Source organism: Corapipo altera, unplaced genomic scaffold, assembly GCF_003945725.1.
Source record: "Corapipo altera isolate COAL_440 unplaced genomic scaffold, ASM394572v1 23, whole genome shotgun sequence".
Lineage (NCBI taxonomy): Eukaryota > Metazoa > Chordata > Aves > Passeriformes > Pipridae > Corapipo > Corapipo altera.
This window is the reverse complement of record NW_020884878.1, coordinates 9,002,683-9,074,771: the sequence shown is the minus strand read 5'-3', so window position 1 is coordinate 9,074,771 and position 72,089 is coordinate 9,002,683. Positions and strand designations below refer to the sequence as shown.

The window sequence follows — 72,089 nt, the reverse complement described above, 5'->3', positions numbered from 1 at the left end:
TATAATTAATGCTTCTGCAGATAAGACATGACCCTAGATATTACAAAGAGGGTGCTCCACACCTGAATGAGGGTGGTGCAGCATGTCTGGCTTGAGGTATGGGTGAGCAGTTTTGGAAGCCCACCAAGACTCCTGGCAAGGGAGTGCTCCGGGGCTCTGAGTGGCAGTAAATATTGAGGTCCTTCATAGCACTGAGGTTGCTCCTGCCTTTCTTATTGCCTCCTTTATCTCTGTGCTGCAGTAGGTATCAACAGGCCCAGCTTTCCTCTCTAGTCTGTACCCTTCCCTTCATGTCTACATACTGACTGAAGTAAATAAGAACAAGATGCACAAATTAATTAGGGAGGGGACCACCTCTGCTTGTCACAAGTGGTCCACAACTGCTAGATATACTCCATTCAGTGGATTTTGATGTGAATTTAAGACACCTATCTCCAGATCCTGACTTCAAATGCTGTAAGTGAAAGTGGTCTTCTGCTTCAGAAGAGTTCAAACAGAAAGAGATGACTTCAGCCCAAATTTCATTTTATCTGAATTTTACCTAGAAACAAAGTAGAATATTTTACTGTTCAGACCTAAACCTATTTTATTAAGTGGCCTGAATTATTGTTCTGCCTTAACAATAACCTGAGAAGTATTTGGAGATGGGCTTGTGGTGGTCTCCAGTCTTTTAATGGGAAGGTCCAAAATAACACTTATCACAGAATATCCAATTCCCAAATACAGATGCAGGGAGGTTCCTCTGGCCACAGTCCCCTCTCTGGTGGGCAGTGTAAATTGCTTTGCAAACCTTTATAATTTTGCACTCAGGCTTACTCTATGCCAAAGTATCTGAATTTTTCCTTTTCTTCCCCATCAGATTCAAATTTGGACTTACCATTTTGTTGCTCTTCTCACTTGTGTAATTAGACCTGTGTATGAATTTATCATTTTTGTTGTTCCCCTCTTTCTTCCCAATACCCCCACTCTTTCATCTTTCACAAACATTTGTCTTCATTTGTCCCTCTAGTAAGAGAACACACTCTTTAAAAGCAAGGATACTGGAACAGAGATTGTGTTTTATTCATTTACTTTGGCAATTATAATGTAGTAAATTATTCATTATTCATAATGTCTTGTACTATTCACTATTGCTGTATAGCTGCTAAGCGTAAGGAAACTGTAATATGAAACATTAAGGGATATATGATCTTACTACAGCATTGCTTCTGCTCAGTCTTAGACCAGAAGTGGCTGAAAGGCAGCCTTTTTGGGTGCAAATTAGAAAGCATGTAGATTAAGAATGATCATTGGTAATAATAACAATTAGATTTCAATGGTTAATGCATGCCCAGTAACTGTATTATTATCTTTTTAAGAAATCTTTTATTTGCCTTTTTATGTTGGGACCTGTGAACAGAAACCTAGATCTTCAGATGCAGTTGATATTTGGACGTCTACAAATTTGTTTAGGTGGCTTGCAAACTGCAAACAGCTACTTGAAAAGATGTACACTTTGTATATGCCAGGTTTTGTGTAATCTATACAAATTCTTAATGCTGCAGCTATATCTTTGGCTTCAGCCATCGAAATCCCCAGTGTCCTCACACAGGACAGATGGTGGTCAGCTGGACACCATATGCAGATGCAGCTCTTCGTTTCCAGCCCATGCTTGATATTGAGATAATAAAAACTCAGTGAAGGATTTTGCAACTGCCTCCCACCATAGCTGGGGCCTCAGCTGTGTATGCAGTAGTTTTACCTATCCTCCCTTTTGAGAGGGCCCTGGTACCACTAACAGCAGTGAGTAAATACAGGAATGATGAAAAGGGGTAGAAATAACTGCAAATGTACTCAGAGAAAAAGTTGTTTCATTAATTGCGCTGTTCATAGTAAAATATTTGAAAAGGATTAATTAATTCATTTCATTCACCTTCTGCATCTATGTCATACTGTGGTGTGGCTTTTTTTAATAGTTGTTGTTTTTTTTCTTTTTTTGTTATGTCTACACTGCTCCCCTGAACTAGTCCTCCCTTTACAATAAGGAAGAAAAACTTTTGGGAAGGGATTCATCTGACATGTCAGCTCAGGGCTAGATGAACTGAGTCCATTGAAGTGCTCACTGCTTTCCACTGGCCACCAGCAGAACTCAGGGTTATTGTCTCAAAATAGGGACCTTTTTTTTGTATCTGCTTTTGTATTTACTCAGCAAATGACCAGATAAATATCATAAGTCTGTGGTATAAATCAGTTCATGAACATGCAGACAAAACTCGTTTTGTGCTCATTTGTGAAGTGAGGGCAAAGATGCTCAGTAATTTGTGTTCAAAATTGACGTACTGAATAGAAAATGCCAATCTGGTAGGTGAATGCACAGCTCCCTGTCTCATGAAATGCATCTCTTTGCACAGAGGCAGAAAATACCCCTGAACTGTTAAATCTCAGGCAAGTACTCAGAGCAGTTTTGGTGGTTGAAACTTGCTATGGTCTTTTGAGTGCTGTCCTTTTACCTCTTCCATGGCTTATCCTTTTAAAAGAAGTTTATCTGAAAATGCGGAATATCATTTCAGAGTTGGAAAGCTTTTCAATACCCAAAATCAGACTTCAGGCCACTAAAACATGTGTGGGTCTTTTCTTTTGTTTTGAGGACATTTTTAGTCATAGTGCATAATCAAGTGTTGCCTAGTATTTCTCTAGGATTCTAATCACGGAGGGCAGAGGTACCAAAACATGGCCTTTCTTTACAACTATGGCAGTTGTTTGAAGTCGTTATGTATTTCCTAATGACAAAAGAGGTAAATAATGTAGGAGACAGTTTATGAGTCAAGATGAGGCACTCCTTTTTATACCCTGAGTTATAAGATAGCCGCAGTGGTATTTAGTAGCTGAGCTGCTTCATTGTAGTATCAGTTTTGCAGCAGTCATACTTACGCTTAAATTGTTCCCTGACCCACAGTGTCTTCACAGTAGAAACCTACTTTCAAGGGTCTAAGAAATGTCTGTGTGGAATTCATTTCCCCATATGCACTGCAAACATGGGACAGCACTGAGTGTACTTTATGGGGAAAGCAGTGGTGGTTACAGTAGGTTTCAGTTGCCACCATGACTGTATCCACTGCTGTGTGGAAACTCTACCGGGTGATTTGCTGTGAAACTGCCCAGGAGTTTATGTTCATGCTCATTAACATACACTTTACTGCTGGTAGTGTTTTTCCACAATGCTTTTCCTAAAATTTCCACTGACTTTCTCTTAAATTCTCTGACTTTTCTCATTACAGAATTGTGATGTGGAGAGGATGGAATATTGATCAAAAGAAAGAAAAAGTGCAGAAAGCCCCTGTTCTTTTGGCAGAGGTTTGTGGTGGTGTTATATGCAGAAAGTCTGTATATATTCAAACCACTGTCTTAAAAAGCAAAATAAATATGTTTTTCCTTAGACTCTACTGTATTTCTTATACTAGAGTTTATGTAGAAGGGAGAGGCTTAATTCACAAGTGAAATTAATTTGACAGTCCTTCACTAATTCTAATGTCTGTCAAAGTTGCAATATAGCAACAGTTCAGCATGACTGGCATTAACTGCTCAGAAAAAGCCCCGGACTGGAATAGCACATTGATTAAACTTTGACATGAAGACACATATCTGAGCAGGACGTGAGAAGATGGACAATACTGGCCCTTACACATGCTACTGCTCCAGTAAAAGAAATTTTCCTAGTTAAAGACTCTAAAGTTTTATAAAAGTAAAATAAAAACATAGTCCAGAGCAGTTGAGACATATTTGGACTTCATGTAAGCTATTTCTTAAATACTGAAGGTTACATTGGATAAATTAAACCTAGCAAGGAAACACAGGCTATTGAAATTTAAAAATCAGCTAAAAGTTAGCAAAAGATCCAGAATTGTTCAGTTTAAAGGCAGACTGCAGACCGTGGGAGATTTATGGATCTCTGAAACCAAGGATGCCTTTTCATTAGTATTTAATGATTAGAGTCCAGCATTTAGAAATATGAAAACAGTTGTATTGCTAGAGAGAATGAATATTTGCAATACCTCTGCTAAGTGCACTGTTGAAATCCCTTTATTCACAGGTAAGACAAACACTTGAAGTACTCAAATTTCATTGATCTTAAGTTTAAAGTTGAGCTTATGCTTCAGCATCTTCTGCAATCAAGGTGAAGAGCCTGACCACAAGCTCTTTAAATTCCAGAGAATTATAACACTCACAGAAAGCTGGAAAAAATGGCTACCATATTTTCATGCATACGACACTTACCTCAGGTAATTTGCATCCTCTTATATGTCCTGAGGCTTGAAAATAAATTTGCAAATAATCTACACGTATTTGGAGGCTTCTGAGTATGTGACTTGGGGAAGAGATTTGTGGATCTGTGGTAAACCTCCCCTTGAAACACCCATGTGTTGCAGAATCAGTTTTATTAACAGATAACCTGTAGTTGATATGTATAGAGATATGATACATTAATTAAACACAGGAATTTTTTTTTGAGGAAAAAAAAAGGTAGAAGACGTGTAGATTTGGAGAAATTAGTTATTTATTTGTGACTGTAGGAAACCTTCACTGTGTTTTTCACCTCAGCGTGGAAGCATTTTGATCAAAAGCCCAGTGTAACAGAGATAAAGAACTTGCACCACAGATACTTTTTGAAATGGAAGCAAAACCTGCAGTATTTTTAGCCTGGCAATGTTAAAAAGAAATACCTAAGATTAATATAAGCAAGTCCGAGTGTGTTTTTTCAGTAAATAGATATATACATATATACTTAATTTAATGCAGCAGCTTTGGTTGGTCTATTTCTCCTTCCTCCCCCCTCCACCCTTTTTTTTAAAGCATATAAATTCCAACCATGTTTTGTGTGAAGGGTCTCAGTGCATACTGACATTGTGAGTGTCAGCTCCAGATCACTTTAATCAGAGAGTGGATATGCATGATAAAACGGATAAGGGACTTTAATCAAAAAATCCGCTGGTCTGGAAACGTGACGCACTCCGCCAAACACACTTCATCCCACTTTTCCTGTGCCACTGCCAAGATTTTTATTTCATGAATATGCATTGGACATGATATTACATTAAAATGTGACATTGTTGTGTAGTGGTAGGGATTTAGAATTAGAATAAATAAATAAATAAATAGACTTCTGTAAAGTTTTTGTAATTGAACATTAGTATCATGTTGTGATTTTACATATATTTATTCACCTACCCCCACCCTTTTCCTTCTTTCCAAAATTTTTTGAATTGAATATTGAATTCATTCCTTTCTGCTTAATAAGAAAAACAACAGTAGCAGACAGATGCTTTATTTAACTTTTACCTATAAGCATAATGTATAGAGTTCTCAACAAGGAATTGTATTTTTGCATACAAAATACAGGTCTGTGGCTCTGTGGCTGGGGGCATTTTTGCTTCTACAGCCAGAAATAACTCCTTAGTACAGAGCCCACTCCAAACTCCACTATTCTTTATGCAAAGGCTGCCTCTGAATTTCACAGGATTTGGATCATGTACCTAATAAACTGACAAATCCTTTGTTTCCCCCTAATTTTGCTATGTTACATTGTTTTCTGGAAATTGGTGAGAATTATAAAACTGATATATGGAAATTTGCTTCATTAAGTCTGTGCTAGTCTCAATTTTAGATTTGTAAGTTTCATGTACTTGGGCCAACCAGCTTTTATTTGGAACATTTAGGCATTTCTACACCTGTCTCTTTGTCAACCCCCACACCATGGTTTCTGAGAACTGACCTCTCAGACAATATACTTTGAAACACACACCCTGGTATGTGGTGAAGCATTCACCAGATTAAAGATGAATGTGTTTGCTGTCGTACAGTTTCTCTGCCACAAATAAATACAGAATGGCACTTGAGGAAAACAGATTTGTCTAAATGCAACAATTTGCATCTGAAAAAAATAAGGGCTGGGTCTGAGTGTGTACAAAACTGTTGACTTCAGCGAAACTGTGCAGAATTGCACAAAGGGTTTGCCCTTAAGCAGGTATGTTACTACCAAAATACCGTCGAGCGACTCTGTGACATATCTAGGGTGGATAATGGCTAGGCATGAGTCACAGAACAGAGTTGCTATTCCTTATATCGCCTGGCCTAGATGCTTTTGTTTAAATTAGAGTGATACTGCCTTTCTTTCACTTGTGACTTGAAATCTGTAAATGAAAAAATGTTGAGCAGTTAGGGAGTTGGTTTTTTAAAGCTGGGCATAGGAATGGATGTTCTTTATTTGCTAATCGAGGTCTGTTGTGTATCAGTTGTTCAGTGAGGACATCTTCTTGTAATGGATGCTTTCTGAGACTAATTTTAATTAAATCTAAACAAAAAAAAAAATTGTAATTGCCTGACTAATGATCTGAAGCACCAATATTTCATAACCTGTGTTATTCAAATGTAGTACAGAGGCTGCATAAAGCTTGCTTGTTGTAGAAGGTTTCTAAGTGATAATCAAACTGAGAATGTGGTTTCACCCAGCCCTTAGCTATGCTTCAAGCTTTTGAAAGACAGAAAAGAATAGTGACTATTGGCTGAGCTGTCACTGACAAGGGCAAAAAATATTGAAGATAAAATGCAGAGCTCTTTAAACTACTTCTCCAGTAAAGTTATGGTCATTTTAAATAGAATTTCCTTTATGAGACTCAATTTCTCTAGAATTTATACCTGCTATATATATCTGCTGCTAGTGAAAGCAAAGAAAGCTTGACATTCAGTCCCAGATACTAATCAGAAAAGGAAATCCACAACTTAAGATGTCTTCAAAATTTTTATAAGCACTTAAGATTAGATTTTGGTCCTGCTTTAGAATTCTCTGATCTGGGCTGTGGGTACCAGGGAGTTCAAAATTACCCCTTTCTGCAAAGTTCATTTGATAGCGTTGTGAGGACAAAGAAGGATGGCAGTAGAAGGACCTGTTTGTCCACTTATTGTCAGCTCGAGGGGTTTTGTGTAACCAGCTGGCCTCAAACCTTGTTCTGGCACTTTCCCTTTGTTGCAAAATTGCCAGGTACAATATGGTACAAGTTCTTCTGCAGGATATTACTGAAGTATTTGTATTGTTGCCTGCCACTGGCCAAAGGGTTCCTATGCATCAGCAGGATTTAGTGCCCTTCATACCTTCTTTAGAGCTGGACAACCAAACTCTTTCTGGAGAGGCTTATGCCTTCATCTGATGATTCTTGAGTGCAGAAGGATTTATTTAAATGAAAAGATTTCCATAGTGTTCTCACGTCCTCAGAGAGGATACTGAGACCTTACTGACAGTACTTTTCTTCTCATAATCCATCAACAGCAGAATCTTGTATCTTTTAGTGACTTTCCTTTTCTCTTTTAAATGATGCCATTCTGAAAATGAGTTTTGATACCATGCACAGCTTTGCATGGTTGTAATCACTGATAGAGGAACTCTGCTCATGGTACCAGCACAATCTAGGTTTACTGCAGCTCCTGTGATTTCTGAGCTTACACAACACTGTTCTGCATTAAAAGTCTAATTTAAACTCTTTTCACTTCTTTTGTCCAGCTCCTAGAATGTACTACACCCTCAGTAGTACACAACAGTAACAGCAAGTTAAACCCTATACATCCTCTAGACTGCCCACCTCATGTATATACCATGTTTTGTAGTGTAACCAGGCATCTAGGGACGTGTATGAACTCCTATCAAAGCACAGCAAGAGGTGTACACTTCTGTGTAGATTTCAAAAAGAAAATCGCAGTTATGTCACAATCAAATAATCAAACTGTTAATAGGTAGAAACATCTAGTATAAAGGACAATGACTTCAATGGAATGATATTCATGGTTTTGAATTCCTGCAGATTATGGATATGTACTCGTAGGAGAGCTTTTAGTGGCTGATAGAGATATCTGCAAAGACAGACATCAGTCAGAACTGCCTAATGTGGAATGAAACATCCCCAAAGGAAATTACCATTACAAAAACTATTATTTAATATTAAAGGTAATTGTAACACAAGGGCATGACTCATATCCTTGTGTTACAATTATCTTAATTTTAAATGATAGTTTTCTGAATGGTAATGAAGGGAAGTTAAACCTGACACTCTGTCCTTAACCCCTGCTGCCATGCCTGAGTATTAATATGACTAAGAGATGTCTCTACAGTCTGTCATTTACTCATGTCACCTGTTAGTCATGACAAAGTGTGGTAGGTAGATTTATAATACCAGCTTTTAGAATTAATTGGAGAATGCTCATTTTGTGGACTGTTATACAGGATAACTGACCTTTACAACCATCAGAGTACAGAGCTGATGCATTATATTGATAATGAGCACTTTAGTATGTTAGACCATGACAGACTTATAAAGATTCACAGTCTTAACTTTCCACACTTCATGTTATCTTCCTAATATCTTCCTCCATAGTTTTTTTTGCAGTTGATGCACAGTTCTATCTGGTATCAAAAATGTGTAGATAAAAAAATGTAAGCACACTTAATGCCATGATCACGTTCAAACCTTTTAGCGTTGGGTTTTCTGTTCTATAGAACATGCCTACATACTTCCAAACACAGAATTGGGGCCTAGTTTAGAAGCAGCCTTAGCATCACTTCAACATAACATTTATGTTTCTGCAAATCTGTATATTGCATTGCTACAGACAGTGCATGGACAGCTCTGCTTCCTTCACTCCTACACCTGGTTCCTGAATAGAATTAACTAGTTAACAGTAAGGTAGAATGTATGACTTAGGAAAAATAATAAGAAAATCATAACATGCTTAGTCAGAACTTAGTCAGAATGAATCATTTTGCATTTAGTTATGCCATGTTAATGGTTACATCGTGTCATGCTTTATTATGTCACAACCCATTACAGATAGAATGTGACATAGCAGAACCACTGCATGCAGTTTATCAAAAAAAGGAAGTTTAAAATTAAAAATATATACTGTTCTCTTATCTATTTCTAGCTGTGATTTCAACTGGAGAACTCCTGTTGTGAATTCATGTTATTAATTAGCAGGTTGGGATATCTGCAAAAAGCAGATTATTCCGAGATACCAGCACACAGTCTATAAAAACAAATATCTCAGGATGAAATTAGGTCTAGGAGTTGGGTCTATGTTTGAAAACAAGTTTAAATCAGGAAATAGACCTGAATATATCATCTTGCTCTGTGATGGACCCTGATGCTACTGTATAGTACTACTGCTTTAATCTTTCCCTTGGAAAAAAGTATATGGTTTTACATGTAATCATGTAGTCTACTGTCTAGCACAACACAAACAGGATTCCATAGGGTAGGAGAAAATCTCACCAAGAAGTCCAAATTCCACTTAAAATCTTCTAGAGATGAGAAATTCCTTGTGACTCCAGTTGCCTTTTACAATGGAAAAGGTGGAAGGAGAGCAGTGTAGCAATAAGGTCCTATTTTGCTGTTAATAGTAGCACACGTAGGTGAAAACAAAAAGTGCATTTGCTGGGCTTGCAGTGAGATAATTTTAACTCAAAGTTATACAGTGCAAGAGGTCCAGGAGACAAATACTGCTGTGTCAGCTCCGACCGAGGTGCACTGGTGTCAAAAAAGGGCTCATTTTCTCTAGCAGACAAACTCTGCCAGTCCAAAGCTAGTATTTTCCAAGAGATGCAGTAGCCCTTTCTCATAAGTAAATATTGTTGTTACATTTCAAGAAGGAGCCTTGTCTTGCTTATAACGCTGCATTGTTTGTAAGGATTGGCTTGGTTACATATGGGCCCATGGAATAGGAAAATGCAGTAACCCTGTTCTGTGCCTGCACAGCCACCAGAGCTCTGATTAGGTATATGGCAACGGCTAAGGTCAAGGTTTCACATTTTTAAATTTCTTAAATATATATTCAGATGATAGGGAGCTGTCTGTATGGCAGTTATCCAAACTCTAAAAAACCCATAAATACCTATTTACATGACAGATTTATGATTTGCTCTGGAGATCTTGCACAATTTTCAGGTGATGTCTTCCATAATATGCAATATACTGCAGAGAAAGGGTATTTCCATCTCAGACCGGGTTCATCCTTCAGGCCAACAAAAGAAGCTCTGGGTGTTTTAGGTTAAGGCAGATTCAAGTGTGGACAGCCTTGCTGGGACCTCTGGTAATTTACTTATCAACTGCAGAGGACAGAGGAACTAAATAGAAGACCTTTGAGAACCTACTTTTAACAGACCATAATCTGCCCACAGAAATGTTCCTGGGGATTTTGAAATGGATTGGTTGTGGCATTCATGAGTAATTTTACTATCTCTAGGCATGAAAAACTCACAAGCTGGATCTCACAGTTTCATCAGTGATACACCTAGATTGAGCTGCTTCTGAGTTAAATGTTTATATGGTTGTATTATGTACAGGAACTGTGTTCATGTAACATGGATGACCCCAACAGTAGCTCTGCACAGAAATGAATTAACAAGTGAAATTTTTTTTTGTTTTGCTATTTAAAGACAGACACTGAATGTGAACATTATTCAACTGTTATAGAATCCAGCTGTACAACTAACATCTCTATTATATATTGTACAAAATGAGAAAGGAACATCACTTATTTATTCCTTATTTAATATTTCCTCAAGCCATTGTAAGTGGCTTACAGTTGAATTGATGATATGTATAGTAGCCACCTCAGAAAAATGGGTTTCTGAGCTGGAGGTAGAACTTGGGTTTCCTCAATGTATGGGTTAGCAGTTACTATGTCTACACATCAGTAGGGATAATCATACCAGACCAGCAAAGTATTTCAGGATCTGCTTACCTTTGAGCATGCAGGCAGACTAATTGACTTAACTGAGATTACATACAGGCTTAAAATTTAGTCGTATGCTTTGCTGGATTTGTCATTAATCCCATGGCCTGAAATGCACAGAAGCTTTAGAGTGAACTTGTAGGCCACTGAACCAAGATTCCTTGAAAGGCCTCTTTTGCAGCAAGGAAACTGAATTTTTGGGGTGTTGATTTGTTTGTTTGTTTTAAATAAATGCTTGACAGGGAAATGACTGACCTGTGTTTTTAACTGGCACTGCCTATCTGCATCCTGAGCCTTTCCCATTTTGTTCAGAGTATCCACCATCTAGTTCCAGGTTGCTTCTTGAATTTTACTTGGCATTTAAAGCATATCTTAATCAATAAAATTACTGTGAGTGGTTTACAGTGAATGCTATCAGTTTCAAAGCTGAAATGTACACTGTTGTGTTTTGATACTAGTTAACATCTTAAAAGAGGGATAACTGCTGTCAATTTTAGGTGTGTAATTTTGTTCTGGAGCTTTATTCCTAATGGCTGGCAAAAAAATAGAGCAGGGAAACACTCCAAAAATAAATATTTTCCTTTTTAGGCACCATTATGAAAATAATAATAATAACAATAATAATAAAAATAATAATAATATTTAAGATTAAAAGAAGCTTCAGGGATTCCACATGTTTAAGTACAATGCCAATTTTTGTGGCATAATCATCACTTCTCCTTATTTATAGACAAGAAACAAACAACAAAACTAATCCTCCAATGGTTACATATTTCTGAGGATTTTGTTACATAAAATATTTTTTAAATTTTTTATATTGCCATCTCATGTACATTCATGGCACAGAAAACGTGGTATTTCAACTTGAAAAAAAATTAAAAAAAAAGACTGAAACAATTACATCAAACTTTTTGTAGTTGTGGAAATCGTCATGGCATTTTTCCTAGAGGGAATATAAAAAGTTTAGTTTTAATTCAGAATTACTTCTACATCCCTTCATATAGTATTAATCTGATCCTACTATTTCATAGCATTATTCTGAGTTTATCCTGACGTGCCAACAGTGCACTAGCATTGTATAAAAGGAATGTGGTTTGTGGGATCCACACAAATACAAGAGAATTGGTTGATGAGATCACTCATCCAAGGGACAACAGGACCTCATATGGTGTGGAAATCATGTCTGAATCACATACAAATAATTTTTACTTTGCTTCAACAATATGAAGAGGATTGCTCCTATTTATGAACATTATATTTTGTTCTGAAAAACAAGTCTAAAATCTTTGGTTCCTCATCCTTTACCAGGATGCTGAAATAGTGCAGTCGACCCTGACATTCAGCCTTATCTCACTCTTCTGATTTACCTGTCACGACTTACAGGATCTCTCCTCCTTCTTTTTCAGAATGAGGTGAAAAATCTCTAGAAGTTCTATGGCTTGAAAATCAAACAAACCTTGATGCACCTCTTCTGTTTGCTTAGGATAAGGTCAGAGGCAGTCTAAATGGAACAGTGAACACACCTTCTGTCCTATAAAAATTCTGCTCTTTCTTCTTAGGTTCATGGCATTGAGGAAAGTAGAAACCCTCATTTGATGTCTTAGAGCAAGGAAAACTTACCTGCAAGATGATAATTTTGGATATTGTTTTAAAACAAACGGTGTTCCTTGCTTTTCCCTTTCCTTATTTTCCCCTTTTCCCTTTCCTTCTTTACATGTTAACACAACTCACCAGTTCATCCAGCTCTGGAGAGCCTTGCAGATAATTTACTTTTAATTGTGAAGGCATAATCAGAGCTCTTGCTTGGAGGATGCTTGAAGTACTAGATGTACTTAGCTATTTTTTTGTTTTAATAGTGTGTAGCAGTGCGGCCCTTGTATAACAAGGAATAATGATGCTCTTCGTGCGGTGGTGTGGTCAAAGAGACTTTATTTCAAACTCGGCGCGGTTTTATTCCTTAACACCATGTGACTTCTTTAACCAACCAGGTTACTTATGTCGGGGCATGCTCTCTTGGGCTCTGTTACCTCGGCACATCCCCTGTGCCCTTAGACACGCCTCCCACAATAGTGGAAAGAAGAGGCCCGTGTTTTTTCTGTTTGTTTGGTGGATTGGGTAGAAAACCCAGTGTGCAAGAGATTGGGGGTAAGTTCTCAATTGATACTACATTGAAAATGATACTGAATAAGCTCCATATTTTGATTTTTATAGCACTGTCTTGCAATATTATGTAAAGAAATAAAAAAAATATAGACTGGTATGTTAAAAATTCAGTAGTACTTAGGAGTTTAATTTCTAGTAAGTAGCCTGACACACAGTGAGTATCTCAGTAATGGTATTCTACTTTATCTTCTATCAAGCAATGTTCTTCTTGCTGGTATTCCCATTAATTCAAGTAATTTGTTTTTGTATTCCACCTGTTGATTTCCAAAAAAACTGGGATGGTGCCAAAGCATGTCCTAATATGTGTGCAGTCTGCTACTTCATTTGTATTATTCACTGAGCTTTACTAAAAAGAAAATTAAAATATCATCTAACTACAAATTATGAATTTCTTTGTATTTTAGAACAATCTTTACTATGGCAGTTCAAGAAACCAGCAGATTCAAGACAGTAAGAGTGTGATGCAGATTCCATATATCCCTATGTTTAAGTCAATCAGTCTGAGATTTCCCATTTCTATTTAAATAATAACAAGCCACTACCTCTCCCCCATGTCATTTGTATATCTGACCAATTAGAGTATCTGATGGCCATCTCTTCTGTATGTCTCATGGGAGCTTCTCTGGTACTCTACCAGTACCAGTCAGTGAGCAGGTCTGGATTATTAAGTTTTCAGTTCCCTGCAAGTTCCACACAGTAAGTGTTGGTGTAATTGTAAAACAACTGTGGGTGACCTTTCTGACCCCTGAGAAATTTTGTTTACATTTGATATTTAGTCATTAGTAACAGCACCAGTGCAAATTCAACATGGGGGGGGGGAAATATATTTGAGTAGATCTTGTCTCTTTAAAGCCAATAGTATCTGTTTGGTTTTGGTTGTTCTTTCCTTGCAGTTTGTGGGAATGCAACTATCTCACAGAATTTACACTGATTGGAAATTATGAACATTTCGTCAACACAGAGAAGGTCTGATTAAACGAAGATTAAAGGCTGTTTTTTTGGCTTTTGTTTGAGAGGAAGTATGGGGCTACATAAATGGTAAAGTATTCAGCCTTCAACCTTAGTGTCACTCTGACACTTCCTGACGTACTCCTGAGTGTAATTTTATTCAGACATATAGACATGCAAGAGCATGACCCTTGACATGATGCCATCTTGTGTCTCTCGACCAGCACGCAGAGCAGGGCTGCAAGCCACTGCAGGGCTCCAGCAAGGGAAGCCACTTCAAGGGTGAAGCCATGGGAGCCTTAGGGCAGTGGGAGTTGTGCAGGGGATCTTGATCCATTCACTGCCTTTGCTTGCTCATTCCTCCTACCCGTGTGACAAGGAGAGGGGTTGCATAAGCTCCTGCAGTTCTGGTAACAAGTGCAATATATATCTGTCATCTGGCGTGAGTGAGCAGAAAGATTCACTGTAAAGCTGATTGAGGCTGTGAGATCTTTGATGCCTGCTGGTGTGAACATTTAAAAGACCTTGAAGTTATAGCACCACTACAGGCAGCAAACAATATGGAAGCATTAGTGACCATCACTCTCACAAGCAGAAGGAAAGATTTGTTCTTCTGTGTTACTATTGAAAGCTTCTCTTCTCAGCTAACTTGTTCATTTATAACTGGTGTTGGAAAGTGCAAGCCAAAATGAAACCTGCATTAAAAGAATTTTGTGGGCTGTACAAATCATAAGGGTAACTACTTCACAAAATACTATCAACTGAGGCATATATTTAAAAGGTTAGATAAAATATCTCCTAGCCATTTTTTCCAGTTCTTTTCTTTTTATAGTCCACTGCAAAACAACAATAGATAAAAGGGCTGTATATAATGCATGTATATTTTGTTGTGTTTTTTTTTTTTTTTACCTTTCCCAAAGGAGTCTCTGTGCTTCCCACACTAATTGTAGGTTTTTCTGAAAATGCAGCATGAATCATTTATAAATAAAGAGACTTTAAAATCCCTAAAAGACTCCCTGAGGTATTCAGTATTTCAGCATAAAATAACTGTTAAATGGAGTTATTCTGAATTAGCTTTTACTGGAAAGTGGTGAAAATAAAGTTTTCTTTTCACTGTGAATGTGCAATAATTCTTTTACACAGCTATCTGGGGTAATTGACAAGCGATTTTCATAATTCAGGTTTTAGCAAAGAAATCATCTGAAGTGGCTAACATTAAATGAACGGAGCTGCTATTAAAATATAGCTTTCAAGAAAAACTGCATGAGATGTCAGAACCAGGGGCTCTGTGTTGAGACCTTAAAAAACAATTTGGGCTATAAAGTAAAAACACATACATTCAAGCTCCACAATAAATTCATACATACATCCTCCTCACACATACATGCACACACTTAAAATAATAAAGAAGGATTTTTCATCTTTCTCTTAAAATCCTGTGATTATTTGAGTGCACAGATAACCTTGGGAAGACAAGGCACTCAGAAAAGGTAACTGATTTGCATGACTTCTTTGGACTTCATAACCTTGAGTGTCCATACCTACTGTACAATCAGAGGTCACATTTGATCTCTGTGTGTAAAATTATGCAGAGGAAGCTTCCTCAACACTTTGTAGTTGATTGACAAATTGGTCTGTCACTCAAATGCTCCTTCAACTTATCGTGAACAGTAAAGAAAATTATCTGTTCTGTGCATATGTGAGAAAAAACCTGTTCATTAACCTCTAGTCTGCTGAAGCTGTGGAACATATAATGCTTTGAGGAATATGTACTATATATGAAAAGTATGCAAAAAATACATGTATATATATATATTTACATGAATATATTTGTGTATGTATTACATATAAAAACGTGTGTCTACAGCAGAGCAGTCTGTATTATACATATATATTTCATCTCTATATGTACATATTACACCAGTTTTTACAGCAAATGTTAGGCACTCTTTTTCATGAGTTTCGTACATGCATGGTAGTTAGATAGGAAAACATGTCTGAGATGATTCCTACAAGTATTTGTTAGAGTAGGCTTCATAATCTAAGATTCCTGTGACTATTATCTCTCAGATATTCTGCCTACACTGTAGCTCTCAGATGATGGGTTATTTACAAATATTGCTGTATCACAGTGCAAGGATTTAAAAGCAACTGAGAGTCAAGGTAGGGCCTAATTCACTTCAAGTGTTAAGCAGAGGCAACTCAGATAGATTTAGTGGAGCTATACTTGTTTATCTCAGCAGCAAATTTAGTTTTACATACCATGGAATACTTATCTGGCATCCAGTTGCTTCAGCTCGGGGAAATATTTGCAAGTCATGTATATGTATGTTTCATTTTTGCTAACTACTAGTCAGTGTGCTTTGTCTAATCTAGGTGAGAAAAATTAATTTCTCTAGACACTTGTCTCTAAATGCTCTATGTGTAGCTGAACCTCAGCTATGATATCTAGATAAAAATCTGAAGCTACAAGATGCTAACACTTCTGTGCCTTGTTGGACTGTTTTTCCCCACCATAAGCCCTGTGTATGGGTACCAGAGAGCAGTCCTGATCCAAACTCTCCTATTTCAAACTGAAAGTGAAAGTCCTGATCACAGCCCTGACTTGTTGGCTTCTAACTCACCTTTGGCAGTGAGGCAACATGCCGGGTCAAACCTGGAGAGAATGTGTCTCTGGCTTCCTGACAAGATCAGGGAGATTTTGAGTAAGGTATTTGCTTCAAATTTAGGTTGTTAAGTGACACAGACTTAAAAAACCCCACAAATGTAAACCCCAGAATTGGTGTTAACATAATTTTTTTCCAATTCAAAACTTTTGCTTTCACCATTTAGTAATTTTTCTTTGCCAGTGGCTGACTAGCTTGAAGTCTTTGAAACACTGAGCTTTCTATAAAATCCAAATAATTCTCTGTAAATCAAAGTACTTGGCATGCTTACTGCAAAGCCTGAAGCTTTTTTTTTTTTTAAGGTAATCTCTAGAAAGTAGTTTGTACTCATGTTTTCACAGTGATTAAATATGCAAAGTAATTTTCATGATTATCACCCCGTTCTGAACCAAATCAGATGCGGCTATGCTTCTCTTTGTACAAAGCCAGTTATTGGATCAGATTCCAAAACAAATCCCCTGAATTTGGCGGATCATCATTTTAAAAGGGGGCTTGTTAAGGTAATGATTAAATTAAACCACCCCTTTAAGAATATTTAGATCTGGTCCGCCAAGCGGAACGGTCTAATGGTTTTTAAATTAGAAGCTGCGAATGCTGGTGAATTTCTTTTGTGGGTCAAGTGGGTATTAACAAATGCTAAGACTGTTCTCTCTTTTGTCATCACCTTGAAATCTGCAAAGAAAAACGAAGAGTGGGAAAGACACAAGGAGAGAAGAAGTGTTGGTATTTTAACATCAGTGCTTTTAAACCAAGGGCAGCCTCAGATTTACAAGGTTGGACAGGAGAAGGTATGAGATGATGTTGCTAGTAATCTCTTTATACCTCGCTCCTGAGAAAAAGACTGAAGCTCGAATCTTCAAGGAAGTGGAGAACCCAAGTGCACTCAATTCTGGCAGTCTTAAGCTATTGCAGAGGTGTAATAGCCTGCTAACCAGAGAAGCGTGGATAACAACCCCTACCTGTGGCTTCCAGATTTCTTAACCCTGTCAATTTTAAATGTACTTTTTAGCCTCGGATGCTGCTGGGAGTTTGTGGCTGGGAGAGACAGTTGTTAGCTTGTGTGGAGAGGATGGTTGGATTCTTTCCAATACCAAAGACTTCAGTTTTTCTTTCTGATACCCTAGGCAAACTGTTTGTCACTAGTATTTTTCATTCCACAGTAGTACCTAATACTGGAGTTCTGTGAATATTGGATTTATGGGGCATAACAATCTCCCTGGTGGGAGGAAATCCACATTAAAATATAAATCTGTCAAGTCAGGTCAAGTCACAGCTAACAAAATACCAGCACTGAACTCTTGTGCTTAAGTCCCTGTTTCTTTTCAGTCATACATAGATTTCTGAAAACGGCACCATTTGGGCCAAATTTTTCCTGTACTGAGATGGTCTAAAAGAAAGAAGTGGGGGAGGGGCAGAGGTGAAATTTGGTTTTCTTTAAGGAAAGTGGGGAGAAAAATAGCTTTCTGTTCATTCACACAAAATCCTTGTGACTATTTTCTTTATGAATAGCCTTCTAGACAAGGGTGCTAGTGGAAAGCTATATACAGTTACAACTGTAACAGGTGAGGTGCACTTCTGAGGTGAAAAAGTCACTTTTCAGTTGACTGAATTATGACCCCTTAGAAATTGCATGCTTTGGACAGTTTGTGTAGAGCTTTTCACTAAGCTTGTAAAACATGCACTCAAGGAGAGACATGTTCTGTGCATATGTATGTGTTGAGGGAGGGAAGAAAGAGCAGACTAACTTTGCTGTGAAATGAATGATTTTCTGACCTGACAAAGTGCTTAGGGAATGTGGTTTACTGTGTTTACTCTCTGCGAAGTAAGAAAGCAAAGTGATCAGGTCAAGATTGCTTGGTATGATGTAGGATTTAAAGAAATACCCCCCTGGTGAATCTAACAGACTGGCTTAATTTTTATTATCTACATCCGTCTTACCCCACCTAGAGTACTGTGTCCAGGTCTGGGGTTGTCAACATAGGGAAAACATGAACCTGTTGGAATGAGTCCAGAGGAGAGCCCTTAAGTTGACCAGAGGGCTGGAACACGTCTATGAAAACAGACTAAGAGAGTTGGGGCTGTTCAGCCTGGAGAAGAGAAGGCTCTGAGGAGACCTTATGGCACCTTCCAGTACCTAAAGGGGGCTCCAAGAGAGCTGGAGAGGGTCTTTTTACAAGGGCATGTAGTGATAATAGGACAAGGGGGAATGCCCTTAATCTAAAGGGGGGTAGGTTTAGATTAGATATTGGGAAGAGATTCTTTATTGTGAGGGTAGTGAGACACTGGAACAGGTCGCCCCGAGAGGTTGTGAACTCCTCATCCCTGGAGATGTTCAAGCCCAGGCTGGATGGGGCTCTGAATAACCTGATCTGGTGGGTTGTGTCCCTGTCCATGTCATCTCGATATCTTTAAGGTCCCTTCCAACTCAAGTTGTTCTATGAATCTATTCAGTAAGAATTTATCTATCAAAGAGAGACCATTATCCTGTGACATTTCAATCCACTGAAATCTTCTCTTTTATTCTAAAAGTTACAGTGAAATGCTCTTAAGAAGTTTTGAACTATGAAAAAAATAATTAGGGGAATGTTACTGTTTAACACTTGAGAATAATAAAATAATCATAATTCAGCCTTGTTAAACAACCTTAACTGCTCCTTGCATATGGACATGGCGATACATTTTCTGATTCATAGTGTGGATTTTAAACATCAGTTTGCATTCTTGGAAACTGTGGTCAGTTTTAAATAACCTTCCATACCCCATGCAGTAGCTTGTAATAAAGCAAACCAAATCATAGAATCATAGAATCATAGAATCACCTGGATTGGAAGGGACCTCTGAGATCATCAAGTCCAACTCTTGATCCACTACTGCTGTAGTTACTAGACCATGGCACTAAGTGCCACATCCAGTCTCATCTTAAAAACCTCCAGGGACGGTGAATTCACCACTTTTCTGGGCAGTCCATTCCAATGCCCGATTACCCTCTCTGTAAAGAATTTCTTCCTAATATCTAACCTAAACCTTCCCTGGCAGAGCTTAAGACCATGTCCTCTTGTCTTACTGATAGTTGCCTGGGAGAAGAGATCAACCCCCACCTGGCTATGATCTCCTTTCAGGTAGTTGTAGAGAGTGATGAGGTCTCTCCTGAGCCTCCTCTTCTCAAGGCTAAACAACCCCAGCTCCCTCAACCTCTCCTCATAAGACTTGTACTCGAGTCCCTTCACCAGCCTTGTTGCTCTTCTCTGGACCTGCTCCAGCACCTCAATATCCTTCCTGAACTGAGGGGCCCAGAACTGGACACAGTACTCCAGGTGTGGCCTCACCAGCACTGAGTACAGGGGAAGAATCACTTCCCTGGACCTGTTGGTCACACTGTTCCTGATCCAGGCCAGGATACCATTGGCCTTCTTGGCCACCTGGGCACACTGCTGGCTCATGTTCAGCTGTGTCAATCCAAACTCCCAGATCCCTTTCTACCTGGCTGCTCTCCAGCCACTCTGTCCCCAGCCTGTAGTGCTGCAGGGTTGTTGTGGCCAAAGTACAGGACCCAGGTCTTGGCCTTGTTGAACCTCATTGGCATCATCCCAAATCTCCAGTCTGTCCAGATCCCTCTGCAGAACCCTCCTGCCTTCCAGCTGATCGACACTCCCTCCCAACTTACTGTCATCTGCAAATTTGCTGATGGTGGACTTAATCCCTTAATCTAAATCATAAAGATATTAAAGAGAACTGGGCCCAACACTGATCCCTGGGGGACACCACTAGTGACCGGGCGCCAACTGGATGCAGCACTGTTCGCCACCACTTTCTGGGCCCGGCCCTCCAGCCAGTTCTAAACCAGCACAGAGTGCCCCTGTCCAAGCTGTGGGCTACCAGCTTTTTCAGGAGTATGCTGTGGCAGACAGTGCCAAAGGCTTTGCTGAAGTCCATGTAGACCACATCCACAGCCTTCCCCTCACCCACCAGGTGGGACACCTGATCATAAAAGGAGATCAGGTTGGTCAGACAGGACCTGCCCTTCCTAAACCCGTGCTGGCTGGGTCTGATCCCTTGTCCATCCTGTAGGTGCTCTGTGATTGTACTGAGGATGATCTGTTCCATAACCTTGCCAGGCACTGAGGTCAGACTGATGGGCCTGTAGTTTCCCAGATCCTCCTTCTGGCCCTTTTTGTGGATCGGGATGACATTTGCCAACTTCCAAACATCTGGGACCTCCCCAGTGAGCCACGACTGTTGGTAGATGGAGAACAGCTTGGTAAGCTCTTATACCAGCTCCCTCATCACCCTTGGTGGACCCCATCTGGCCCCATAGACTTGTGGGGATCCAAGTGGCTCAGCAGGTCACTAACTGTTTCCTCATGGATTGCAGGGGGCCTATTCAGATTCTTATCTCTTTCTACAAGCTCCAGAAGCCAGCTGTCCTCAGGACAACCTGTCTTACTGTTGAAAACTGAGGTAAAGAAGGTGTTAAATACCTCAGACTTTTCCTCATCTTTGATAACTATATTCCCACCCATGTCCAATAAAGAATGGAGGTTTTCCTTGCCCCTCCTTTTGCTATTGATGTATCTGTAGAAGGACTTTTTTGTTATCCTTCACAGAAGTGGCGAGATGAAGTTCAAATTGTACCTTCGTCTCTCTAATTTTCCTTCTACTATATTCCTAAACTCTTCCTGAGTAGCCAGCCCTTTTTTCCATAATCGGTAGGCTCTCTTTTTTACCCTAATTTCCTTCAAAATCTCCCTGTTCAACCAGACAGGTCATCTTCCCCGCTGGCTTACCTTTCAGCACACCGGGACAGCCAGTGTTTGATGCATATGTGTTTGATGCAAATGTTTTGATGCATATCACAGTGAAGATGCCAGTAAGGTTTTTGCATATAAGATTGTACAATATATATTAGGCCTTTGGTTCACATTGCCACATGTAATTATTTTGCTCAAGAAACCATTACAGTACAAAATATTAAATGGAAACTAAAGTTGTTAGTAATATTAATTTTCACATAGGTTTTTTTAATTGTTTTGTTTGTTTGGGGTTTTTTAAGCAGAATTCCTTCCCTCATGCTAAAAAGCCTTTCGGCTTTTTGCAAATGAAAATTTGATTCAGGAAGAATATTTCTAATAACAATAGAAAGGTTGCAATGGGTTGGACTTAAGCCATCATACTGTATAGTCTAATCTAACACGGCAGTGAGCAGGTTGTAATGAAGTTCCTTCACAAAAAGTCCTAATTCAGAATTAATGAAAATTCACAGCAGGTTTTTTGTTCTTTCTTTGAAAGTTCAGGCCATGGATTATTTTATGGTCTGTTTGGACTGTTGTCGTATTCCTAACTATATTTTTCCTAAAATAAAAATGTTAACAAAGTTATCTCCCAAAGAGTTTTGGGAATAAAACCCTGAAGCAGTTCTGCTTTGTACAACATCATCACGGCTCAGTTAGTTTGGGAGATAACCTGCAGTGAATTTCATTTTCAGATGGCAGTTTTTCCAAGTCTGTGCCCACCTTGATCCTCTCTCCATTGTAACTTGCAGTTCATTGTAGAGACTATCTGTGAGCAATCACTAAGCCTGGATCCTCATTCCTGCCTTCACCAAAGCAAAGGTGTGATTGAATCTTGGATTTTGGTTGGGGCTGACAGTTTAAAATTAACTCATCAATTGGTCCCTATTTTCTGAGGGCAGAGAAAACACTGTGTTTCTTTACCATGCCTTGGATCCCTGGGAAAAGGGCTGCATGTTCTGTCAGGCAGAATAGAGTATTTTCAACAGCGCGACTTTAGAAGTGCATACAAGTTTTCTAATAAAAGAAAATGAGACTGAGCAAAGTGTATTAGTCTAAAATAACTTCATCTTCTCTCTAGTGTTCTGACCTTAAAGCTGAGAACCACCCTTTCTTGAAGTGGACACCATAAAGTGAAGCTATGTTTCAAAATGCCTTTCAGAGCCTGTAGTTCTGAATATGCAGCTGTTACTTCATGGCAGTCATGGACAAAGTTATCCCACTCGTTCCTAAAACTGTAGACACGAAATCTGTGGTCACAATTATTTTCAGGCTGAAATCACTAGCATAAACAGTGAAAGCAGGTTGAGAGTCTGTTTTAAATTCCCCTACATTAACTCTTGAACAGGTTTTCATAATAAAATCAAAAAAAATGTATAATAGCAAAGGGTAATGAAATGGATACAAACTCCACGTGATAATTTTTGGTTTATTCTATGTTTCAAATATTTGTTTGAGATTTGAACATTAATATTTTTAGCCCATCAGTATCTTACCTGGCATCTAAATTTCTCTGCTGAACCGTAAGGTCAAAACTCTGCTTTTGGGTTATCTGCAGAGGGGATCTTGACTGCATATATTGCCCTTGATCCCTGCACAAACCAGCCATTGAAGTCAGTCTGAGTTTTACATGCAGATTAGAGCTTGTGTAAGCTCTTCACAACAAAATCTGAAGTTATGAAAAAGCCCCTAGTAGTTTGCAGTTTGAATGTGGAAATAAATCTAGAAGAGCTTTATGTAGAATTTGACTCACTAACAAACTTTTCAAAGAACATTCAAGGCTTGTTTCTCTAGACTAGAAGGATTATTATTATTTTTTTAATGTTCAATGCCTCTGTTTTGCCCTCTGGTTTTATATGTTCTCATGGAAGGTATGTGAATTAAATAAAACAATCAGTGAGAAGCAATGCCTATACTTTTGAATGTTACCAGCAAATCTACAAGTTTTGAATGCAAAGTTTGAACCCCGGGAAACTGGGGTATTAGATGAAGAAATGACATGGATCAAATTATCAATTTGAGTTGTGGATTGCAAGCATTCTCCACTAATAACATAACTGGCTAGAGTTAGATTTATTTTTTTTGTCCTAGTCGGGTCCTACTCAAACAGAATCTGAGGAGAATAAAGTATACAGATTATAAATCGCAAGTTGGTGTAAGAACAGAAACTGGTAGGAGTTGCAATGCTGAGTCAAAGTTGTAATGCTGAAGGTACAGATCTGTTGTGGCAGATTCTCCCCTAAATCTTTGCAAAGTTGGAACTCTGGGGGGTTTTTTGTAAATTTTTTCTTTTAAATTTTTTTTTTGTAAATTTTGCCTGAAGTGATCCATTCCTGATGTCTATGGGTGAATACTCTGAACAGGAAAGTCAGACTCTATGGACTCTTATCAGAAAAGTTGTTCTTCCCTATCACTCAAATAGTGTCACTTAATTAAAAATTGTAAAGATATATCTACCTTCTCAGACAGAAATGGCTCCTTTAGAACAGTTCTAGTCTACTAGTAAATAATGTACATTTAAAAAGATTTATAAATATGTATTTAACCAAAGCAGTCATTCTGGTCTCTTAGATAATTAATATTCATTGGAGAGCTTTCCATTAAAGACTTCTTCCTCTCTTCTTTTTACCTTAAAAAGCAAAGAAATTAAATGCGAAAAAAAAATCAACTCACTTGATAATGATAGACTTGGGATATAACTCATAAAAAAGCAGGACACTAAAACTTCATTAAAACCTAAGGCTGGAGAACTTGTTTTATGAAACTGATTTTTTTTTTCTTCTTCTCTTTGACAGCTAGAATTAAAGGACAAAGTGTCAGTTTAATTTTAAACTTTCTGGCTTTGGTCCATCTGTGTTACAGCTTCTTCAGGAAGAAATAGTTCTGCTAAAGGTCGTATTAGTTTTGTCCCAGGGATGTTTAAGGTGAACAAAAGGGCACAAAGCGTTAAGCAGGATGTTACCAGAAACGAGATGGGGACCACATCTGTCCCTTCAGAAAAGTTATTGGCATAGGGATGCTGCCACTGCATGGAGTCAGGGATGTCCTAGGAGCTGCTTGGGCTTCTCTGGAGCAACTTGTCTTTCTGTTTGTCACTAGCCAACTCCTGTCTTATTTTAAGTCCAAAATGACTGCCTTTGTGCTCTTAGATAGAGAACCAAAGAAGTTCTGATCCTAAATGGCACTTTCCAGTTACTCCACCAATGAATGTTTAGTGACCGTGATTCTTGACAGAGGTGGTGTTTGAAAGTTTGACACATTATTTGGAAAAGATATTTCTTAATTGGTTCACTTGAAACAGAAACGTTTTTGTTATGTTAAAGAAGTGGTAAAACAGATAATACAGTAAAAGAAAATTTGTTTTGAGTTACAAACACTAGTATACATATTTTTCTGACCTGGCTCACATCTATCCAATTTATTGAGTAAATTATGGAGAGATTTGGAACAATGTAAAGTCCATCACAACCAAGTAGAGGTTTATAAAATGTGTAAGATTCGTAGGTAGAGTGTTTTAGTGTTTGATAAAAAACTCAAGCTAATAGTGAATGATTCACAAATGTCTTCCTACCACAGGGTATGTTTGAAAGTCCTCCAAAATCCTCTGGATCCCATTGATTTCAGCAGATTTTGCATCATGCTCTTGTTAAATCATAAGATTCACTCAGAATTTACTCCATATGCTGAAAAAGATATGCCTTTTTTATTTCCCTGGGCACAGAACAATAATATGATTTTATTCTGTTATACTACTGAGAGAGTGATACACATGTTGAAAGATGAATTCTGATCTCTTAAAGTAGCATTAAGCCAGGGTGCCTTTCACATTTTCATACTGATATGTGAGGATGCACTTTCTGCTTCATGTGAAATGTTAGCATGATGGCACAGAAATATAGGATGAATATAATTTCTGTTGTACCAAGGCACTTATGAAAACAAGACTGTTTATCTTGTGAGGCTATCCTGGCAAACCAAGGCTTAAATATGAGAAATAAATGCTTTTCAGTTTTACAAGAGCATTGTGCCTCTGAGCTTTTTGTTTTCCCTAAAACACAGGATAGTGTAAGAAGAACTAGCAATAGGAAGGTAAGCTTCCATAGCATATCATGGAACAAATGCACCAGGCTTTTTAATAAAGGGCAAGGGCGTTCATTTGACTTGTTGGTTTGTTTTATTATAGGGATGTCATTCATGCTTCTATAATTAAACTTGTTTCAGCGCCTCCATTATAAACTATTTTTTTTTTTTTGCTGAAGCAAATGCTGGCATGCTCCATCTGTTTCAGTGTCCTGGAGTGCCTTTTTTATGGTGGTTTTTTTTGTTGTTTGTTTGTTTGTTTGGGTTTTTTTAATGAGGGTCGGTTTTTTTTTTCCCCCCACTTCATTTTGGAAAGGTTCAGGCTTAATTCTGAGAATGAAACCTGTGTAAACTTCATGCTACCTTCATAGCTGAATCGCCGGAGTAGTCATCATACATCATTCTTAACCTTGGAATAGAAAATCTGCATTTTTAATAGGATCCTGGACTTGGAATTAGAAATGTAATCTTATATTTTTAGTTCTGCCAGAGATTGTCTTGCTGCACTTCAGCACTGATGAGCTCAGTAGGTGTTTCTTCAACTTCTTTTTATATCTTGATGCTGTGACTCATGAGCTCTGGTGGTACTTGTTGAGGGGACTGAAGTCCCTGATGCCATAGTGGAGAAAGCTGAACGGGCAGTGTGCCTACTCCAAAAGTACCATAGTTCCCAGCCTGTGTGAGTCTCCATAAAACAGAGGCAATAGCTAAAGAACAGACACTTTGTATGGCAAGGATGGGAACCATAACCTCTTTGGTACTTGTCATAAATAACCGGAGCCTATCAGGCAGTGCCCTCATTATGCCAGCCTGTAAAATACAGTTTTGTTTCTTTTTATCTGTCTTCCCTACCTAAATATCTTTTCAATTTAAGGCAGGAACTGGAAGTATGTACACATCTGTGTAAATGAGTACAGAGGGGTTATCTTCAGCTTCCTTGTATTTCCTACTAAACTAAAAGACAACTGTCCAGTTTGGACAGACTACACCTGTTCTATGAGTGGTTTACCTACTCCACAAATGTTTAGGTTGGAAGTCTGGTCCTAAAGCTTCTGAGATACTTGCACCAAGCCTGAAATTTAGTCCTTGGACCAATATATTTTCTTTATGTCGCCCCCCTTTTAAGGCTTGGATCCCTGGTGTAAAGGTATGGGCACACACTTCATGCAAGCTGGGAAGGATCAATACACAGAGAGTGAGTATTCAGTCATGCACACCCACTTGAGGTCCATGATGAGGAGTTATACTGTGCTGTTACAATACCATGTTCAGTGTTTGCAGTTAACATTTTTAAAATGAGAGAAGAGCAAGGCACGAAAGATGCAGAGGCTAATGTTTCAGTTGTGTGATTCCCAGAGTTTTTACCTATTCAAACAGGCTTAAAACCAGAGGTTTCTCTACTTTGGACTCATCTTAATGTGCCATTTTATCATAAAACCAGAGTCCTTTTGAGAATTTTTTCTTACATTCAGTGGTTTGGAGCATTGACAATCTAAAGTATTCTTGCGTACATAATACTTAGTGGCAAACTAGGATAGATATTTCAACCAGAAAACTGATTGCAACTTCTGCTGTATTAAAAAAAAAAATTAAAAAAATGAATCTTACATATGCCAGTTATCATGTTTTGAAAATTATTTGTGTTACTGTGCTTTAGATACAATTAAGATTCCAGATTATCTTACTTGTACTGAGAAAGCATACTGTTTTACTGCCAGTCTAGGTTAGTTTTCTCTGTAGCTTATTTTTCACTATTTCATTGGATGCTTTTTTGTATAGATTTCACCCTTCAGTAAAAGTCCTTGCTTTCACTAATATAATGTTAATTTGTGATTGATCTGTTCTGAGGTGGAGAAATAAGGTCAAAACCTATATTGGCATCCTGATGGCTTGAGCTGGTCACTGCCAACTCTTGATCAGCAGCCAACTTTTCAATTAAGAGGTGAGAGTGAGTGATCTGTGCTGGTTTCACCATTTATCTCATCTCCAAGGAGTGACACATTTTGCCTTTCTGAAAACAGCTCCGAAGGACTCTGCAGTTCAAGTTAATTTTGATCAGTGGCTGATCTCTGCCTCATATTTGAAAAGTTCACTGGGGTTCTCAGCACCATCCAAAATGCTTGGAGGTGAAGGTATGAAACACAGAAAATTATCAGAGTAGTAATGATGATAATACCAGAAAAAGACAGACTGGTGAAGCAGCTAAGATATTATAATCCAAAAAATTTTTATGGGTAATTTTCTTCTCATAACCTGAGGACAAAAACTTTATTACTCCTTAAACTCCAATATTGCACCAATTAAATTCCAGCTTAGGAACTAAGGTTTCCAGTCCACTTTTCATTTGAAAATATGTCTCCTGTTCTTGTTCTCAGACATCCCATAAGAACAACTTTTTATTCTTCCTTTTTTCATCTTCATACTTCCTATAATTAAAAAGCATGAAGGAATGTTATGTTACGGAAACATTGTCAATGGCTTTCAGCTTTGCAAAAGCACATACTTAAAAATCATACTATTTTCCCATACAAGAAATACTATGTATTGAAAAAGAAAGGAAAGAAACTTCAAGCCCTTTTTTTTTTTTTCTTGCTGCATTTAACTTTTCTACCTCACAGCTCAGATTGCTTTTTTTTAATCAAAGCAGTAATGGAAGAACAGTCCTTACACTCAAATGCAATCACATTTAATCATATTTAATATCCTTATTTCTCAGCTGATCAGACTTTCAAAATTTGATTGCTTTAGTTTGATTTAAAACTTAAGGTAAGTCAAACCCAATAAAAAAGCTATATTTTTGTTGTTAGTGTGTTCCAATTGTGTGGTTTCTTAAAGTGCTTGAGCTTTTGGCTGTTGTATTGTTGGAACAAAGATTTCTGAGCACCCTCTCAGCAGAAATGAGCAGAGAATAAAATGATATGATTTTAGCCCAACGTGCCACATTTTTTTGTAAGAAAAAATGAATTGATGATACATTAATCTTTGTCCTACAAGAGAAAGACTTTGATTCAGTTTGAATATGTTGCATTATCCTCTTCTGTTGTTTTCCTCAAACTTGTTTCACAAAAAGGTTCAGTGGGGCAAGACCTGGGGGGCATCAGGCAAAGGACGACCAGCCAGCCAAGGGAGGGCTCTGCACTGGTGCAGCCTCACCTTGAATATTGTGTGCAGTTTTGGGCACCACAATATAAGAAAGATATTAAGCTATTGGAGAGTGTCCGAAGGAGTGCAACAAAGATGGTGAAGGGCTTTGAGGGGAAACTGTATGAGGACAGGCTGAGGACACTTGGTCTGTTCAGCCTGGAGAAAAGGAGACTGAGGGGAGACCTCATTGCAGTTACAACTTCCTTGTGAGGGAAAGAGGAGGGGCAGGCACTGATCTTTTCTCTGGTCACCGGTGACCAGTGACAGCACTTGAGGAAATGGCCTGAATTTGTGTCGAGGGGGGGTTAGATTGGATATTGGGAAAAGTTTCTTCACCCAGAGGATGGTTGGGCACTGGAACAGGTTCTCCAGGGAAGTGGTCACAGCACCAAGCCTGACAGAGTTTAAGATGTGTTTGGATGATACTCTTGGGCACATGGTGTGATTCTTGAGAATGGTCCTGTGCAGGGCCAGGAGCTGGAATCATGGATCCTTGTAGGTCCCTTCCAACTTGGCATATTCTGTGATTCTGTGAGATTCTGAGTTCTTTTACTCCATTATAAATCCAAAGTAATTCAGGTTGACACTGAAATCTCCCATCTCCCTCTACAGTCTTCATTTCCAGGCTGTAAACAAAGGACTATAGCTGAAGTGATGACTCTCATCAGGTCTTTTGACAACAATAAAGTCCATTCTCTTTGCTGCCATTACCCTGTAAGTTCCAGAACATAATCTAACACACATAAAATCCTTGCTTCCCACTTGTATTAATGTCAAGGTAAACTGTGCACTCAGCTTGTCAGACTTTCTTTTCATGAACAGTACCTGGTTTCCTTTAATCTCAAATTGGATTATGCCCTTTGTACGGGAGCACAAGAGTTGAAAGTTTCCATCTTGACCACCAATCATGATGATGAAACATGTATGAAGATTATATGCTTTATAAGTAAACTTTAGGGACCCATTTGTCCTGTACTGAGGTAAGTATAAACAAACACTTCCTTGAAATCTCCCAAGTGCTTATACTACTTGCAGTCTTACTTCTATGTAATTGAATAGAACAATTATGCTTTCATACAGACTGAGACTGCAAAATATGTTAAAACTTGATCTTCCCAGTCTAGCAACATACATAAAATTTGCTAAGCCACAGAAGTGAACAAAACTAATGAAAAGTTCCATTCCTTGTTAATTTGATGCATATGTTCTGAGTGGGTGAGAAGGAACAGAGCAGGAGAGGGCAGGCTTGTGCCAAAGTTCAGGGTCAAGAAACTATGGAATTTTAGCCCAGTCTCAGAGATTGATCTGTGGATTTCTGGGGCTGGTAGACCACAACGATTTAACAGGTATATGTAAACTGTAGAAAAGTTCTTTCTGAGATACATCTTAATAATGAGAGGTAATCAAAAAGGTATGCGTGTTGTCTGTGTTGGCATTGTGGATCAGTCTTATATGGAAAGACTAAAATTATCAAGGTGAATTTATAAAATGATGGACACTGCTTGGGAGCCTGATATGCCTCAGAGTAAAGCTTTGTAACTTCAAGGTCACATTAACATAGTTTTATTACTACTTTCTTCAGTGCAGACCTGTTATCTGGAGAGTAGATATTATGTTCTGTGAAATTCACTATATGTGCGAAATCAAAAAAAAAAACAACTAAAAAGTGAGAGTGCAGCCCCACCTGGCAAGGAATATCATCCTTATAACCTATTCCTTGTTGCTGTTGGTGTATCTGTACCCAGCTATGCCACAGCTCCTGTGAGACAAGGTAGAAAATGTGAAGTGCAAGACAGTGGAGTGCATTGTGAGCCTGCAATACAGCTTTCTTGTACTGACTCTCATTATGTCCCCTGTGTTTGTAGTTTGTCCATTTGTGGGCCATTATAAACAGTGTAATTTAAAAAAAAAAAAAACTAGTTCAGTGTTCCAGCTGGCTAGCAGTATTCTGCCTTACATTGTTCAGTCTGTTTTACTCTGTGTTTGCATTCATTTTAATAGCCAAAAATATTGTGTGTGGCTGCTGTACCACTCAAGAGGTAGATGAGTTTTGAAGGTAATGTGAAATGATTCTCTCATAGCTTGCAATGTAGTTTGGGAGTGGAGGCACTGCATTGATATAAGATGATGATTTAAGTTTTGGCAGACATTGAGTAACAATTACCATGCATTTTGCCTCCAAATTCTCCTAATTCAACTTAATAGGCAAATCATGTTTTCTCTCTGCTTTCCCGATCATCCCCCATTAACCTGCAGTCTTTGATAAATATGCATTGCCTCATAATGTTGCATAAACATTTTTTAGATGGTAAATAGAGAATAAACAAAACCCAAGTTAAAATGATATTAAAGACTTTGATGGCTTATTAATCATTTATACAAAGCTTATTAATCAATTGGATACTTTAAACCAAAATGCTTTCTTCCAAAATCAGAGAACAGAGGCAATGCTGACCTTTTCTCTATTATGAGATAAAGGCTGGTAGGAGGCAGTTCTCCATCATCTCTAACTCACTTTTAAAAGTTCAGACTCTAGGAACAGGAGTACTTCTCCATACTAACTCACTGTCTGTGTCTACATGTGAATCTGATTCAGGGGCTTTGTGTGCTCCTGCCAAAAAGGTCACCATATACAAAAACCTGTCTTTCTCCTCCATCACGTTTTTTTCCTCTTTGTTTGGTCTTTCATTCACTGCTAAGTTTTTCTGTCTCTCTGTCAAATTTCTTCAGGGTCTTGTGAATAAATAAACAGTGTTAACTCTGCTTTGTGTGCCCAAGAACTAATTGATTTAAAAACCATGAAAAGCCTTCCCCCAAATCAGCTTTTCTCTGCCAGAGGTTTCAGGGTTTCAGCACCCCAAGTGAGAGCACAGCAATACAAATCACTGGTTCAGTTGAGTGAGTGCCAGGTTGGGACATGGATATGGACACTGGAGGCCTGGGAGAAACCAATGATGGCAGGACTACTCATGATGGAAAAGGAAACTTCATTCCCATGGAAATCTGGAGAAAGGTGGAAATAAGCAGCGAGGAGTGTAAAGACAGTAGAACTGATAGACTTTCTGCAATGAATCTTAAAAGGTAAATTGACTACTATTTGTAAAATGATACTTGTCAGGCTGGTTATATTTTTACTTTCAGACTTCCTCAGATAGAAGCTCTGGTTCACTATCCCTGTGCAGCTGGGCCACGATGGCAAAAGCAGTTGAGTCCCTAAAGATATGTAATCATAGCATAATTCTCAGCTTCTACATCAGAGCTGTAGTAAGTAGTTGCTCTTACTCAAGTAATTCTGTTTAATGTATTCTTAAAGTTACTTGGGAAAATCTGGGTAATTTGAAATCAACAGCAAACTTATGTTCATTTTTTAAGGGCCAAGACTTTACCTGTAATTTAAACAAGGAAGATCATATTTTGGCATGTGTTAAACTTGTCATGTCGAAGCATAATTTTTTCATAAGTGTTTAACTTGCCTGGCTGAACAGGAGTTAAAGGATACACAGCCTGGTCCACATTTAAACATGTTAGCTGGACCATGTTAAAATTCACTCTTTAATTCCTAGTCTAGACAAAGTCACACTCTATAGGAGAGGGAAGAAACTGTCTACAATCTGGGTGATTAATGGGCTGAAAGCAGATGTGAGATATGAAAGAGTTTGTAAGCCTCCTTTACTACCTGGAGGTAAAGTTTGGCTGTCACAGGCAAGAGAAAAGGGATAAATTTCAAAGAAGGCTGAAACTGCAGCCAAAATGCATTAAATGATTACACAGCCAGGACTTACTTTGATCACACCTCAAAAGTAAAACAAACACAAGCATGAAGAAGAAAGGTTCTTTCCCCCCCAAAATAGCTCAAAAGGATGAATTCATTAAAGAAAAACAAGCACTCTGGGGCAACGGTACCAAACATGGTGTGGTGTTTTAAATCCCTCATCCCTACAGTAAGGGTGAATGTGACTCTGCTTAGGGCAGTGGTCTAACCCTGAAGTTTCACTTGATCCCCAGGGAGACATGGGGGTTGCTATGAACCTTTGCATACCTGTGAGCTATCCAGAAGAAAGCACAGCCTCGCTAATGCACTCTATGCAGGCTGGTATGCATGTAACCTGACACAGGAATCATCAAATAGCTGGAGATCAGTGCCAATGGAAAAAAGAACCAAGGTACCAAGAAAGAAAATAAAATAATACCAGCTTACATGGACAAACATCTGTGCAATGTAGAGCTGCAGAACCTGGTGTCATCATTTCCATTTTAAAGACAGAAAACTAGAGAAGGGAGATAGATATGAAATAGTTTATTCCAGTCATCCAGGCTGTGAAAGGTAAAAATCCTAGATATCTGTTTCAATCTGCTGCTGTCTTGTAAACACCTACTGGGAAAGAAAGAGGGAAAGTATATTCATATGTATTCTGGTTTGGACTCAAAGGAACAGGCAGCATAATGAATAAAGTATATTCTCTCTTGTGACTGGAGTTTAATCAAGATAATTTTGCAATTTGGGAAGGCAAAGTAGCTTGTCTGTTTGTTTAGGTAGTTTAACCCCTAAGATTGTCTGAAAAACACATCAGATTTCAACATCACTTCAGTTTTAAAATCTTGCTCTGTATATTTTGTTACAGGAAACAGTCAAGTTCCCTGGGTATATACAGTTTATAACAGATGTTTCTGTTCAAGCCCACATCTGATAGTATTTGGCACTTTACACTTTCAAACCTTCAAGTCTGAAAGTGACTTAAAAGTTTTAAGTAACTTTATCATATAATTGTGAGACGTGCAAAAGACTAGAGTCCTGTTTCCCTGCCCTGTTTTTCCTGAATATGTAAGAAAAAATCCATGTAAAGCTCAACGAAAGGCACCATCACTCTCTTGTCTGAGAGCTTATATTCAAGAGACTGAGCAGAATTTGCAGAGACCTGTGTCTTGTGTAGTTTTACCCATCTGTGGATTAAAGAACATTCTACCAAGAGAGAAGGTGGGATCTCTAGGTTACCTTGTTCTTTTCTGTGGACTGTCTGCATTACTTCATGCATCACACACAGGCTCAGATTCTCAATTTACCCATATTCCAAAAGGTGAGGTTGCATATTATCTCTTTCTAAAAATATTTGAGAGTTAAGGTTGCAAAGTTTGTTTTAAAATGCCTAGTATTACTTAGGGATGATTTATAATTTATAGCAGATATTCTCATTTGTTTGTGAGGGGGAAGAAGCCTTCTAAAATCTTAGTAAGAAAATGCATAAACAAATTTAGCTTATGCCGGGTGATTTCTTGGAAAGTTAAGCTGGTTGAGATTGTTACTTACTTATTTATTTATTTTTAATATTGCTAGCAAAAGCTCCAACAACGTAAAGATATACAAGCAAAAATGCCCTTCTATGTGGATATTTAACTGTGCACACACCAGGAGCTTTTTTTCTGGCAGGAAAACTTTTATGGTGCAGAGTAAGTCTACAATCACACTTTATGTAATTCCAACAGCTGTAAGTGTATCTAATTTGAAAAATATTACTCTGATAATATGTCAGAAAATAAACATAAATCAAACAGAACCTGAAAAAAGTCTTTTTTTTTTACTTAAAAGAAAAATTCTGATATCAAAAATAACAGTAAAGACTGGTTTCAATAAGCAATAAAGCAATACTGGCTTTTCCCCCTCTTTTTTGCATTTTTATGTTTCAAGGTTTTTTTACATATTTTTTTTAAAAAAGGAAAAATGCCATATAATTACTGTCACGCTTTTACTAGCACCCTCTTCAACTTTGATGGCAATAAGTAATATGAAAGTCTCAGTTCCTCTGTCAAGAGAAAGGGTGAAGTCTTCATTTACTTCTAGTGTAATAGATTAAACTAGAGAATCCATTTTAGTCAGGGAAGAGTGGATGTTGGTGAAGTTATGAGCTTACTGCACCTTTTAAAATGAAATATTTAAACAAGTGGAACCTTATGTGGTTGATGCATTAAGCTGACATAGGATGTAAATCAAACAACACCTAAATGTCCTTTAACAAAGTCAATTATATTATATAAGCGTAGCAGAGATGGGACTCCTTTATCCTGTGCATCTGTCAGTTTCTTCTCTTGAGATAAAAAACCTTTCCACAGACGCAGAATATCATTTGTAACCACTCACTATTGTGCTATAAACTTAAAAGAAATTAAACAAAAATGTAGTCTTTATTAATGTTATTGAAAAATGGTGTTCCATAATCAAAACATCTACTGGAAACATCTACTCAGTTCCTGAAATCATCTCTATTAGATTATGTAGATACCATCTATGAAAATACTTCTAAACTTAATCTGTCGAGACTTCAAAGAGTCTATAAGCAAATACTTAGATTTGCATTAGATTTTTGACTTTGAAATCCATTATTGTAAGTTCCTTACTGACTTTGATGTGCTACCTTTACACCTCCTCTGTGAGAAAGGAGGTGTAAAGGCAGCACATTAGTTTATAGATGTTCACAGACTGTTTTTCGGATAAGGCCATTTAAATCTCTTTTGAAGGTCAATCCCAGCTCTTATCATTCAAGAAGTAATAATAACAGAGAGAGTCTGCCTAGAGTAAGGACTGCTTTAAAACACAAAATAGCAGGGGTGGAATGAACTTACTTAACTCTTGACCTAGCACAATATCAGCATTCTAGTGTTTTGCTGTGACAATGCCCTGCTAAGGCATAGTGTGAAATTTCAATATAGGTGTATGGAATTAAATGATTAAGGAGAACAAGAGGTTGCAGCTGTTTACAGCTGGCTTATTTTTTACTTTAATTTCTTTGATTTCCTTGTGGTTGTTTGTTGCAATTAATAATGTATTGAGGAATCATTAAAATAGCATTTGAAACATACAGTGATGCCCCATGTTCAAACACAGGACAAGAATTTCCGTTTTGCAAATGCTAACATTTTCAAACCTGGCTGGCTAAATTTAGACTTTGAAAATAATCTGGAAGCAGCTTCCTTGCTTTTTCTAGACCTAATTTTTCTCTTCACTAGACCCCTCTATTTACCACGGAATTGGGCCTGGTTTGGATCTTTTCTGCCCTTCTTGTATGAATGTCACTTTTCTATAAGTCATAAGACAAATTTTGAATAATTTTGGAATATTATTGTTTTGCTTCTTGTCAGTGTTTCTCCCCAGTCAATAAAAATGAGAAGGATCTATTCTAATGAGACAGAAAAATGCTATGAACAAAATAGCGCTGTCATAATCCCATCCAACAGGTTACAAAAGTGATCAATATCAAAGAAATCTATAGGTGAATGTGCAAATCTGAAGGGATCCAAACTACTCCTATAAAAAGAACAGGGCCAGACTGATTTCAGAAACTTTATGCTGTCATGTTTGCAGTTGTGTTTTGAGATGCCACGATTGCTTCTGTGTTTGTTTTCCTGCGGTCAGGAAAATACAGGTACATATTGCATTTTGCAAGGTTTTTGGAGAAAGTAGCTTTAGAATGGGCTGTTTTATTTCCAAAGGGATCTTCTTACCCAAATTATTTGCAAAATATACAAAGTTTTATAAGAAGACAAGCTATTTTAAAGTTTATATTTAAATGATGGATAAAAGTGAGAAAAGTCAGATATGTCGTTCATCAACCCACTTAAATGCAAGCAGCACCTAAAAGTGCTGTTTCAGCATAATACATTGGTGCTACAATCCCTTATGTGTTTTCTCACTTAAACAGCTTCAGACCCCAGATTTGCTTCTGTTGATTTTAGGTGCTTATCAAGTCCACATTTTGAATGATTCTTGTGCTTCTCCACAGAGCAACAGAGGCAAGGAAGATTTGTCACCCACTTTTCTGCAAATGGAAGTGATGCATAGAGGTGAAATGATTTAGTGTTTCACAGACACTCCGTCAGGGCAAGTACTTGAGATCACCATTCCTAAGGTCAAGGTGAGTTTGGATCATTGCAGTAGCCTGTCTTTTTGGATCTAGAGCTTACTTCACAGCTTTTGCAGTGGGAGAAGGAAAATTCATATATATGAGCCACTCTTCAGCATGCAGTTATAAGGACTGTTGGACAACTTAACACCAGTTATGGATTGCATTGAAAGAATTTTCTTTAGAGGTAGTGCTTGGGTGATTTTTTTGTCACTACAATAAGTGTATTGCTCTGACTGCTCTAACTTCACAGGCAGGTCGAAGCATTTGTGCCACAATCTGTACTGTGGAAGGCTAGAGGAAAGCAACAGCTTGTGGGTAGAAAGGCTACTAAGCCCTCTGCACACCAGGAAACAGTTTTTTATGCTGAACTTTTCATTCTGGCCTAGAAATAAAAGCAATCCTAATGTAGGTCAGGAGGAAAAGAAGTAGTTTAGGCCTCTTACCCTAAGCTTACATGCTGTAGTCAGGATCATTCACGTCACTAATGTCAAACACTAGATTTAGATAGTTAAAACTTTAACTCCTGTAGCAATGATGAGGAATATCCAGGATCTACTTAGATAAATGTAAGCTTATATTCCTTAAATGCAAATGAAAAGCAGTATGCCTCAAATTCTTAAGACACTGGCTGAATCTGACTCAGGAACTTCAGTGTACATATATAGAAGGATCAAAGTAAAACTTCTTTTACAAATACTTTTCTAAAGATTCATAATTTTAAGACTCCAGTATTATTTCTTTAAAACCTTCTCATGTATCATATTCCTTCCCTTCCTAGTTAAAAAAATAAAAATACGTGCCTCTCCCCTCCCCCAATAAACCCCAAAAGTGCCCAGCTGGATCATTGCATAGGATCTCAAATTCTGCTCATCTATGATGTAGTTCTGCTTGGGGTCCAGTTGTCCCCTTTTCCTCCTGACCTGACAACAGCAGTGTATTTTCTGTCTGCCTGAAGATCACTGGAGAAGTGCCAGTCATAATCTTCCCCTTATTGATTCTGGCCAGCAGCTATTGACAGCTTTAAAAAGATTATGTTTTAATTGGGGATCAGATAGATGGCATTTTAAGGTATTTAATTTCACTTTGCAACTGACTATAGATTATCTGAGTGGTTCCACAACTCAAGGAGGATAAAGATGAATGTGTTGTCCTTTTCTTTAGGTGACCCTGAGTGCAAATGTAGCTCAAGCTAAAGTGACTGAAAATCTTTTTCTATCACTGGACTGAAAAGGTTGAATGTGAATTCATTAGTATTATCTTTGTTTAAGGCACAATATCTATATCTCACCAAGCTCACATCTTTAGTGGTCCCACTTGTTCTCATGTGGTTTAAGAGAAAATAGACTGGTGAGGTAATTAAAAAAAAGTCAAGACAAAGGGTTAGAATTTGCTTGTCTTGAGACTTTCATGTTCACTTACAACTCCGCAGAGTGGATGTGCACAAGTACCATCAAAAAGATTGTATGGAGGTCCCTAATTTGATGGTGATTTCTTCTTCTTGAAAAGAAGGCTCAAGCAATGCTGGAAAAACAGCTTCCTAAAACTCCCTTCATTCAAAAGAATGAAGATACTCTTACAACGAAAAGCAGTTCAAGAGACAAGCAGTCAAAAACAAATACTAAATTCTGAGACCTACAAACATCTGTGTAGCTCAACTTGAACAGCCAAAGTCCAGTCGTTTCAACTTCAGGCTCAAAATTGTCTGTTGGACAGTCTGAAGGTGCTTTCAAGAAATCTAGATCCATCTCACCAGGAGATGCTTAGTAACACATACCGATGAAGTTTAGAACTTAGTGTCCTGTGTATGCCAGATGCACCAAGGATTTACTGGGCTGTATTGGAGGAAAATTTTTCCCAGAGATGCCTTTTTTTTTATGTGTCTGGGTTTGATCTGATGGTTCTCAAATCAAGAAAAGGGATCATATTTTCCAATATCCATCTAAGTATTGCAGAGAAATTCATCATCTTGCACAGGACAAATCTAATGTGTCTCAAAGGTATCACCTTCACACAATAATACCTAGCACATTATTAATGATTTCCATGCAGTACTCTATATACAAATATTGAAATTTTAGTTAAGATAAAACCTTGAAAGACCCTTTGTTGCTTAATTTCATTATCAAAGAACAAGGTAGTTGCTGTCCATACTATCCTAGAGCCCACTGAAGAATCATAAAAGAAAGTTTGTTTGTCTTGCATAATTGTTGTAAGACACATTTGTATGCTGGTGAGCAACTATTGAATAGAGTTAGTATTCCTGATACATCAATAGATAAAAGGAAGACCCAATTTATTTAGTAGGAGGAGGATCTAAAAAATCCCTCTTAAAAAGTGAAGTGAATGATTTAAAATATTTGTTCCCTTGAAATTCTTTATATATTTTCAAAATAAATTTAATAGGTGAAATATAGTCTTTGTACTTTCTCATCCCACTTATTCCAAAGGACCTAGTGCCAGTCATTAAATCTCTTCACTATCTCCCAGACTTGCAAGCCAACAGATTCCCTGAGTTGCGAATGGAGAGTGATAAATAAAGTGTGATAGGGATACGTAAAACAGACCAAATGAATTGTGCATGGAAAATATCTAAGTCCTTCCTCTGATGATAGAACCACCTCAATTCTAGAATTGTGAGATGCATCCCAACTTCTTTTATCTGAGGGTGCCTACCATAGTTAGACCTTGTCTGTAGCAACACATGGTAAGGAAGGGATTTATTTTCTCTGCAATACTACCACAGGCCCTGAAACCTTTTTTCCCTACTGCCTTTTCAGAGTCTTAATACCACACAGTGAGGAACGAATTCCTCCTCACACAGTTCCTGTGGGATTGGTAAACACAGTTATTATCCCTATAGCACTGCTGGAGACCTGGAGCTTGGGCTGTTGGGAATGTCCAAGGTTATAGGTAAGTCAGCAGGACAACAAGGAGCTGAGAGCCAGGATCACATCCTGACAAGAACATAATTTATTTTCCTCAGTAGAAATCTAACTAAATAGTAAATGTAAGGGAAATCAGAATGAGGGTGACTTCTGTGGACTTTGCAGAAGTGATAAGCTTTTAGAGGAAGTTAAAAGTAAGGTGTCCTTTACTCTGGGTTCAAGATTTTCTGGTGTTGGCAGAATATAAGATTCTTGTTTTCCTTGTTGTCTTGAGGAGCTGGTTGAAGCAGCATGACTTTAGAAAGTCTTGCAGAAATATAGAGAAAGTACTTTCAGTCCTGTGGCCTCTTGAACGGCTCCTCTTTTATTCCACTTTTTAACTTACAAAATTTACCCCTTCTTGCTGGAACAGCAGTCAGATATTGTTCAAAAAGTTGGCAGAAAAAAAATACATTATTTTGACGAAAGATGGAAGAGATGAGGCTGGAGGAACAGAACAAAAATATGAAGTAAGATGATGGATCGCTGGGCACTAACCAATCGAGCTGATCAGAATAGTGAGCTGCAGTCAGAGAGGGTGCAGGCCATTTATTTGGCAGCAGTGCTCAGACAGCTTACAGGAGGGTGACACAGATATTAGGGAGGGAAAGGGAGAAGGGAGGTTGCAGTAATCAAAAGGAGAGATGAGTGTACTGCAGAACTTTAACTACCCACTAAGGACAGACTTTCAGAAATGCCAAGAAAACCAGTGTGCAGCAACTGCTTTCATACAAAGGATTTAATGAAATAACTTCCAAGCCCATGTTGAGAAGGCAGTATTAATTTGTTCTCCCAAGCTTATATGTTGAGCAGCAATTTATATTTCATGCACTAACTCTCATATGGGCCAAGAACCAAAGAAAATAGGCTTTCCTGTGGCTAGCAATGAGGATAGTGCTTTTTCTCTTTACATCAGACTGTTTCCTTACATATCCCAGTGCTATTTCCTTACATTTGAAAAGACTTTATTTGTGGCTGAGGTCAGACTGACAGGCTCCAGGGAAACAGCATCAAACTGCCCCCATAAATTTCATTCTCAGAAAGTGGGTGACTCCATTCCAGGATAATTTGGCTGATGCTTTATTGTTGTCAATCCATAAAAACAATTATAAATATAACAATCAAATAATTGAATTTTAGTCATTGTCCATGATTTCTGTTCTCACAAAATAGCTCTGATGAGAAATAACTTTGCTCATTCCTTAGCTACTTCTTTGACCTGGTCTGAATTCAGGACAATCTTTTTCATCTCCACATGGAAGTCAACCTCTTGGTCTTTCCCAGACTCAGTCTCAGCCTGGGTTATATTAATTTGCTTTTAGTGGTCAGCAAGCTCAAGGAAAATCTATGCTCAGCTGCTCCCTGCTGTTTAATGGGCTGATTCAACATCAGAGAGGGAGAGGTTTCGCGCATTTTCCTCAATTTTATCCTTCTTGCTCCTGATTCACTCATTCAACTATGCTAGTGATGGGAACGGTGGGACTCCACATATATAGATGCAATCCCAGCAGACACTGATATTTGAAGCACTGTATTCTATAGACTTGCTTTGAGCAAGGTTAGTCAACTCAGCGCTTAAAAAGCTGGCAGCCATCTGGAGCCCAGCCTACGCCAGAGTTCAAAATTGTTTCCTTCACTGTTGGTAGCAACAATGGGGAGGGGGGTGGTGGGTTGAAAGCTTTCTTAGAAGCAGAATTGGAGAAGAGGAGAATTCACTGCAGGCTGAAGTCACGAGGTAACCCCAGATCCTAAAGGTTCATGGACACTGTGCCCTGTAGTGCAACCTCTGCTTAGAGGCATCATTAAACTCCTGATAATTAGTAAGTCATTAGGTTTTGACTACACTTAAAGGTTAAAAGGAGAAACTTTGGTGATGGATATTTTGTAATTTTCTTTCTCATGTGTTATGTATTCTCTTTGTGCTAAGTGATTCTGGCACTCATCTCTTACCCACAAGCTGAAATCAGCTCATATTGAAACTCTTCTTTGAAAACAACCCAAAAGTTATATCAACTTTTCATAAATTGAGGCCACATTAAAAAAAATAGTGAGTAGGAAAAGTTTAACACCAGTGACTGTTTAATGTTTGATCAGAGCCTTGGAGATGTGCATTTGATAGCAAGCTAGAGAGCTGTACTACAGCACTGCAGTGCAAAACTGCGAGATGACTACCTAAGCCTCGATGAGATAATGTGGGGCATGTCATTTCCTGCAGTCAATATTTCCTGTAGTGACTCCTCCAATATGATCTTGCCTGATTAAGTGTTGTTTGACGACTTCTATCATTGTCCATCTTTTTATCCACAGAGTAGTCAAAGCTGTCTTGCAGTATTTGGAACAAATCTCAAGCAATACATTTCAGGCTCAAGACAGAAAAAGTGAGTCACCCATAGTATTCCCACGGAATTTAATCTAATATTCTTAGGACATTTTTGGTAACAGCTAAAGTGCTGTAGCAGGATAACTATAATCTAGAAATTATTTGCAACATATTTTGTACTTTGGGGGTAGTATTCTCACATAGTGACCTGTGTAAAGCACATGCAGAATTTTTTGTCTGCTTCTGACTTTTAAAGTGAGGAAAATTCAGTAATGATTGTTCTTCAGAGTGTTGAATGTGCTTCAGTTCATTCCATGCTTGTAGAACAAATTGAGGACTAAAAATAAAAATGAAATAATAATAAAAAAAAGAAAGTAAACAAAGAAAACAGTACCATACCATGTGGCATGGTGGAATGAGTGGAGGCGAGGATTGTGAGGGACGGTCTCTATAACATCTGGCTCTCTAGGTTTGTCATGTTGAACAGAGGGAAAAATCACAGTTTGTCTATAACTCTTTTGAACTGCCTTTCTTGATATAGACTACAGCTTCCCTGAAAACTTCAGCATTTGTGGAACCAGCTCTGTGTCCCATCCCCTTGGCAGCCTGTCGCAGCTCAGAGGACATCTGAAGGCTACTGAGAATCACAAGACTAGTCTTACATCCTAAGAATTCTTTGCTTCTGCAATAGCTTGAGGGTGCCAGAGTCGCTGTGGATGGCTGCATTAAACCTTGACACTGCCCATGGTTACCAGCAGATCTTGTCAGCAAAACATCCTAAGAGCAGTGTGCATGTAGCTTGTCATATTAGAGAGAAAACATTCCTCTTAGCCTCATGTGAGGGATCTATATTTGCATTCATCCTGCCTAGATCTGGGATTTTTACATGGAATCATGTGAAGCTGCAATTAAAACCAGAAGCTTGGCTCCCTTTTCAGGTTTTTACTGAGTAATAGATTATTTTACCTGCAGATAGCAGCAAACTCCTATACATTGTAGAATGAGATCTTAGTCATGGGGAAGTATTTATTTACTTTTCAATAAAATAAAATAGAAAATCAGTATTTCTCTACCAAACTGATGAATCATGGCACATTTATTTTGTTAGCAGGTTTTGTTAGATTATATGATATCTTGTCTGACACAGTGGCATGCACTCGCTGCAGTAGCTGCTTCTACTATAGTATGTACAGGTAAAAATGAGTAGGAGGAAAGGGTATAAGTGTAAAGTGTATGATTCAGACTTTACTTAACCAAGTCTAAGATAAGAGTCTACAAGAAAAGCAGTTTCCATTTTTTCGGGGAGTATAAATTGATATCTTAAATGGATGAGAAATAAAAATACTTTGCAATGGGGATCACCTAAAGGCTTCATCCCTTAAGTATCAATAGAGAATAGTATCTACAATCCAAGATACTATTGTAGCAATAGGTTATAGAGAGGGCTGAGTAGGATGTCAAAAAGACTTGTGAGTTACAATAACCTCCCCCCCCCAAATACAGTCATCTTTTGCTTTGCTTGCTGCATTGTTGCTTTTAATCTCTTTTTAATTTTTTTTGCATTCTTAATTTCATTTTTCTGACAGAAATTACATTGTTAATATTATACAAAGTGGACTTGTTCATGCATATTATACATTTACTTTGATCTGACTTACTTGATAATGAAAGAATTTTCTGGACCATTGAAGAAATTGAATATAAAATGAGGGTGCATGAACAGACAGAAACTGTGTAGTCATGCAATATTTTGGTCCATGAGGCCTGGGATCCCCATTATGATACATTTATGGTACAGATTTTTGCCTCTTGTTTTCTGACCTGCAACTGCTGAATAACAATTACCTTGGACAATCACGGCAAACAGTGTTATATGACACAGTATGGTATTCTCATTCTTATCGGCTGCCAATATTTAGACTGCAGTCACTCCAGAAAATATGTAAACAGGTGCCACACAAAGACATTCCTTCACTCACTGGTGTGATCTTGAAATTGGAAAATTTGTATGATCACAGAAATCCCTTTATCTTTTCTGGTGATGGTTCTTTTTAGCATCGGTGGCACACGGTAGAGTGGTACACTTTCAGAGGGCAGTTCACAGGCACACATTGGAGACTTTTAACCTCCTTACATGAAAAGGATATTTTCAAAGCTGAGGCTGGGCAGTCTAAAATTGTCCTGAAAGTCTTGAGTGCTTAAGGTCTCAGGCAGGCAGCAAGTCAAGGAAAGCTGCAGCACAGCTGTGCCCTTGAAGGAGGTTGGTTTTCAGTAGCTATTCTGCTGCCCTTTTTATACTGTAGGTGTATTCACATATGAATCAAAAATGAGAGTTCAGTTTGAAACGGAATATCATGAGTTTACACATTTCTTCTGCTTTCTCTTCCTGCTTTCTGGGGCTGTGTTTATTGGAAAATCCTGTATGAAAGAAAAGTGAGTGAAAAAAAGGTATTTCATGTTTGTATTTCCTATGTCCTGCTTTTTTATAAATTTAAGAGCTTGCCATTGCATTAAGAAACTATCTAGGGGGCACAGATCTTCCGTTGGTAAATTGTCATCACTCCAGTGAAGTCAGTGAGGCCAAGAACCTGCCTGACTTTGCAATCAAGCAATCAAGTAAGCATTTCCTGTTGTGGATAATCTATTCAGTAAATATGGAGAGTTTCACCTTACCAGAAATATTTTCATCCTTCCCCTTTGTATTTTTGTACTTAACTATCTAGTCAATCAATAAATTACTTGATCAACTGCTCACCCACACAGACATGACCTTAATGCCTTCTATAAGTTTGTAACAACTCCTTGGCACCAGTTGTGGAAGTTCTGGGAACTCTCTTAACTGAAAGGACTGAAAATGCTGCCTTAATGAGAAATGCACTGCTTCTAAGGGAAATGAACTTGGACCAGTGCACGTTGCCAGTTCATGCTTTAAAATCTAGCATCAACAAAGGTGCCTCTTTGGCAAATTTTCTAATTTCATCAATTTTTAATATTTGAAACCTTCTTTTTAGAGCTGTTGGTCCTGTCATCTAGGAATTATTCCTTGATAAATGTTTTTTTTCTTGTTTGTTTTTAAAGTAGATTATTACATCCATTTCTAGTCAGCAGATAGTTTGGACTTGTATCCAGAGCATGGCTAGAAGAGATGCTTTCAACCTATATTATTTTTATATGTTGTTGAATGATTGTTAAGGATCATTTTTGCTTTTTCTCTCTGCTTCCCCCTTTTTCTTTTTACTCCAAACACCTTCTTACATTTTCTTTTAATATTACATTCCTTTCCATGTCTGAAAATGTGAAGCTTAATATAAATCTCTCTTATACTTTCTACTGGCTTTTTACAGGTTTTGGGTAATCTGTCTGTATTTTAGTATCATCTTCCTGAAGACCAAATCCTACTGTGAAAAGTTGTTTCTCTCATTTATTCATCCACCAAACCCCCCAAACTTTCCACAAGAAAAACCTCCATGGCAAGCAACTAAAAAAAAAAAGAAAAGAAAAACATTACAGCACATAATTTCACAGGAGACTTCTATGAGTGCATATAGATCTGATTTTGAAATATTTTTCTGAATAGATTGTGTTCCTTTTAGGATGTGCAGAAAAGAACTTCCCTGGTCTGTTAACTTGTTACTTCACTTACGCATTTGCAAGCTATTTAAGCCTGGTTCCTTTATACATTTCTTGTTTCATTTTCAGGGCCCTGCACAGCTTCTCTCCAATCCATACCTACTCCTTTCCCTGTTCTGTACAGCCCCACTAAGTTGTCCTGGTAGTCATTCACACTATGAGCAAGCAAATAGTTGACACAATGTCTCCTCTTGCTGTGAGAGTCCAACAACTTCATTGTTGGATCAAGCTTATTGCCTGGTCCACCACTGAGTCTAAACTGTAAACAGCTGTGGATCTTTGTAGTCATTAACAGACTCCTCTCGAGTGGTGCATAAGCCTGAATTCACCAGGGAAATAGACTTGGCAATGTGCCTAACCGTGATACTTGCAAGTTTTAGAATTGGGGAGCTGAAAATGGGCCAGCAACCCTGTTAAGCTTAATTTCATTATTTATTTTCTTCTTAATGCTGTGTATTTCCTGGTTCAGTGAGTGCTGCCGGAAAACCAAAGAATTTCAGGTTGTACTGATCACGAGTTACAAGCTGCAATGAGCCTGTAGGAAGGCTGTGAGCCACTGAGACCCTACCTGAGCAAGGTGTTTTCTTCTGTTAAATCCTCAAGGTCAATGGCTGTGGGATGCAGAGGGGTGAATCTCTTTTTGCAGTGATTCTCCTCTGGCGAGTGTTGAACTAAAGAATGGTAATTGTTTTGATTTTACACTGCTAGCATAGATAAGGTGGAAATGGCATTTGTTTCATGTGAGATGTTGGACTGTTTGCAGCATGAACTCAAGACCATTTGAAATTTTCATGGGAAAGGGGGATGTGATGAACAGACAGGTGGTGAAGTAAAAGGTGACTTGATAATCCGGAATCACCGGTGTGTCCTGAATGAGACCTTGCAGAGACAAGGACATGGATCTCTTTTATTAATTTGCAAAGCATCCTGACTGCTGACCTGTTTGTTAGTCTAGATATTCTCGTTCTCTTTTTTTACCTGAAATACCACCTTCGAACAGAGCATGCCCACAACACAGTCAAAGTACATCAACTGACATTTCCTGTAACCATATTAATCGGAAAATTCCCATCAAGGCTGCAAGTTAGTGGGTGTGAATCTGACCCTGGAATGCTTAAAAAGCATGTATGGGATTTAATTCACTGGAATTTAGAGAGAGAATTTATCCATTAGATGACTCAATCTATAACCTTACCCTGCAGGATTAATGGTCACAATGGATTAGAGTTTTGGCTGCCTCTGTGTTAAATTCTCTGCTGTGGGGCCCACTTTCACTGCTGAACAGTGCCACTCTTATCAGAAAGGAGTTTACATCATTGCCCAGAATACATCATAAGCAATATAATTAAATTATTTATTAACTCAACCCCAAACAACACAAACTCTGGTCTATTTTCTTTATTTATTTTTCATTCTGCCTAGTTCTGAACTCTCTTATGCAATGAAAAAAAATATTGATACATTGTGTTTTAAAATTTCTGGAAGTGTCTATAAACACTTTTCATGAAGTAAAGTTATTAAAACCCAAGAGATAATCATGTGGTAGTTGCAATATTGTTTAATGGCATGCTAGCTGATTTTACAGGATATCTGTTTCCTCCATTCATATATATAACTGTCTCCACCTGGGCTGTCTACATCTTGAATTAAAACATTCCTTGCATCTGTCTTAAATGATTGTGTTTAAAAAGCTAAAGACTATTTCAATAAAATGCACTGAAACTGGAGGACTTACCCTAGAGTTCTTACAGGTACAGTGTAGTGCTGATATACAGTTTAGGTAATATCATCACCCCCATAAATTGTTAAAAAAAAAAAAAAGATAGGACTTTTTTAAAAGGTTTTTCAAGAGGTTTTATTTTTGAAAACAAAGTTGAAAATTTAGGCAAAATTTGTGCACTCTGTAGAAGGACTATCAAATAGTTAAAGGAAAGCTAAAAGTATATCCATTATTTGCATGTTTTTCAGCTTTTGGAGATGCTCCAAACATACTAGTATTAAGTATTTTATCTTATTTATTTTATTTTTTTATTTTTGTAAGTGAGGTGATCTTCAAGACTGTTAGTTATCAGGTGAAAATAATTTAGAGACAGTTTGAGACGATGCATTGTGGATTTGAGTGACCCTCAGTTAGACAATCTAACGAACATGAGATTTGTTACTGGGTCTCTGATTCACTAAAATGTACTGTAGTTGCATTCTAGGGTCAGGAGGATCTGCTTTGAGTCACCCTTTTCCAAGGAAACATCTATCTTTGCCTGTTCTTCCCTTCTGTTCTTTCTGAAAGTCCTTTATTTTTCAGGCTTTTGAATCTTTGGCTTCCCACAGCAAGAAATTTCAGAGGCCTGTGCTTGTGCATTTCCAAAGCAGATGCCTGTGGAGCAAGGAATTGCAGCAGGGGATGCCTCTTTGCTTCTCTCAGATACTGAAGAAGAAAGAGCTGACGGTCCTCAAGAGCAGTTTTAGTATTGCATGTTGGGCAGTGACCCATCCTGCAGGGTGTAGAGCCTGAACACAGCACATGGGAGTAGATCACGGAGATCGTTAGCAAGCCAATAGACTTTTTCTTCCTCAAAAAGGGCAACTGCAGTTTGATTTGTTCCAGCCCTGGCAGAAGACCCCACTGATTTCAATGGTATCATGATCCACCCTTTGAGACAGTTATTTCAAACGCGATACTGTGGCATTGTATTAGTATTGGAGGTTTTTATTGTGGTAATATCTGGAGCTCAGTGCAAGGAACACAGAGGTATTGTCTGAATCAGCAGTCTGAGGCACTGGCCTTGCCTTTTCTTGCTCAAGGAAACTTTTGACAGTGGATTTCTGGCTTGATCTCTTTCCAGCATAAAGCACCTCTGTATTTCCCCAAAGTAAAGTGGGGAGACGGCTGCTTGCACAGGGGAATAAAATAGTTTTCTCCACAGTTTTTTCTTGGGAGTATGCAAAAATTCCATGTGCATTTTTTTTATGAATTGGACCCTTCTGTTTTATAGCTGATAGTATTCATGCTTATTACAATGCCATATTATGACCTTAGACACTTTTTATGTCCCTATAACACAGCACCCTAGAGAAAGATGCTTCACTAAGCAAGAACCAGTAAACTTGCTAAAGAATCAGCGGAATAGTTTTCACAAAAGTGCATAAACTTCTGTTCTTAAACATTGCCATCCTTCACCTTAACAAGCAGAGAGAAAGGTTCCACTGGTTTCTATGCCTTGTTAGGTCTATCATCTTTTTAATTAATAGTGTTTTTACGAAGCCGTCTGAACTGTGTCATTTCCATTATCAGAAAACCATTGCCATTAATGAATAATTTTCATTTCTGATCCTTGATATCATGCTAGTTGATCTCCTGTTTCCATGCCGCCGAATGATAGCATCGTTTTCTGCCCACGATCAAATTTAATTTGGACTCTGATTATATTATGCTGTTGCGACTGAAGTGTCAATTTTTGTCAGGCAATTAGGAGCTATAACCTGTGAAGTTAAGTTTGATAGGCATTGTAATTGGATTGTTACAGTAATAGCTTGGAACATTCCCTTTTTTTCTTGCTTCTTTGATTCTTGATGCATACTTTAGTTGTGAGAACAAAGGCATTTTGTTATTATGCAACCATAGGATGTTCAAGACAACAAGATGGAGTTCAGGTTTTTCCACTCTCCCCAGATGGACTTAATTTGGATTAAGTTTTGACCACAAATTATTCCAGGATTTTAAAAGAACTTGGGGTGGTGTGGGGGGGTGTGGTGGTGTGTCAAAAAAATCTTGAAAAAGACAGCTGTGGAACCAGAGCTTCTCTGTTGTAATATGGAGGCAGGCTTTGCATTAAAAAGTTCAAAGGCATATAAAAATCCTCAGACTGGAAAAGTGTCAGAGTACCCAGGATACTCTCATTCCTTTTAGTGTCCTGTGAAGTATATGTACTTTGCAAGTATTTAGGTACATAATTTAAGGTCACATTATGGCCCAAATTTTCTGTTAGTGTAGATCAGGGCAGTTGTATTCTGATGAATCAGTAGAGAAGTTGGCCCTGTGGAAAATAACCACAAACACAATAGCTAACACCTAATGGAAAATACTTTTTATTTTGTGTATGTAGTTTTGAATCCTTGCTGTCAGACTGTAAGTTATCTGCTTCTACGTTTTGGTTGTGTGGGTTTTTTTCCTCCTCTGCAGACACAGTAGTTCAAAGCCTGGTGATTTGTCAAATGAATTTTGTTCTGAATGTCTTTAGGGTGTGCTCAGCCCCTCCCCTAGCTTCATCTCCTGATCATCATAATGAAAGGTACAATGCAGAGACCTTTTAAAAAAGACAATAGAGAAAAGATAGTTTTTCCAGTGCTCATTTGATTGAACACTTTTCATAAGTGCTGCTATGTGACAAGCAAAAGGTGGAGGAAAACAAAGAAAATCCAACTGCTATGGAATGTAAGGGAGAAGCTCACCTGCAACAGGATTTATCTGGAGCAAACTGAAAATCAGTAGCAGAGGTGTTAGGTAAATAGTAAAGGAAATTAGACCTTTAAAATTGACTGCATGAGATTTTCAAAAGTTTCATATGATGGGTATGGGATGGTTGTATCCTCTGAGTTAGTAAATATTTACCAATAAACTCATGATATCCAGTAATTTCATGATGTATGGGTATACTCTGTCCTACTCTAGGCATATGTTCACTTTTCTCTTCTGGCATTTTCAACATCTGGTCAGTGCTTGGTCAAGGATTAATTTCATAAGTTTGCATCATTGTTCATTAACAACCATTTGTGTCTCACGGATCTGTCCCCTGCTCACCTCCCAGCAATGCTCCTCCTCCTTCTACCTCTTTCAAATCTACACTAGGGATTTTCTGTCAAGGCTAATGGACTGAGTATTAACATCCCATTGCTTCGATCATATGTTCCCTTAACAGCTCTATGCCATCCTATAATTCCACCTCTCTGCTGTGTAAAGTCACTAAGTTCATTTACCATTCATACTCCTGTAGTGTTCTGCAAAATTTCAAATCATGTACAGTTCCACTTAATCAGGTTCTGCGGGGCTCAGGTGGACCATGAGTTCTTGTGGCTGCCCCTCCCCCCACGCTTGAGCCTGCTTGGGAAACCAGGATATGGAGGCAGCAGAAAACTCTGAACAACAGCAGTTACCAGTCTCTATCATTCCTCATTCAGTGGGACCATTTTATTTTGTTCATACTTTGTACTTATGCTAACATTTGCACAGGTGCTAAAATCTGGACATTAAGAAAAAAAAAATGAATCTTTTGCTTTTAAATTTTTTTTTTTTCCTATGAAAACTATTTCCAGTGAATGTTTCCACTTATACCATATTTTCTTGCCAGTTTTATTTATTTGAATATACAGAGTGCAAATACAGGGGCTAAGCTTCTTGGTGTTGCCCTCTTTAGTCTCATGGTACTGAAAACTAATACTGAGAAACCGAAAAGATGCATCAGGACTGTTACTGAGGGAGTGGATTGCTGATGTGACAGAAACAGCTGCATATGAAAAGATGATATATGGAATGGAAAGTAAGTTAGATGAATTTGAAGGTATTTGTAATCTATTCTTCAGTTGTATCAGAAGACATGTCCTGAAATATGATAGAAGATAGTGGAGGGAGGTTGAAGGGTGAATGAAAGCTTTTGTTTCAAAAAGTAATAATAATAACAACTTATATCCCTGCTCTTCTGTTGCTATACTTTCCTATTTCCTTTGTTTTTCTTCCTTCCTGGGAGATAAGGATGGGCTGCAGTTATACGTGAAAAAGTAGTGAAAGTCATGTAAATTTTTCTGTACGTGTGTTGTGTTTGTAAAAAGACAGGCTAAGAATTTGATGAAAAAGAGCAATAGGAAGCATGTAAAAATCCATTCCAGGCAGTAGATGGATGCAACTTTCTTGAATCTATTGGTGACGAGAGTGTGTATTAAATTTCTACTTTTCAGTTGATCTGATACAGGTGTAGCAATTACTACATACTGGTGTCATTAATTGTAATGTTCTGTGGGAGTAATCAATGAACTCTGTTTCCTGAAAACAGTTTCACCTTTGCGCTATTAGTGCTATAATGAAGAGGGCGCAGCATATACTTACATAAAGAACTTGGAATCTATTAGCACCTGTGCTGAACACTAAAGCTGCTGATACTTTGCATGCAAATTGTAGTCATCATCTGAGAAGAAGCAGAGTTCATAGGTTCAATATTCTCTCTTTCAATCTCCTATGTCAGCTGTGTCTTAACCAGCTGGGGGCAGAATTACATTCTGGAAATTAGTGAGAAAAAAAGGTTAAAATTGAAAATCTACTGTTTCTGCATCTAGCCTCCCCATTTATATGTTATAAGACAACATGAAAAATCCTAGCAAGTATAAATGATGTCTGATTTCACATTATATTTTTAAAGTGTCAGTGTTCAAGTAGGTTTACATTTGACAGGTGATTTAAATAGTTCAGTACATTTCTATAGCCATAAGAAAAAATCTCTATCAGGGTAAATGCTTGATGAAACTATTAATTTTTGTATTCATGCAAGAAACATGACTACTCTTTATGACACGCAGATGTATGAGGCATTATATTTATCTTCATAATTATTCTAAATACTTTATTGTTTGAGTATATTTCAATGACTGCTCATTTATGCTGTTTATACTGTATTTATCTTCTGTACTGATTCTTAGATGCTATGCTCTGACTGCATACCTGATTATGATTGGTGAAATCTTACCATAATGCTGAGATAGACATATGTGTATTTCTGTAACTCTTCTAATGAGTTTACCTTTGGTAGAAAAATGGTGGGTTTTTTCCCCTTATACCAAAATAACACTTTTAGTGCCTACAGCAAATATGTAGCTTCAGCCACCTCACAAGCTATTCCACCTTTTCCCTCGGTTCTCTCTCAAAAGAAACAGTTGTGAAAGTCTTTTGAATACTATGAAACTGTCCTCTGGTTAATCCTACATGGAATAATATTAAAATGCACCTGTTGGGAACACTCAAGAAAGTGACTCAGAAAGGAGGAATAGAAAAATTACAGCTATAGACCAGTAGAGTAAAACAGCATATGGAGTCAATGGAACAAAATTGAGAAAAGTACTCCTATGGACAACAAATATTTTGCATCCCTGGCTCACTTTGGCAGTAGGTCCATGCTAGTTTGCCTATGGGATGATGCCTTGAGTGTTTCACACTTTAAATCACTTTTATCCCTGGCTGGTCAGACTAACCAGGTTAAAAAGATGAGAGAAAATTTGTTCTCAAGAGCATAATGATACCAAAAGTTACTGAAATAAAACAGTACAATGCTGAAACTGGATTAAAATTCTGACTAGATTAACATGTAGCTTCTTCCAGATTCTCTTTAGTTATGAACGTGGACTACAATATTCACATCTTCATGTGAGGTCTTCCAAAACATGAGAATCTGGGCTTTTGCTTTAGACCAGAAAGATAAGAATGATCCACAGAATTTGGATTGTCTTCAAAGTTTCTCAAAATCTAGCATTTTCCAAATATTCCTGAAAATTCAGGAATTTTTTTTTTAGCTTCTATTTAGATTAAACTTGTCTCATACAAACCTATGAGAAATATAGGATGAAGAAGAATACTTCACAGATACAATGACTTTCTCTCCTTCAGATTCTCAAGTCAAAGACAGAAAACAGGACTAGGATTGAACCACAAGATTTCTTAGCATCAGGGTAGTTTGGCTTTACCATATGAGGAAGGTTGTCCTGGTCAAGATGTTAGTCTAGGAATAAACAAATAATTATCATTCTGGCATCTGATTTTCAAAATTTCTCTCAATACTGATCTGACTTTGCCTCAGTGGACATTGAAGTAGACAATCATAAACACCTCTGGACAGTGCATCATACACCAGCTACTAACACTGCATTCAGCTAAAAAAAAAAGACTAAACAATATAGGGTGCATCAGTAATAAAATAAATGGAAAGTCACATAAACCATTCATCTTTATTATGTTGTGGCCATATGCTTCCTAAAGGCCTTTGTTTTCAGCCTGGAGTAAAGGCATAGTTACCTCCACTGACCCATGAGAAGACAAAGATCAAAGCAGGCCTCTGTTAGGCCAGGAAATTGCCCATTTATTTCTCTGTACAAGGAAATTGAGCCCATGAAATCTAAAGCAGCCAACCTGTTCAGCAGCTCAGGCATTACAAATAGTAATCTCACATCAAGTTTTCACTTTGTCTATAACTTTCTCTGTTTCCTTTAGAGAAAACTAGGGCTGTGATTTAGGTCTTTCTCTCTTATCAGCTGTCTTCATAAAACCAGTAGGAATATAATTTTGGAGATTTTTAGCCCTCAAGTTCAAATTGGCTAATGGTTCAGCCTTTTGTTGAAGGGAAAGTAAATGGGAAAGAAAAGAAAGATGGAGAGACAGACAAAACAGTTACATAAAGCTTATTTCCATAGGAAGCCAAGTTAAACAGTCTTTATCTGTAGGAATTGTAACACTTAGTTATGTAACTCTTCAGCTTATTTCAAGAGGTGATTAACTGTTCCTAATTAAGCATTCAGCTACAGCCCCATTATAAGACTTTGTCCCCTCTCCAACAACTTGATAATAAATTAAAAAAATTAAAATGTTAACCCCCCCACCAACAAACTCATAAAAATCCCTGTGCATTCACATTTTTAGGGTTAAGACTTACTGACAACTTGAGTACTTTATGGAGATTGTGATTAAATTGGGTAAGTACTTTTCAAGATTAAAATACTTGAAGTAGCTTATTTTTACAACATTTACAACACCTATTGTTCCTTTGTATCCATCTCTCTGTCCAACAAAATCACATAATACCACAGAGTTTGAAACATAAGTAGATTTCAATACTGACTGTGCAAAAGTCAGTTTTAGGGGCAGGAACAGTAAAATGTTTAAGAAATATCTCTATTTGAAAAAACTGACTGATTTAGCTACCTGTGAAGATGGCAAGGAAGGAAAAAAAAGCCCCAGAAAACAAAATACTTTCATCGTCAGTCTCTGAATTGCACTGGGGTGTTTCTGAAGTCTCTTTTTAAAGCTCTCACTTCTCTTTCATATTCCCTGCAGAAAGCCATTTTCTAGGCAGAAAACAGTGGAATTAGGGCTAGGAAGTGATTTTCTGACGAGGTGGCAGAGCTGGGGAGGGAACCCAGATCTGTGTGTCCTTCTCACTTGGCTGCTTTTGTTGGCAGCAGCTAAGGAAGCTGAACTACCCGTGTGATTCTCTGCAGACTGCATGCGCTGTGATAGCCAAAACTCATGAATGTTCTTACTTTGCAGGGTTTTGTCGTGCCTTGTAAAAGCCGTGATGAGTGGGTACCTCATTAATACTAAGGGATCTTGGGTTTTGTTTTGCAAAGTCATCAGATGTGACTTCCATCTAGGTAAGATGCAGATTTCCATGTGGTGCTGTGCTGCTGTGATTTGTTAGCTTTCATGCCGTCTTGCCTTAGTAACGGGAAAATTAGGCCCTTATGTATTATCACATGATATTTTCTTCTGTTCACATTATGCTTTTTGCACTATCTCAATTTAATTTACCTTGACTTATATCAAGGTTTTCTTCCAAAAACCCTTTCCTGTAGACCAAAGCAATGAATTCAGCGTGAGGAAGGCTAGACATCATCTTTTAATTCGGAGAAGTAGATCACAGAAAAGGAAGTCTTTAGGATGCTACTATCCATCTCTTTACCTGACCAGTATATAAAGAACGTAGTACAACAGTAAGGGCTGGAGAGTTAATCTCTTACATTAATCTCCCTCATTACCTTATATTAAGCAGTCACTTCCCCAAATGACTGTACAATGCAGTACTACTAGTAAAATAAGTTTCACATCAGGATTTAATAGCCCTTGAATTAGCCCTTCAATAATTTTCTTTATTTAATTCCATGACAAAATTGTACCTCAAATAATATACAGACATCTGCTTTGAAACTTCCCCTCAAATTGGTGGGATTGGTGGCTCTTTACAGCCAAAACATTCAATAAAGAGATTCCCCAGTTTTTTCTCATCATACACAATTATGAGTTTTGACTTCAAACACTTGTAATTACAGTACTCTGAAAAGATGTCCTAAATATATATGTTTCACAGCATGACTATGACTTCAAGCAAATTCTCCTGTCTGAGGTGCTTGGTAAAGTAAAACTGAATTGCTGAGAGTACAATAAGCAAGTTACAGTGTTTAGATACAATAACCAAAAATAAAGTCAATTTAATCTTCCAAAGTAGGACAGCTTTTCAATGTATTCGTCACTATGGAGATTTAACAGTAGATTCCAACTTGCATTTTAATAGCAAACTTACATAATTGTGAGTCCTGGTGTGGTACTGCTGAGCATATTCAGACCGGAATTACTAGTTAGACAGATCCTGCTTAGCCCTGTAGTTAAAGCATGCTAATAGTTTACACATGTGTGTGACAGATGATAATAACCATCCTTATAATCACCTTTGGATTTCTCTTTTCTTTCTCACTCAACACCATCTAAAAGAGAAAATCAGTATGAGTGGTCAAGGCTGGTGATTTAGCTAGTTTTGTCAATGAGGACATGCAATAGTTTTGCACATATATTTTAAATAGACAAATTTAAATTTATTTAAATAATAAATAAAATAAAAAGATTTTATTTATTTATTAGTTTGCCTATTTATTTTTTGGTAGACAATATATTTTTGTGAATGTGTGTAAAGATGTTCATGAGGAAAAAGGTTCTCAGATGTATTTAAAAGGTTTCTGGGTGCTCAAAATTGGGAAAGTATGCAGAACACTTTTTGTTTTGACTGAAAGATTGTTTGATTTTGGCAGCATTTGTTGCACATGCCTTCTCTGTTCCTACATGTTTTCTGTAACCAGTTCTAGTCATTACATAACTTGAGGCAAATATTTTGCTTTAAATTGTCTGTGCCTTAGATATTCCAGTTGAGGAGTGGTTGAGAAAAATAATCTACTTCCTGGGGTGTTGGGAATCTTAATTAAGTGTTTATAAAGTACTTTAAGACTTTTGCATGAATAGCATTGCGGATATGTAATGCAGCATTATTATTAATGCATATTGAAAATTATTTTTTATCTCTGGCAATTTTCCATTACTTTAGAAAATTACTCTAATCTAAAATATTGGCCAAATAGACAGAATTGCTGCAATTGCTTTAGTAAAAGTTCAGTGATGGAGTCATGTTGACTTTTATCTTCAACAATCTTCCCTTAGAGTCTCCCAGAGACACAGAACTTGAGCCATGCTTCTAATTGTTGGCTTCAGGCTAAAACTTTTGATCACTTTTTTCTGCTGCTTTCTGTTAAACTCATTCAATGAAAAGGCTTGATAACATTTTATTCTGTGTAATTCTTTATTTTGGGGAATATGAAAGATGAATTTGACCTTCTGAATTTTTAGTCTAAACTTGGGTAACAGGGAGCATCCTCATTCTTGTTTTCATTCATATTAATACTGCATCTATCTCTTTTGCCCTGTAAAAAGCTATTAATATTGTTCTATTAACCTCTTTCTAAGTAATAATGACCTTTCCCCTGAAAATGCAATTATTGGACTTTTTTCCCCATAATAAATCTCATTTATTAAAAAGTTTGGCCTTGTGCACTTTGTTCTCTGCCATTTCCTTAGAAAAATCATGCTTTATTTTCAAATAAGAACATTATTTTTATTCAGAAGAATTTTCTATAATGCATGCACTTGGTCATAATTTGAGAGGAGGTGATAGCTGCTTGGTTCAAGTATTTCTCTATCTTTAGAAAGAAAAAGGCTGTAGTGATCATGCTCTACATTCCTCCATTGCTTGCTGGTGGTCTGGCTGTTTGTAGCTATAGTATTTTGCAAAGCATTACCAACCAGGTCAGTTTGGCTCTTGCTAATGCCCAGTCCAAATGATCTCTGCTTTGTTAGACAGAGCTCCTACTCCCTTTCTGTGGTGAGCAACGATTTTTTTGAGGTGTTGCCTGGCAAACTTTCTCTATTTTGCCATTAGCGCCTGAGAGGAGGAAGGAGGAGAAATATTACACATCTTTCGTTGTGCGTGGCAATCCAAGCTTCTGGGGAGACAGGAGGGGAGGCAGGGGAAAAGCTTTTATTGCATTCCTGCTCTTCCAGCTGCTGCTTTTGTCAAGGGAGATGATGAGGAAACTTTCCTATATTCTAAAGAATACAACGGTAATAAAAGCATCTATAACCTCTCCACATCCTTGATGAAGCAGCAGCTGTAGCAGAGGGAATTTTTTTCACTCCAGTAAAACAATGCTAAAAAGCTGAGTAGGAGAGCATTATTGTCCTGGTTCTTCTCCACTCCCCACCCTCCTCATGTTGGAGGGGTTGGCAGAGAAAGGAAGAAGGTTGTGGCAACTCCCTTTCCCTGACCATTTTCTTTCCCATTTATAAAGAATCCTAGAAGAAGAATTGTGAACATCCATATTGTTTTTCCTTCTGATGTAGATAGAAAAAATATCTATAACCACATATAGGGGAAGAATATTCTTGTGGTTATAGCTCTAAGCTGGAAAAGGGAAAAAGTAGATTCAGTCTTGGTGTGCCTGACTTTCTTTTTTTTTTTTTTTTGGTAAGCACAGGCAAAAAACTCCACCTTTTTTTATTGGACCCATCAAATTAGAACACAAGTTTCTTAAAACATGCACTGAAATAAATGCAGCAGTTATAAAATGCATGTTAGAAATTAGAAAGTGAGGCTTAGCTTCTTTGAGGATTCTCTAAAATTGCAGAAAATGCGTGTTAAACGTGTACCATGGACAGAGATAACGTCCTCCCGTGTATTCTCCCCATCCATCTCCCAGATTGATCAAGCATCTTACAAGGAATGTTAACATTAGTGATTTCAAGCAAGAGAAAATGGACTTTGTGCCATGTAGGTAGGTGGACATGAACTATACCATATACAAAATTTTAAGATGAAGAATGATTTTTTTAAACTATGTTTTTCTAATATTTGTTTGAACTGCATTCTTCAGAAAAACACATCTTCTTTACACTTCCTGACTCTGCGACTCATCAAAATGAGCTGTGTTAGTCACATCAAATGATGTGTTTCATAGAATAAGACAGGAAAAGCAGCACACTGAGTCATTGTCACAGGGAGGGTGGCTGCCAAGCCACTATTAGACAACACAGGGAAAAACAAACATATTAAATGACTGGGGTCACAGAAACAGAGCCCAGTGACAGGAAATCAGTTATAATCAGGTGAACATCAGCCTCCTCATCTTTTTAGTCTGTTTTTTAAGGATGGGAGACATACTATCATGGTGTCTACCTGTTTGTCAGTTTCTGTCCCTCACTAACTTTGTAAGCCATTGACCACTCAATAAAATTTGTCAAAGTAGTAGAAATCTCGGAAATATGACTAAAAGTTAATGCTTTTACCAAGCAGGGACATAGCTTTTGCACCCTCCTGAGGAAAGGGCTGTAATGCTGGTGCTGACACCACCAGCTCCATGTGCCTTGCTGTGCTGGCCAATGTTCCACCTCCACTGGCTGGCTCGTGGCGTTATCAGCTCAGCACAACACATCCTGCCCCTTGCTCTGCAGTCACAGAAGGATCTGGGGGTATTATACAGCTGGGTTATCCTTATGGATTTGAAAGAGGAAGTGGAAGAATGAGGTGGCAGCAGAGACTTTATGCAGTGTTATACTAGACCTGGTGTTGATTCACATCGACAGAGATGTGGAAATAGGAATTGCAATGGCAAACCAGGATTCACTTTTCTTAGTGAAAAGCTTTCAGTTCTCTGTAAGTTCAACAAATTGCTGTAGTTTAATTTGTAACCTACTTCTGAGTGTTCTGGTTATGCTCCTTGCTACAGACTCTTCACTTCTGCTTCAGTTCCCTTAGGAGTGAAGGTTGATGCAACTATACTGTTTGTCTGCTGTGCCCAAAATCAGTTGAAAACAAGGCCCAGTTTTGACAAACTTGATTGAAGAGTGGAAGTCCCTACTTAAATTCCTGTACGTTTAATGAAAATTAGTAAGTGGCTAATAAAATAGTTTATGCTAATTATCCCTCAGCAAGCCAAAATTAGCTGGCTAGTCAAACAGCCTTCTCATGATGCCAGGCTAACTATAGCAAGAATTATCTTTTCCTTGCTGTGGTGCTACTCTGACAGGGAAAATGAAGGATATAGGATAAATATTTGTAAGACATTGGGGTTTCATTTGTCTTCCGACGAAATAATCTGACTGCTTTGAGAAACTTTTTCATGAATGCTTTAAAATTTGTAAAGGGGAAGAATGACAACAAAAACTATCAAAGCACACAGTTGTTTCCCTTCCCCTCCCACCTCCCATTGATTCAACTTTAAAATTTGACAACTGTCCATAATAGCTGTATTATTTTTTAGGCTGGTGATTTTCACATACTACCCTTATTAGTAGTAAAGCAACATATATGCTTCACCTGTTTCTTTTTAATTTTTTTTTTTTAACAAACTCGTGAACAGCAAGATAAAAATCTGACAATTCCATTATTTTAGCATATTGAGGTGGATTTGATTTTCTTCTCATTACTATAAATTTATACATCTCTTCAATAGGGTTAAGGAGAAACAAAGACACAGGAGCATGTAAACACCATAATAATCTGGACTCAATAATTGTAGAAATATGAGTTGTCATGCCAAAAACCCGCTACTGGAATTTGAGCCAGTTACTAAATCAAACTGATATTCCTAATTTTTTCTCCAGTAACTAATTCTCATATCTTATTTATTTTTTAGGATTTTTTTTTATGGTCTGCTTTTCTTTTCATATTGTTACTGAGACAGAGAGAAGTTATCGCCTGTAGAGCATGCCATGTCCACTAACATCAACATACCATTTGCATAATGCCATGTATTACTGTAATCTGTAATTTTCATCCCATTCATTACACAGCTCAGATTTCTAAATATTACCTGGGAAAAAGTTTTGACAAATTTTTTCCTTAATGTACAAATTTTGTGGGGGATACATTTACTGGGGTTTTACTATTGGACTTCTGTGTTCATAGGGAAATACCCACATTTCATATTATTGAGGTTACTGGTTACTTCTTATAGATATGAGCACATTTATCTTTCACTCTACCATCACAGAGGACATAAGGCATAAATATTGTATCCCAAAGATATGTAGGAGATGGGAAAGGCTTTGTTACATCTGCAGATTCAGTTTGCAGGCACTGCTCTTTGACTGGTTTCTATTCTAGGATGTACAGAATAGGAACCAGTAGCAGCCCTGCAGACCTATACAGAGGTCTGATATTTAGAGCTACTAGGACAGAAGATCTATGACTGTTCTACTTTTTTGTGGACTGGCTTATCTCACCTGAAGGGTGAAGCCTAGCCTGGAAGCCTTGATGAGAAAGCATAGCTCTCACCTCCTCTGATTAATGTAAGAGGGAAAATTTAGTACAAAAGCCTTAAAATTTCTCTACGAGCATAGGAGAAGAGGGAAAAGTAATGAGCACTGAGTCATATAGGCCCTGAAGGAAGGACCTCCCCATATTGCTTTTCTTAGTGAGCTCAAAGCAGGATTGCAAGGACTCTGGCTATCTGAGTGTGAAGATGGTGAGAAGACAGCGCTGGCATCCCTGACATACTTCACACTGAGCATAGTTCAAAGTTTCTTTTCCACTGATTTAAGAGAGCTGTCAGGCACCCTGAAGTCACAGGAGAAGAAACACCAGAACCCTTTATCTTATACTAATTAGTATGCTCCTATCATAGTTCACTTATTTTTAAAAATTATTACCAGTTGTAAAACACAGAAGAAGAAAATACAAAACTCCTGTGATTTTCCATCAGTCTTGTTATTTTTATTTTTAATTTATGGCAAACAAAAGACTATTAATTCATACTTTTTGAATGTGGAGTCAATAATTCTATGATTAGGTTCTGTTCTTGCCCTTTCTACAGGTAGTGTTCTGCATTGTTGGGATTAGCAAGGTAGTGTTTGGAACAGTGGTGTTCTCGGAAACACTTTCAGTTGATACAGCTGACTGCTTTTTATCCTGGATCTAATTTTGTTTGAGCTTTCGGTTGTGTTTGGTTTCGGAAGATCAGCCTGTGACTCTAGGAAAGATCTGCTTTTCAGTAATTTTCAAGCAAGCAGGCTTAATCAGGTTTGATATTGCTCCATTCAGACACACACTTGTGTGCACAGACATCTACATCACTGATTTAAAAATGCTTCCCAAACCATGTATTGTGTCTGCAGCCCCTACTCGTGCTGTCCTGGTGTTTTGGTATCAAATTCTTCTAAAAAGAAGTTACAATGACACCAGGTTTTCCCTGACAACCGTTGTTTTGAGAGTGTGTGCTGTTGCTGCAGTAATGTCATTTGATAACTGCTTTGGAGGGTAACTTCTCCTCCTCCCCACAAATTTCTGACTGTAATACGCTATTGAGCAAGTCCACACAGAACTATCTGGGATTATCTGCCTTAAACATATTTATTTTATTTTCATCAGGACAGGACTTCAGACCTTCTTTCACATGGTACATCCTGGCATACTTCCTGCCCTTGGAAAAGATTACTCCAATACCTGTGAATATGTACAGTACAAGAGACATCCTTAGATTAGCTTCTGCCTGTATTGAAAACTGAGCTCTGAATATTTCTCTCAGAATCTCAAACACAGAGGGTTAGCACAGTGAAAAGAGAATGTCTTCCTGCCCCTGAAAGAAAAAAGGAGTTGGCTGAGGCAGCACAACTGTTACAGGCTGAGAACCAGCTCCACAGAGCTCAGAAGTGAAAGAGAGAAACGAAACCAAAACCTCCTCCAGCAAATTTAATCTTACCTCTCTTCTCCCTTTTCAGTACCAAACTGTATTGTCTTAATCGGGGAATGTGATTTATTTGTGAAATATCTAGTAGGTGGCAGAGGTGGGGAGCAAAGCTGCACAAAGCTCCCCAGAGCTGCTGACCGAGGTAAATAGTGTGTCATAACACATTTATCAAATAATAACGGAAACTGTATAAAACACACAGAAGAGGGAGGGGGAAACCCCATTCCCCACTGAGAAGGCACTGAATATTTCAGCCAGTTTATGAAAGTATGTGTACATGTGTTTGGAAGGGGGGAGGTTTTCTAGCTTCACCTCTGCGAATAAATCATTGGCCTGGGATGTCTGAGCAAAGTGAAATGGATGAGCGCATTATGGATCAAGGAGGCGGTATTCCTGCCTTGGTTGGTTTGAGAGAGACCACCCAAGCACTGTGAGACTAAAATGAGATTGTAAGTAGTGAGTGCAGAGTTCTGAAAGACCACAGCCTCTGAAGTGATAGGAAGGTGGGGAATAAAATAAAATTGACAATATATCTTAAATAGAAGTAATAACTAGTCATTTATCTAATTTTCAGATAAATTAGGGATTTTTTAGCTTTTAAATTACCTTTGTTGCTAATATATTTTTTTGCCTTTGACTGGATTGCCACTATATGCCAGTAGTGACTTTCAGGATACAGAAGCTGTCATCAGATGCTCTCATTGACATTAAGACTCTTGCATCATAACTGGTCTACTGAAGTCAGTGAGAATTACTTATGGAAAGAGACACCCATTCCACATTAGTAGGGCTTGCATAATGTGCATGAGTGTTACCAAAAAACACCAAGTTAAAAGGAGCCTGAAAGAGATGGCATCCTTATAAATATATGTATAATTACAACTTTAGTATTCTTGCAAGGGAGAAGGAGACATGAGTTTTGGAATTATTGTCTTTCACAGGGAAAGCTGTTAGAGTGCAACTGATCACCTTTTTATATTTATACATGGTAATAGTGATTGAAGGCTGATCAGTCTATAGTAATGAATTAGATGAATTTTGGGCTGTAAGGAAAGGCAGTAGGAATTAAAAGACAAAATAGGAAGTGTGTTTATAGAAAATTATCTGCTTTTTTTTTTTAAAGGAAAAAAGTAGTCTTGATGTTTTTCTATTATAATCTAAAATTTTATAAATTTTAAAAATTTTGATTGAATGAATGCTGAAAGGTAGTATTTACCAACATTTCTCTTATAGTAGACAATCTTAAATTGTTTTAAAATCATTTAAAAGGTATTCCTGAAAAAAAAGACATGTTTTTAAAAAGATGCTGTATTTTCCACCCATGGAATAGTTTTCTTCCTTTTGTGATCACCTCTAATAGCAATCATCAGCATTTGCAGTTACATGCAGTCCTTCACCCTGCTAGGTCAGATGCTGGTTTTGTTGGCAACTCAGACAGAATTTGTAAGGTGAAGCCTTGGGGCAGATCACCTTTAACACCAGTCAGGGGATCCCCTGGCCGCAGAGAGGTGATGCTGGTGGTTTGTAGACACTCTGCCTCCCATAACTGACATCCCAGTGGGGTGCCAGCTGTGTTCAGGGTGACGTAGGAGGCTGAGTTGCTTAGCGCATGCCATCAATTAAGTTCCTGTATCACATTTCTCAGGAATGGAGATGTTAACTTCCCAAGTTCAGGCCAGATTTCAGTTTCAGCATTCATATTGTGCTTACCTAAATCTCCCCTGAAGTTTTGATTCGATACAGGATTGTTCATGTGCTGCTTTAAATGATGCAATGCAACATTGCTGCCCACACTGTTGAACATCTGCTCTGTTTCAAAAGTTGCCTTCAAGACAAGATTTTTTTTTTTTTTTTTTTTTTTTTTTTTTTTTTTTTTTTTAGTTTCAAGGGGAACTAACTCAGCTGGAGCTCCAACTGTTCTTGGGTAGGGAATGACGAACAAGTGGTGTTTGTGCTGGAGAACAAGGTTGAAAGAGATTGGAAAGAATCCTTTTCTGCTCAAGGGCTTAAGGAACCCAACCAACTGATCTACAGCTTGTACTATAAACTGTGGGCTAAAGTCGCAGCTGTGATCTCTGAATGATATTTACAGCTCATGGATCTGCCCCTGCTGTGTTCCCAGCCCAGCTTGCTACATTCCCAGCATGTCCTGTAGAACATGTTGCACATCAGGTAGGGGGATATCTAGAGACTGCTCCACAGCTTTATCAATTCATTTAGACTACCCGCAGCCTGGCCACTTATCTCAAGTCCAATATCGGAGATAAATGTTTTGTTATCTAGGACTCTAGGTGCTCAGCCACTGCAGTGACTACTGTGCTTTAGCTATCAATAAAGAATTAAACAAATGCAAGATATTGTTGAATTAAAAGGAAAATTCCTTATAACAAAATTTTTAGAGGGGTTTCTTAAGGCTGAACTACATGGATGTTACCATATTTTTCTACTGCTGATATCTGTACACTGAGGCTAATTGCCCCCTTTCATGTAGAAGTTTAGCAGTGTATCAACTGTACAAGGAGACAGAGGACAGCAAAGAGAGCTGCCCTGAATGGCAGCAAAGCAGCTGGGTGAAGAGGATGCAGGGAGGAATGCAGAACTGAGGAGGACCTGTGATCCTGTGAATCCTCTTACCTTCTCTGTTCCCCAATGTAGAGGTTTGTCCAGCAAGAGGTCCTTCACAAAGGAGCCTTCTTGCTGTATCTGCTGGTGCACTTTCTTTACACTTCCTCAGCTCCCTGTTGTAAGGAAACCTCAGTGCATGAAACACATCTGATAATTCTGCAGCTAAATTAATATGTAAGAAATGTAGTATTAAAAAAGGGCCAGAAAAGACTGATTTGTTGTTGAAAGCATTGTCTAATGCATATCATTGAAAGGATTCTTGAACGCAAAGAAGACAGGTTTCCTTGACATAAAGAATAGGCCTTGATCCTGTAATTATTTTGGCAGGTGCTTAATTCCCAAAGTGTGAGTTATCCTATGAAATTCAATGCACATAGTGAAACAAAGGAGTGGGAAGGGAGGAGGAAGGGATTACATATGTTGAGAGAAAGGCAAGAGGGGCTCTCTGTACAAATGGGACTGAAAGTGGGACTGAAGGAGGAGACGAAGGGCGATTGGCGGATGAGAAAAGGAAAGCAATTCAGATTTGAAGTTGAATCAGCATTTGTTGACATGAACGTGACACTAATGGAAAGGATTTGGGAGAAGAATAGTTATAAGGTAATAGATTTGTTCTCTTCAAAACATTCTGTATGCAGGTAATAACATGTAGAGTTTGTTTATAATAACTTAAAGTGACATTTTTTTGTTTCAAAGTGAATTCGTGGTCAGAAACAAGGAAACCCACAATCACCTGTTTTTCTTCTTCCTCTTTCTTTCTTTCATGAAATTTATTACTGCAACTCATTAAAATTCAGATCCCATCATTTGTAACAAATGATGTGAAGTGTTAGGTACAGTACTTGGAATATATGTTTGTTAAAATGAAGGAAGAGACTCTTCCAACACTTTGGGATTTTATGAATGATTTACATCTGGTGCTAAAGTTCATAAATGAAACGTGGGAGAACCAGATGCTTCATTTCTTGACTGCATCGTGTCTGCACATACTGATGGTGAATTGAAAACAGGAATGTCTCATAAATCAAGCAAATCTATTTTTGTACTCTTGATTTCTATTCTGAACATCCATATAACACCCAAACAAACGTGGTAAAATTGGTTCCTTGAGAAACCCTTTATGTTTAGTAACAGTGTGGACATGTTAATAAAAAAAAAAAGAGAGCAAAAAAAAGGAACCCATTTTCAGAATAAAAAATGTTCAGAATGAGCAACTATTCTTGGTGATCAGCATTGAAGGCACTTTGTTTAGCAAGAGAAAGACAGAATGGAAGTGCTAGGCAAATTCTGCCAAACAAAGAGCTGTGGTGTATAATAAGGTGACATTTCACAGCTTTTGGCATTGGGGAGAAAAGAATGATAAAAGACTGGTATGATAATTGCATGCAGAATCTAGCCCACCTGTTGAATAGAGAGATCAAGGCTCACAAGCTTACATTTGCAGAGAGCTGAGTGAAATTCAGATGTTGTCTAAATTTTTTCATCAATGTTTTGGAATGATGCTCTTTGCCTACCCTCTTTTGTTGCTGATGTCTCCTACTGGCCTAAGAACTATAAACAATGCTTGTCATGATGCTCAGGTGTCACTATAACTTTTGTAAACAGGTTTTTAAAATATAATTAATTGACTTAATGAAAGAATAAGCACTAGTCTATCTACCTTTTTTTAATAGAACTAATAGATTCCCTCACCCTTTCCACTTCCTTGATTTCATAGCATGTGTTCTTACACACATTTTAAATTATTATATTACAATTCCAAAACTATATGTGAGAAATGGCAGGGTAGTAATAATAAGTTTGGATGAACAAGATGTACCAAAAGGCTTACCAAGTACCAACTGATGTGTGGTAGCTGCCCATGTGTGTCCTCTTAGCCTCCAACACATGCATGGTAATTGGAGTGGGCTTAGCCCACTGTGCAGGTGTATGAGGCTGACCTGACTCACCTTGAAACTCCTGTGGGGGGAATAGTGTGCACCTAGGCAGTTTTTGCAGCTCAGCATAAACTTGTTACCTTTTGTTATCTTGTTTGTGTGTCTAAGCCCTGAGTGTGCATACCTTGTTATTTCTGCTAACAATTAAAAACAAATATTTATTTATATTTATTTGCACATCCCACATGCAGATTGAGTGTAGGTGTACCAGTAGAAGGGAGATTTTAGGAAGGATTTCATAAAGGTGAAGGAAATGGCTTAGCAGCCAGGTTTCAAGGAGGCACCTCAAAGGCAAGGAGAAACCTGAGACCATGGAGGTACTCATGATGGTATCGAGGTATGCACTGCTGGCAGAGAAGGTAGAGCTTGTGAGCTAGGGGAGCTGACCTGCTTTCAGAGGTAGATAGGCAGATTGTATAAACATACTATTAGTTTATATATCTACTACTCTGATATTTCTCTTCTGGAAGCCAGTGGAAGTTTTGCCTTTTATTTCAATGAGAACAAGATCAAGCTTTTTAAGGGGGAATATTCCCCCATTTCATGCTGTGCACTGCACTCACTTTCAAACTGAGGTGGAGTCACTAAAAGTGACAGAAGTGCTCTGTACTCCTCTTAGTTACTTAGCTGCTCGAAATATGTCCCTAACTAATACAATTTGCTATATGTCATAAAACACAAAGGAAAGCACTTTTCACTCTAAATATCAGAAAAACGCTCTCTTTTCTCAACTGCAGAAGTAACAGAAATGATGTGTTCATTTTAAATTCCATTCATGTAGGCCCTAATAAAAGCTATTATAAAATACAATTGTGTGGAGACAAAAAGAGAGATAATATCACTATAGCTCAATATAAAATTTAAGTAATTAAGACATGAAAACTATTACACAATTTACTATGAATGCAATGTGAATAATAAAATGTTTAACCATTTCAATTCTGTTTTGGTGGGGGTTTTTCTTTCTTTTTTTTTTTTCTTTTTTTTTATTACATCTCTTGAAAATGTATGAGATTGAAATATTGCTAAAGATCTAAATTCCATATTAATTCAGAAAATGAGTGAGTCTGAAAAGTAAGCTATCTGGATTTCCAGCCAAGTCTTATACATATTTTTAGATGTTGATGTAAATATGGCACTCTGCCACATAATGGATTCTACATGAAAAATGTCAGTTTCAGGTGATTTTGATTGTGGTTGTAAATAAAACAGGACATATTGAGTGAACTGTGGAAGTATTTCAGCAGTGCAAGCTAAGCAGCTGCATAATGGTTATGAAATTGTGTAGACAGACTGATGGATCCCAAGATTAAAACAAAAGCATGCATAAAAACACTGGAAAGAAAAGTATTTTTAAATGGGAGGTGCTTAAGCTCTGCATTTTTCTTTCACATGGTTCACCATTGTGTCCTCTTCTCTGGTGGGCTTCAGCAACCCTATTGGTAAATGGTTGAGGGAAAAGCTCACTCTAGCCTTTCTCTAGTGGAGTGAATCAAAATCAGTATCTTTAATATACACATTATTTTCTTGTGCACTGACATATGCATGACAGTCACAGGCGTGTACCAGCACTGCCTGGTAACACTTAGCAACATCTGCTCTGTGATCCAGCCCTATCTTTTTCCTTCATTCCAGTGTGATTGTGTATGTTTGTTTTCTAGCTCAGATTTGTGGCAAACAATTTGGTTTAGCCCTTGTCCAGGCTCTCTCCATGGAACAGTATTCTCTTGAGCTGCAGGAGCTGAGAGCTCGTGCTGGTGGTTCAGTAGGTGGCACTCTTCCCCTTAGATCAGCCCGAGCCTTGGTCCCAGGTGCTGCACGACAGATGAAGCAGTAGTTCTGCAGGAAGCTAGACGACAGATCTACATCTTGCACTGCTGGGGTGCCAGGGATTAGCATTTGCCAATGCCCAGGTTGGAGTACATCCTACACTGGACACAGTCTGTGTGGTTTGGGGACCATCCTAGGCTTGTCTACCATAGCAGCATCTTCCATACCTGTGCTGTTCAGAGGAGGGAAGCAGGGACCATCTTTTCCATCTGGTCCACACTTACTCTCAGGATCCTGTTCTCCCTAAAAAACCTATACAGGGAATGGAAAGAAGGTTTAGAGATCAGTAAGATGCAACTCTGATGTCCAGTCTGTTTTAGGAAGCCATTTTCTAAAAAAGATCACTGGTCTGGCTTGGTAAATTTGAGGAGAGCTTGTTTGCTAGGTCTGCAGAAGCCGATAACCTGCAGTTCCATTTATTATAATTTTGTAGCACTCAAACCTTCATCTGCCAGTTCCCAGGTGCCTCAAACTTGGTGCCTTTGTTTATAAAGTCTTAGTCTTCAATGTGTCTTAGTTTCTTGGCTATTAAATGGAACTGCTAAGACTTACATATTGTGGCTTCCAGGTATGTGGCAAGGGGTAAAACTATTTGTGATGTGCTAATAAAAAAAAAAAAAAAGAGGATTATGCTTATATTTGTTGTTATGATGATATGATGAAGAATCTCATTATGAAGTTCATCTACTGAACTTTTGAGTTCTCTCTCTTTCCTGTTGTCATGACTTGTTTCACGTAGGGATGAATCCACCCTGAAGCCCAAGAAAATTATAAATAGTAAGGAGCAAATATACCTATGTATGTGTAAGTATGTCCGTGTGTGTATATACTACATTAAGGTAATTAAGATAAAAAGAAAAGCTGTAAGTAGGCCAAAATGGAGAAGTAAAGTCATCACAATGTGAAGCAATGATAAAAGGCAGACTCCAGTTTTGGCCTATGAGATTTTATTTTTTTTTTTCTACTTAGTTTTGTATATCACCTTCTCTTCTTAAAATTGCTAAATACTTTTCTTCCTGTAGCAGCCTCACAGTGCTGTGCTTTGCACTGGTAGCTAGAAAAGTGATAACACACCAGTGTTTTGGCTACTGCTGACCAGTGCTTCAACAGCATCAATGCTGCCTCTCCAACATTCCACCCCCATCCCTCTAATAGTCCCACTAATAGTCTGGGAGCGGGAAAGATCTTGGCGGTGACACAGCCAGGACAGCTGAACCAAACTGACTAAAGGGGTGCTCCACACCATATGACATCTGCTTAGTAATAAAAGCTAAGAAGAAGGAGGAGAGGGGGGCCTTTGTTATTTAAGCCATTTATCTTCTGGAGCAAGCACTACAGATACTGAAGTCCTACTTCCCAGATGTTTTTGGACATACTGTCAGGAAGTAAAGAATAAAATTTTTTGGTTTTCTTTGGTTCTACATGCACAACCTCTCCTCTTGCTTTATTAAACTGCCTTCATCTTGACCCACAAGGTGGTTTTTTTTCATTCTTATTTTCTCCCCTCTCCCCCGACCAAGGAAGGGACTGATAGAGCAGTTCGGTGGGCAACTGGCATCCATCCAATGTCAACCGTCCACACAGGAATATCTAGAAAGTCAGACAACACACACCAAATATTCTCACACTTCTATTTGGAAAAGCAATACAATTTTAGAGTGGATGACTCTTCTGTCGCTTTGCCAAATAGAGCCTGAAAGAAAACATTGACTTCAAAAAAATTTAAAAACACTCTTTGAAGATGTTTATAAGACATTAACCATGGATGATGCCAAATATCGCGTTCTCCATTTTGCCAAGACTGTTTCGCTTCAGTGCCTCACTTTTTTCACCAGACCCAAGCTGCTGACAGAATGTCACTCCAATAGGAAAAGATATCATTTGGAACAGTTATTAATACAAAAAAAGGCCATGTTAGAAAAGGGTTAGCCATCCAAATGGCCAAGTTCAACCAGACACAATTAGGCTTGCATTATTTCTCTCCCTGGATCTTAGAAGGGGGATAATTTAGCCTTATGTTTACCTTTTCCACTTGGTCATTCAACTAGTTATCACTTTTTTTTTTTAAAGTAGCTATAACTTCTTATCTACCATAGCTTTGATTTCTTCTTATCTTCATACTTAATACACTGTAAATACTTGTTTATTCACATAGATTACATCGTGGAAAAGATATTGCCTACAAAAGGCTGCATGTTACCTTCTGTATTAAATAGAGGTGGGAGGTCACCCCAGATGGTAGTGGATAAAGACAGAGGTGAGGAGTGTGCACTGAGGGAGGCACGGAAATCATTGTTTCAAGAGAGATAGAAAACCAGAAGGACAATTTGGAGTGAAAAAAACTTACGAGCACAAGATTTCATAGAGAAAGGAAGGTTTTGTGAAAAGCTGTTGAGACGTCACAGGGAAATGTAAGAGGATTCAGACCCTAAAATTTGACAAGAAGAAGAATAGAACAAACTTTAAGAGAGGTTTTAGTTAAGTTTCAGTGGAGTAAAACTGAAAATCTGATAGAATAGGCTCAAGAAGTAGGCTACAAGAAATTAATTCAGCAGGAAATTGCAGATGATGTAGATAGATAGAAATTCAATAAGCTCAGAAAGAGAGGGAAAAACAGGCTGGATCCTAATGGCAGAAGTATATAGGAAAAAACATGGACCTACTAAGGGTAAAAGAGACTTCTGCCCATATATTTCAACACAATTACCATAAAACAGTGTAATAGATTCTAGCAAGAGTGATTATGCTCCTGTAAAAAGTTAGCATTGTGGGACTCATTCATGCCCTGGCCTCTCCCTTAAAATCTGTTTTCTGGAAATTCTGCAAAAAATTTATCTTAATTTTCTCCTAAGTTTATTATTTAAGACAACTAAAAAGTTTGATCTTATTGCTGAATAAAATAATTTTTTTACATCTATAGTAATGAATTCTTAATATGAAGGGAAAATACTTTGTAAATTTTTATTATTTTTTGCTAAACCTGTAAAGGCAACACTTTTCCTCCTATTCATAATTTTGAAGTGGTAAGTAACATGCAATTTAATGTATTTAAAAGATAAAATGAAATTCAAATAAACAACAGCATAAAATATTCATCTTGTTATTCTCAAGTTTATAAACATCTCAGTTATTAGAAGGAGACCATTTCTATTAATGTTCTTCTAATCATGAGTTGCTTAACTTTGCCCTGATTTGCTGGAATAGGAATATATATGATGGTTATCACTAGATGATTCTGAGAATCTTACCGGGGAGGAAAAATATACTTTTAGCCAGCAACACTCTAGCTAGCTCCACCTCAACAGCGTGCCCACTTTCAAGCCTGACAAAGTGGCATATTATGTTTTCTGTGTCCAGCTGGCTTAAAACTTGAATCTGGGAGGTTATGCCTTGTGTTTATTAGATAGTTAGCAAGCATTCAAGATAAGAATTCACATTATGCATTCCACAATGTGCTGTGTCAGTCCTAAGAGTCCTGAGCTGGTGCATTCCCTAATTATCTTGGGTTTGTGCAAAAGTCAGTCACAGAAGTGAATCTTGTGCAGACAACCCCCTCCTCACTTTATTCAATCT

At 37.9% G+C, this 72,089-nt stretch overlaps 1 long non-coding RNA gene across 1 annotated transcript; it reads left to right on the top strand.

The window, feature by feature from the left end:
* Positions 1-37,390: 37,390 nt before the first annotated feature.
* Positions 37,391-42,695, top strand: LOC113944774. The gene is made up of 3 exons (XR_003526791.1): positions 37,391-37,506; positions 41,670-41,740; positions 42,224-42,695. It is a non-coding gene; the product is annotated as an uncharacterized LOC113944774 (long non-coding RNA).
* Positions 42,696-72,089: the final 29,394 nt, after the last annotated feature.